Genomic DNA, 60,948 nt, shown 5'->3' with positions numbered 1-60,948 from the left:
AAAATAAAATGGTACCTACTGGTACTGGGGTGTCTCACAGAGGACAGTGGAGACCCAGAGAATGGGGTGGTGAGAGCAGCTAGGACTGAGGCTTGAGCCTGAGTGGGAGGTGAGACGAGGAAGGGGAGCACCCTTCCCTGTGGGTGAGACGGGAGGCTTGAGCATGGGGTGCAAGGAGAGGACCAGCAGCCGGATGGTGATGCTAGGTACTGGTGTTAGAGCTCCGTGCCCAGACAGCGTGCTGTGAGCCCCGCAGCATCATCCCACGCGCATCCAGCAGCCTCGGAGGCTCAAGTCCCGCGCAGCCCATCGGTACGTCTTTACTGAGCCACAGCCGAGTGCCGGGCAACCCCTCGCTGACGCCCTGGAGCTTAGCCATCTCCCAGTATAACCATCGTTTTCCTGCTCCAGCCACAGTGGATTTTAGCCAGAGGTGGGGTCCACGTTACAGGTATCACAGATCACAAGATCAAGCTGTCCTGGAGGTGAGGAGATCCTGGATCTCGGGGCTTTGCTCTGGGCAAGTCTCTTATGCTACTTTCCCCTTTCCAGCTTTCCATTTCCTAGGCTAAAACACTGAGTGCTGAGGGAAGAGCTTGGTATCGAATACAATATAAATGGGTTTTACTCACAAACTGAATTAAAACTAAGAAAGCTGGGAGAGGAAAAAAGCAATCCCAGAGGTGGAACAGCCCAAGCAATTGTTTGGAGTGGAGTAAACCATCCGATGTTAAATGGCGTATTTTGTTACCGGGAACTCAATCAAAGCCAGTGCGCTTCCTCCTGGGCAGCATCCCAGCGGCACGGGATGCCCACTGAGCAGTGAGGAGGTCTTGCTGTGCCCGGGAGCAGTAGGTTACTTCTAACGCATAGCGCAATCAAATTTTACAGGGAAGGACAGATACCTTGTAAAAGCTGAGGGGACAGAAAACCTGTAGTGAGAAGAAGGTGGCTGAAGCTCCTTCAGCTTGAAAGCCCTGAGACTCATTTCTCTGCTCTGTTGGCACCACAGAAGGATGCTCGAGGGGAAAGAAATTCAGTGTAAACAGTGTCACCCATACTCAGGAAGGGGAAATAGCACAGCTACAAACCAGAAGAGACGCAGCCCAGAATTAGAGCCTGAGTTTATTTCACATTAGTTGTCTCATTGCATCTTAACATCCTGAAGCACTGCAGTAGCGGAGGGGAAGTGCACACCCGAGGCTGACGTAAGGCTTTACCAACGCTGTCAAAAAAAATAGGGACTCCTTGCCCTTTTTATGTAAACAGTGTAAAAACTGAGTGGGAAAGTGCCTTTGAAGGGGGGCATTAGGATCTCCACTGTGCGAGGGGAGTAACAGCGAGTGAGTCCAAGCAAGCACCTGTTAACGAGAAAAAGCATCAAGTCACATTCAGCAGCCCACCCTGGTGGGATACTTTATCCAAGCAGCAAGCAGGGTATGTTCTGCTTCTGAGCAAGTGGGTGGAGATTAAGTCATCTGTGACCAGCAGGACTGCTGGGGAAGTACCACATGAGCAGGAATTTCAGTTTTCCAGCTCCTTAGCTGGGGCAGGGATGGGATGTGGACATCGCTGGGGTGAGGCACCCCCCTTAGACACTAGGACAGGGGTTTAAACTGTTGAGCGATTTAATTGCTACTGACTTTTCCCCCCAAAGGCTCAGAAGAACATAGGTGGCTTTTATGTATTCAGCTCTTAATGGAAAATGTATTTGTCAGCAGTAAAATCCCGTACTTGATTGTGTCTGCATAATATATACACTTAATTATAAAGCATGATGTTAATTCAGCATTATAGATATGGAGAGCGCAGAACATATAATTATTAGTTGTATAGTTTGAGGGCTAGCGTTGCGGGGGGATATTACCCTTGCAAGCAGTCCCGTCCCCAGCTCCAGCCTTCCTCTGCTTTGGTGCCGTTCGACAGGGACGTGTCCTTGTCCCTGGGTTTGCCGTCCGCCCTGCGGCGTGCAGCTCAGCTTGGGCCCCCAGCAGGAAGGTGGCATTGGAGAGGGACGCAGAAACCCCGTCACCCGGGGGGGAGCGTGGGCTGACTCAGCTGGCAACAACATGTTTTTAAGAGCACCGCTGTTTTGGCCGCCAAGCAGCGTTTGGGGAGGCAGAGGGAGGTGCGGATGGAGACCCCGCGGCAAGGAGCAGAGCCAGGAGCGGGCACAGCGCGGTCCGAGGAAACTGGAAGAAGGTGGTGCCACAGCCAGAAACCACACTGGCTGGCGAGGAGTTTATTTACAAATATAATGGGTTAGCGACCGCATCTCGGTTTGGATGTCAGTGTATGTGACGGCTAGCTGTCATGGGGAGGATTTTATACAGCAAAATTCACGGTGGCACTCACTCAGACGTTATTTCAGGCATTTATGTTGTGGAAGAAAGCAGCAAGCGAAGCTGAGCGTGCAGAGCAGGGGTAACTCGGCTTTTGTCTCCTGCTGTTCTGCTGCTGCAGACCCCGTGCACCTGCGAGCGTCAAGGTGGGGAGGACCACGCTCCTGCCGCGCCGGTGGCCCCACGGCCACGTTCCTCAGCCCTGGCCGGGAAACGTCCGGAGGCAACCAGGGCTGAGCCTTGGTGTCTGTGAGCACAGCCACGTGCAGGAGGGCAGCAGGGAAGGCGTTTGGTGCCAAGGTCCGTCGCCTGAAGGCGGTCATCATCTCATCTGTCCCCTTCTCCTCCACGCAAGCTCTTGTGCTTACTTCTGCCCAAGGATGCCCTGGCTGGTCTCCTGCCCCTCCCGAGCCCCCTCATCTGTCTCGTTTTCAGTGACGGTCATTAACTCCAACCCAAGATAGTTATTTTTTTACATGGATGTTCCTTATTCTTAACGTTTTGCCAGGAGAGGGCCAAGAAGGTAGAGGGAGAGGCTCTGCAGGGCTGGGGAAGGGAAGAAGGGAAGGGTGGGAGACGCAGCTGCAGGGAGGAGCAGGAGAGGCTGCAGGATGGGTGATGTGGACTAGGGACGTGCGAGTGATTAATTCCCCGGGAAGCGCAGGGTCAGGAGTCACCGCGGGGCGGAGGGAGAAAAAATACAGATAAGGCACTAGCCCAGAAGTAAAACGGACACTTATTTTAAGGTCTGCTTAGAGACGTGACCCAAGAGGCAGCAACCAGGCCTGGGATGTCATGGCCCTTCCCAGGCCCATAAGAAGGGCCCCTTCCCAGAAAGGGGTGTTGGGGGAAGCCTTTGGAGATGCTCAGTAGTGTCTCAGGTTATCAAACATGACAGGGGACAGAGGTTGTACATCTGAGCCATGCAGAAAGCCCCTCTGGTACCAGCTGGGTAATCCAGAAGCTTTGTGAGGAATGGGAAAAATTGCCCGGATTTTTAACAAACCCCATTTGGTGTCAAAACAGATGACCCTTAGTGAGCTGCCCGCAGCGGCCAAACGGAAAGACCCCATCAACCATCTCTTCTGACCACACGTGGACCTTGGCTGAGAGCCGGCGGAGAGATAACTAAACACCTATGACGAGACAGCTGGATGCTGGCAATCAGTCAAATCCCCCCCCCCAGACCTCCCTTGGGCTTGGCACCGTGCTGTGCTCGGTGCTGCACCAGTCCTCAGGTGCACGTGGGCGACGTCCTAGGGGAGATGGCAGCGTTGGTGCTGGAGGACCTTCTCTCTGACTGCAAGGAGACCATCGCTAACTCTGCATGTGAGGCCACTCCTGCCCGGTGGAAGTCCGTGGTACCAGTCACCCCCAGCTGTGAGCGTGTGAACGATGTCCGATGGTCCAGAAGTTGGTCTCTGGTCACACGGGACGTCTTGCCAGCATCCGAGTGCTGCATGAAAACACTTCAGACTTAATAAAATGTGAAAGATGACTCAGGATGAAACACATGTTTGCACATAGGCTTGATACCTGCCCAAGCAAGTCGTGAGATGACCGAAAGAGGGGAATATCTGTCAGCATTGCTAATGCTTTAATATACTGTGTGTCAGAAAATACGCGTGGGTTTACCTAACAGTAATATTGAGGTCAAGAGAATGGTGAATCCGATGAAGACATCCACTTAAGCAGAACAATAAATAAATAACGTGTCATTTTTATTTTTGCTGGTATTTGAATCCATCTTCTGGTGCCACTAAAATAAGATCAGGGCACAAATAGCAGCAGTCGAAAAACCAGATGGTGCACTTGAGCAAGCAGATGGTGCGCTAGTGTGTCATACTTATTACTGTCACTTACTTTATTATTTCTGTTACGGTGGACTCGGGACGGTCCTCACCTGTAATCAATATTTGTGGATTGGGTTTTTTAATTCAGTAAACATTATGTTTCACATACTTGGAAAAAATCTGGTCGAGTGGTGATTTCCCTGTGTAGTACTGCCAAGTCTCAGGAAGCATTTGATGCAGTCAGAATTTCTTCAGAGAGAAACGTGTTTTGGGGAGTGGAGAAAAAAAAAAAAAATTGGCAGCGTGCGTTTATTCTATAAGCACCCGGGGTCCAAAATAAAGTGGGAAACAGTCCGTGTGGCTCTTCTCTTAAACCCTTCCCTTTTGCCGTAACCCGGCTATCTTTCCTTATGCCGTGCTGGCTGCTCACCCGCTCCTTGGCCGCTTATCCACATACTGAAAGCTCAATCTGTTTCTGAAAGCGAACACGAAAGATGCAGGCGACGAAGAAGTCGACTTTCGACTCGCACCGGCTGGGGATGGCACGCAAGGACCGTGTTTTTCGCCCTCCCTTTGGGCAAAGGCCGCCGTGTCACAGCCCGTCCCTGCTAGCAGACACGTACGCGGTTTGCCGGGGAGGGCTGGGGCTCCTTGCCCAGCGGCGGGGGGGGATTTGCCGTGCTATTCGATAGCCCGCAGCGATAAATGAGATCTCCCCGGGGCAGCTGGCCCACACGCAGCGCGGCGGCGCGGAGGGACCGCACGTTTGCGCTCCCCTTCCCTCCAACGCGCTGCCGAGCGCCGCGCTCGCTCGCTCGCTCGCCGCGGTCGGCACGCCGTCGGGAGCGTGGCCCTTCGGCCCCGCGGTGCTGCCGGGCACGGCGACAGGCGCGACGGCAGCGACGGGCGCGACAGCAGCCGGAGGCCGGACGGCGGGTACGGCCGCGCCCGCTCGCTCCGTAGGGAAGAGGCAATCCATCAAAACATCGCTCGCACAGACCCTCGCCGTCAGCCGGGGCCAAAAGCCCCTGGATTCATCATCGCTTTTGCACTCAGGGATTACTCTAGCGAGAAATACTCCTCGTTGGTCTGTCTGCTTTTTTTTTCCTTCTCTTTCTCTTCCTCTATTCTTCATGGTTATCCCTTATACCCCTTTCCCCCCTCTATTCTTCACTGTCTATAACTCTCTGACTATAAATCCCTTCTGTAACTCCACTATTCCCACTGAGGTCGGTGCCTTCACGCCCTGGGCGAATCCCTCCGGTCCCGCTCCCGCCCTCGGCCGGGGGCTGCTGCAGCCCTTTCCATCAGCTGGTGACAGGCACCACCTGGCAGAGCTGCTTCATTTGCTCCGTGGCGGGGAGTTTCTCCTCTGGCTGCTGCTGCTGTCGGCCCAGCAAGCGTGTTTTGGGGCAGTTTGGGGCTGCGGCAGCTCTGACTGCTCCATCCTTCAACGGTGGAGGGAGAGGGGATGGAGAGACGCATCCTGCACGTGCATCGCAGTCTTTCATTTCTTCCGATGCGTCTTCTCGTGTCTCCTGTACGGGAGCTTGGATTGTCATTATCTATATTTATTTAATCCCACCCCATTTGCTAGGCTATATGTGTTCGCTACAGTAGCCTGCTGCTGTATTCGGCCAGACCAGATGCCGCTGCCAAATTGCACTAACTCTAAAGCTGCACCCCAGACAACTGCTTTGGTCTATTTTTAACTGCTGGTAAACATTAGGAAAACTGTCTGAGCCCGTAATATTCTTCCTCCAGTCTCTTTTGAATTGTTTATTGCGTAATTATCTGCAAAAAGGGAATGGGGGAGAGCTGCCTCTGTGCCCTTTTGTTGTTTTCAGTCTACAGTATTAAATATTTTCCCAGCTACTCACACGCAATATTTGATTCTTTTCTTGTCTTCCCAGCCGAAAGGATAAGATAACCCGAGCGGAGCCTTCTGAACCCTCCGCCGAAGCAACTTACATCTGCTCGTTCCTACATCGGAACAAAGACATTGTCTATCTCGGACAAAGGAAAGCTTTTCTCTGAAGTGTTTGCCAGCAGTCTGAGTTAAATAGGCCTTTATAAAACCAAATCGTACTCGGCGAGCCAGCTCCGGAGGGTGCCGGGGCGGCAGCACCCACCGCACGGTCGGGCTGCCGGAGGACGGCTCGGCGGGGCTGCGGCCGCCGACCCCCCCAGCTCTTCGGAAAGGAGTCTTGGGGCTGTTTGGGCCCTGTTCCAGGTTGCCAGCTGCAGGAGGGAAACCACAGCCGTCGCGGGTGATGCCGACGAGCGCGCTCGTGGGTCGCTCGGGAAGCTGTGCTGCTGGCCGAGACCCGCGGGAAGGCGGTGGGCATAGGCAGGAGCGCGGAGGAGGAAGGCGACGTTAACTGCATTAACAGGCACCTCCGTGCAGCCTCGGGAAAGGGGGGAGAAGCAAGAGGGGGGAGAGCAGAGAAGCTCTAGGCTGTTAGGGCTGGGGGCTCGGGCCCCGCGGGGTTCAGACCCGTGCTCCGCCGCTGACATCCCACGCGAGGATGAAGAAGGTGCTCCTTCCTCGTCTAACACTGCCTCAGCTGGCAGCAGCAGAACAAGGCAGTCCAGGTGATTTTGACAACAGCTCTGAGGATTTATATTAAAAACCTTAGTTGCCATTTTTAGCTCAGCGGAGGGAACGCAATCAAACACGTTTTCCCTATGGCGCAAGTTGGGGTACGAACGTGTAATGTCACTTCTTTTAACTGGCCTTGCATCCGTGTGCTGTAGCGAGGACCCGCGGTCCAGCAATTTCCACCTGGGGTCTCAGAACACGTAGGCAGAGTGTGCGGTACGTGACGCGGGAAAACATCCCGCCGGGAGTCGGGAGAAGTGATCCGCTCTGCTTCCCTGCAACCGCTTCTTCACTGGCGAGGTTGCTGTGCTGCCTTCAGATGCTATTGCTCAATTAAAAATCTGCGCTGTAAATGACTAAGGCTGTGCGTGTAAGCGTTTTAAGCAGAAACTGCATGTGTTTCAACAAGCAGCAGAGACAAATGCAATTGCTTCTCAACTGCAGCGGAACTGGAGAAAACACAAAATAGAACGGCGCAGTATTTTCCTAGTTTTACAGTTCCCTACAGGTTTCCCTCGAAATGGGACGATGCGTGTGGCTCTGGTCTTATGAGGAACAGCTCGTGATTTATAGAAGAGGCACATACCCTGTGCCCCCCCCGTGCCACCCCCCATCGTGCTTTTTAGTCGCTGACAGCGTTTCCCCCGAATTTGTTTCATTCCCCGTCACACAACTGATTTCCTTTTGCGAACCCAAGTCTTTAATGTTAGAGCTGGATTTGCAGTTTGAACGATCGGCGTTTTTCTCGCTGTCACAAGGCACGGGGTCCTGCCGCACCGGCTACGGCCCCAGCGCGGTAGGTACCAGGCAGGCACAGACAGAAAGCTGCTCGCAGCCCAAGTACGGCACCAGACGCCGGGCAGAGACACGAGCCTGCAGGTTGCAAGCCGCGGGCAGGAACAACGGCGTGCGGAAAAAAACCTCGCGGGGCCTTCAGGGGTGAAGGGATCGGAGCTGCGCCGGCCGCCGCCGTCCCCGCGGGACCCCCTGCGCGGGGGGACGGTGGCGGGGGACCTGGCAACGGGAGAGAAAGAGAGATGAGGTTAAATACGGGAGGCACCGGGGAGGGATGCAAAGAGGCAAGGGGAATGCCCGGATGGACGAGCCAGGGGAATCATTTTGATTTGGTGTTTGACGGGCCGGGGAAGCCGAAGGACACGAAACGTGCGGCAATGGAGAGCGGAGACGAGCACAGCGCGGTGAAGCTTTTCACGAACTACGTGACAGCGGGCAAGGACCAGGGTTCAGAAGAGCCGTGATGGAAAAAACGAGCCCCAGCGGCCGAGCGAAGCCAACAGCGAGCGCGGATGCAAGGCTCGCGGCGATCCCGTCCCACGGCCCGCCCACGGCGAGGACCACGTCCCCGGGGAAGGAACGAGCGGAGGGAATCCAGCAGGAAAAAAGAAGGTGCTTCTTACTGCCTGCGTGCCGCCCCAGCCGGCAGCCAGGCACCCGGCCAGGGCCGGCCTGGGCAAGCGCCGGCGTGGCCAGTGGCCGCCTTTGGGGACCGGAAGGCGAAAAAACAAAGACCTCGCGGTTTTTTTGTAAAACCTACGTTGCCCTTTGAAGACTTTTTGGAAGACGGGTGTTTCCCCCAAAATCCCGACCCGGCGCCGAGGGCGGGGGGGGGGGGGGTGCTGCCTGCGTGCGGCCCCGCACGCACCGCGGGGGAGGGAGGGGGGGAGGGAGGGGGGAGGGGGAGCCGCGCCCCCGCGCCGCGCCCCGCCACACCCCCGCGCGCGCGGGCATTCCCGGCCGCCGCCCCCCCCCCGCCCGACCTTTCCCCCAGTTTCCAGCGCGCGCTCCGCCCCCCCCCCCCCCAGCCTCGTCCCCGGCTACGCCCCCTCCCCGCCTGCCCGCCTTCCCGCCCGCCGCCGGCCGGGACGTGCCCACGCGCCGCCCTTCCTGCCGGCAGCCCCGCGGCACGCCGCGATCACGCCGGCCGCCGCAGCTCATTGGTCGGGCTCTGGCCGAGGCGGGCGGCGATTGGCCGGGAGCCGCCACCCCCCATTCCTCCCCCCCTTCCCCCCCCCCCCACCTCGTTCCCTGCCGCCCCGCCCTGCCGGCGCTGTCTGGCGCTGGGAGCGCTTCCCCCGGCGCGCGGGCCGCTCGGCTGCCGGCGGGCGGGGGACGGGGAGAGGCAGGAGGAGGCGGCGCCGGCGCCGCCAGCTGCTGCTGCTCTGTCTGTCTGTGTGTGTGTGCGTGCGTGCGGCTGCTGCTGCTGGTCTGTGTGTGCGTGCGGCTGCTGCTGGTCTGTGTGTGCGTGCGGCTGCTGCTGGTCTGTGTGTGCGTGCGTGCGCGCGCCGCCGCCGCTGCTGCTGCTGCCGCCGGCGCTGCCCCTGCCCGGTCACACCGCCGCCCGCCGGAGCCGCGCCATGCACGGCTCGCCCTGCTCGGAGATGGGAGATGCGTCCGCGGTGAGCATCGGGCGGGCCGGGGGAGGGCAGGGCAGGGGAGGGGGTGTGCGGCGGCGGGCGCCCCCCGAGGCGGGGGCAGCCGGGGCCGGGCCGGGCCGGGCCGGGCACGTGCTGTGCGGCGGGCAGGGTCGCGGGGACCGTTACCGCCTCAGCGGGGGGGGCGGCGGCCCCTCGGGACCGTTAGTGCCCCCGGGGAAGGGGTGGTCGGTCGGGACCGTTACCCGTCGCGGGGGGGTGGTCGGTCGGTGCCGTTGCGCCGGGGTGGGGGCAGGCGGGGCGGTCGTGCCCGGGCAGAGCCCTCAGGGGCGGGTGTTGTCCCGGTCACCTGCGGGGCGGCGCGGGGGGGGGGGGGGGCAGTCCCGCAGCGGCCGTGTGGGGGCGGCGGCAGCTGCACCCCCCCCGCCTCCTCCTCGTCCTCCTCCTCGTCCTCGTCCTCCTCCTCCTCCTTCCCTTCCCGCCATCCGCCCCTCAGCGGCGCCGCCCGGCCGGGGCACCCGCCGCCAGGCGAGGAGCGGGCGGGGGCGGCGCGGCCCCTGCGGGCGGGCTGAGGCGCTGCCCGGCGGCGGGGGGCCCGCGCTGCCCGCACCGGCCCTGCCCGCCCTGCCCGCTGCCCGCCCTGCCCGCGCACGTAGGGGCCCGGCAGCCGGCGGGGTGATGTGAGGACAGGCGCGGTTAGCCATTTCCCTGGCAGCGGGAGAGCCTGGGCTGCGGCGCTCGCCTTGAGAAAGGGCTTTTTTAGTTTGGCGGGTTGGTTTTTTGGTTTTTTTTCCTTGAAGCGGGGTGTATTTTTTTCATGTTTCTTTAGCGAAAACTGCTCTCCTGAAACGTAGGGTTGGAAGAAATAAATCTGCTGGCTGGGTTGCCTGCAGTCACACTTTGAGGAACGCTCACAGGCTTTCTGGCTGCTCAGTGCAGAGCCTGGCCTGGTGTGGCTCCTGTTTGACAGGCGGTCTAGGTCTGGGCTTGCAGGCGACATCGGTTTTTTGCCCTCATTCCCGTTCTCACTGTTTTCAGTGGAAATTCTTGGAAGTGTCTCTCGCTTTAGAGTGCTTTAACCCCTTCCTGCCCCCCCCCCAATCTTGACATCTCCATGCCTGGTACCTCATGTTTTAGGTGAAAGCCCTCCATAAGTGCAGTACCGGCATTTCGGATCCATTACGTTTAACCTGTTTGCCATGCACATCCCTATAGTGAAGACAAGTCACGCAGCTTTGCATCTTTGTGACGCTGTTAGGCCCGGATCATTCCACCTTCCTTAGTAGCAAAACTCATTGACTTAGGTGTGTAAGTGATGTCACCCGACAAGTATAGTTCCCTCCAGGGCTTTAGGCCATGCTAACGGTGTGGTGGTGCTCTTTTAGTTGAAACCCTTTTGCTGCAGTATATAAGCACTCCATATAACAGCAGTAGGCTCAAGAATCTTGGTCCATGCTTCCGAATCCCAGCCTTCACAGTTAGCGGGTGTGCCTAAAGACTAGAAGAGTTTGGATGCCTAGTTAAGACTGAGCTGGGCTGTGAGCGGTAAACCAGCAGCACAACGTAGCTTTTGGAGTCTCTGCCAAGCGCTGTGAGAGCTTTATGAAGTTTGGGTATCCTTTTGCAGAGAAGTCAAGTGTTTTGCATGCATGCACACACACACACAAATTTTTTGTGGTGCTTGCAACTGGAAACAAAGCAAGATGTTTACATTTGTCTTCATGTTACTCCTAGTGTGTTTTGAGATATCCAGCACCTATCACGCCTTTATAAAGTACAATACAAACAATTCCCACTGCACTTTGAAGGCTATTTTCCTTCCTTCCTTCCTCACCAGCCCCCGGCTTCCCTATTGGTAAAAATATTAAAATGCTTCTGCAAGGTGTGGTACTCTGAGTCAGTGATCATACCTTAAAGCATCTTACTGTCAGCTGAAATTTATCTTCAAATGTTACCAGAATGAGATTAGTGTTGAAGAGCACTCGTATTTTGGGTCCAGGAAACAGCCTTGTCTAAACAAGGTTGGAAGTCAGGATTTTTTTCCCCTTTTTGCTTGTATGCAAGCATGGGATGTCTTTATTCAGAGCAGTGTAATCCGGGAAGTTAACTCTGGAAACATGAGACACACATGTAGCTGTTACTCCCCTGCAAATCACACTTCCACACTTCTTTTTTTTTTTTTTTTTTTTTTTTTTTTTTTTTTTTTTTTTTTTTTTTTTTTTTTTTTTTTTTTAAGAGTAACAAGGGTGGGGGGAGGGTGAGAGTTGAGCTGGTTGGTAAAAGTCTTGCTGCGGGCATGGGATCTGTTTCAGATGACCTTCATCGTGAGCAGACAGTATGTGGGTGGTGTTGGCTTTGTATTCTGACTTGTCCTAATAGCCAGTAATCCGATTACATTTAGGTTGACATTGTGGACATCTATGAGTCTATCCGTGAAAGGCAGCGTCATGACAGCGAAAGGTCCACCTGCAGCACCTTGGAGCAGAACGACATTGAAGCTGTTGAAGCGCTTGTTTGTATGAGCTCCTGGGGTCAAAGATCGCAGAAAGGTGATATATTAAAGATAAGGCCACTTACGCCCTTCTCGGATTCTGGTGATTTCACAATGCACACTGAGGCTACATCTGAATTACCAAAGGACTATTTATCTACACTGGTAAGAAAAACATGAATGCAAAATAAATATGCCTGACATCTGGATGTTACATCGCTGCAATGTTTTAACTGGGCTGGAAAAGATAACTTGCTCATGTGTCCCCGTGTAGAATAGTTAGAGTATAGCCAGTGCTCTGTGTGTGTACATAGAATAGCAAGGTGGGCGTGTTGATTTTGGGTTTTCCTGCTGTCTCTGGAATGGCAAATGTAGGTGTTTGATCCCTTGTTAAATCTAGATGTGAAAGCCCTTGCTGACAGGTTATTTAATGTGACAGGAGCACTGAAGATGCTCTCAGGATGGCTGTTGTAGTTTTCTTGGAGCACTCTGAGTAAGAGTGGCAGGGCGAGCCTCAGTGATTCGGCACGAACTTATCTGCAAGCACTGTATGAAAAAGGCTCTTGATGACATTTGGCTTCGCTCTGGTTGTTATAAGAGAAAGTACAGGTTACCATTATGAAATAGACAATTTAATTAGTTTCTATGCTATGTGTTTGTACATGTAGTCTGTTATTTCTCCAGAGCATTGGTCTACTCTGGCTGACTAATGTCAGTTGAATCACAAATTATTTTTTTTTGTTGCAATTTATGTTGTAACAAAAGTAGGTATTAAAAAAGGGCTTGGTGCTGTTCAGGTTTCAGATGGTTAAGGCCCATTTCAACCAGGAGGCTTCTAGTATGCACTTATGTCAGGAAAAAGGGGAATAATAGAGGGAAGAGGCTGAGATAGTATGGCAGCTGTTTGACGGACTTCTCTCATACTTCTGCTGCTCAGTGCTGGCACTGTCTCTTGAGCAGCAAGGGAGATAGGCATGAGTTTTCAGTGGTAAAGGAGGAAGGAGAGGTGGTGGCAGCAAGAGAGCACAGAGAGAAATGGATGAATAAGAAGGGAGAGAGCAGTTCCATTTGTCTTTATCTCAGAAGTAGCCACCAGCTGATGGGGTAATCATTGATAAAAGATCTAGGGCTTGCTGGAAGCTTGAAATTGAAAGGGTACAGTATCGCTATCTGTTGCTAGTCTGTTTTCTGTGAACAGCGGAGCGCTCGTAGCCTCTTGCAGCTGCACCCATTGCTGAGGAGAAAGGAATGAGAGAGGTTTTTTTGTAGTGCAGCGAGTAGACATGCAATGGTTTAGGCAGGTTTACAGCTGCCTCGTTGCCTTCCTTTTATTAATATGCTTTTGAGCATATTCAGAATGGCCATCATGTGAGGCAATGTATGCTTTAATCAGTTTGTCCTTAGAGGCAGGTTCTGAGATTCTGGGGAGGGTGTGTAATTTTATTTTTCACAGTAAAGATAGTGAAAAATTGTGCTATGAAGTTATAGTGCTGTATGACGGTGCTTTCTTTTTTGCAGTGCATGACCCCTCCACACAGCCCTGACTTTGTTGAGATATCAGCTGCTATGCTCCTCTCCTCACAAGTCACTTATTCCAAACCAAGGACTGTCATGGCAAATACAGCTGCCTGCTCAGTCACATCGGCGACCGGTGCCTCTCCCATAACCAAGTCATCTGTTATCAATGTGGAGCGACAGTGCAGTCAGAAGCCAGTGATGTCTGAATCCTTTGCCCCTCAGCCTTGCAGAGCCATGGCAACAAGTGTCATACGTCATACAGGTGATAGTTCTGCTTACCATCACATTCCTGCTGTGCAACAGAAAACAAAGGTAACTTCAGGCTACGGCACTTCCAGAGACTGGTGTGGAGTGGATGACCGAAGACATTCCAGACTGCCACAGGACACGTGTGCAGCGGATGATTTAATTAACAAAACCTCTCCAGTACATCAGCCTTATGCACATGACTCCAGTGATGTTGTGACCAATAAAGGACAACTACCCGTCCGGCCCGTTTCGCCACAGACCCACGTACCAAAGAATTGTGAGAATGACTTGCAAAAAAGAGCTACCCCTGTGACACCTGCCCCCGTTTCAAGCCCCCAGGTTCTCTGTCAAATGATCCCTTTAAACGGACAAGGCAGTATGATCAATGCCTATGTCAAGCCTTCAACTCCAACAGTCTCAACTCCCATGAAACCTATTTTACCGCATACAGCCCCGCTCTCTCAGCCTGTACTCATGGGACCTTCTGTGCCTCAGGGGACCGTCATGTTGGTTCTTCCACAGACTGCTGTCACACAGACACCGCAGTGCCCGCAAACAGTAATGACTGTTGGAAACACCAAGTTGCTGCCCCTTGCCCCTGCTCCTGTGTTCATTGCTTCTGGTCAAAGCTGCGCCCCCCAGATGGACTTTTCTAGACGGAGGAATTATGTTTGCAACTTTCCTGGGTGCAAGAAAACCTATTTCAAAAGTTCCCACCTCAAAGCCCACCTTCGCACCCATACTGGTGTGTACGACAGGGCGAGTCCTTTGCTGCTCTGGCACTGGCTTGTGCTGGGGTGCTGAAATGCACAGGTTTGGGGGGGAGAGGGTGGGAAAGGGAAGAGGCAGGTGATCGGGAAACTTCTGCTCATCTCGGAGAAGGGAGGAATGCTCATTCTCCGTGGGCAAGCAAAACAAGACAGACTTTGTTCTGAGACCTCAGCTGACCCCATAGTGTTAGCTGAATTTCACATGCTTTAGTTGGAGCGAAGCTTTGCCGTCTCTCTGTGTGTGTGTGTGTGTGTGTGTGTGTGTGTTAGATTTGAGTGGAGTCCTGCCATCTGGACTAGACTGAAATGAATTGTGCAAGTCCCTTTTTTTGGGGCATGGAGAGGTCTGGTGTAAGCAAACCATAGTACAGGTAGTTGGTCTTAATTGTTACGCGAGTAAAAGAAAAGAGAGAAAGTCAGAAACTGCATGTTTTTCCAGAGTTTTATTTAGGCTAAATGGGAATGCATTGAGATTTTGGGCTACTGTGTTAGGAGGTAGAGCTGCTAGAGGAATGTAGCAGTTACAGAAAGGGAATTTTAAAGGTAGATGAAAATTAATTGTAATTAATGTGAGCTGATTTGCTCCATAAAATCTGGTCACTGTGGAGATGGTATACATGTGTTTTACTTATCCTTTTTCTAGCTCTAAGATCCTGTTAAGTTAAAACTAACTTTGAGTTCTCGGGGACTATTTTTGAAGTCGAGGGGTAGGCATAGTGAGAGATTGGTACGGAATAGCTCCTTCAAAAGTCTGTCTAATTTTGTTTTTCCCTGGCTTTTTTCCCCCATCCTCCCTTGCCCCACAGACGCTGTGGTTTATTGGATGTCAGCTTCCATGGCAGGGTTTGCATCAGTTTGCCAGCTTGTCTTTACGTTTTCCTTTGGGGAAAGAGCTTAACCCCGTAGGAAACTGATAATCCTTGTAAACCAGAGCTCAGAGGTAGAATGATGCTTCTGCTTCTGGCTTGAGAGTAAGTGCTGCAGGCAGCTGAATTAACCTGGCACTACAGGATAAACATGGACTAGCAACAAGTGTCTCACTTTGCGCACGTGCTGCTGCTGATCCACAGGGAAGCTGGGTGTGTCCCTGTATCATGATTAAGACTAGGACATCTATGGGAGGTGAAGCACACTGACCCCTTGCTAGCCGGTCCACGTTACAGGATCAGGAGGCAGAGTAGTTCAGCTTTCTTTTCCTACCTTTTACCTGCACAGGCCGTAGCTGGGCAATATCACATATACCAAATGTAGAACTTTACTCTCAGTATCTGAAATAAGAACAGCGCTTCTGTGGGGCTTCCTTTCTGCTGGACACTTTTGTTCTGCTCCAAAGCGTTACCATAAATTTGGGTCACGTGGTAGATGTTTATCTTGAGCTTTACGGGGGTTGCAGGCAGTAGATCACGTTGTTCAGGATAGGTCTGATATTAAGCAGTCACCCAGGATGAGCAGAAGCTGATGTGGACAGCCTTCCTGACTGCTGTCATTCCTGGGCGTGCAGGACCCCCCTTGCTGTCTGGTGGACCTCCAGCTGCGTGGGGATGGCAGGACAGGCCATTCCTTGGCAGTACTTGCTGGGGCGGTGTGTTTGTGTGTAGGACTGGATCACTGGAGTGGCAGGACTCCGAGCCTCGGTTCCAGGCTTCCTGTTTGCCTGCAGTATTTGCTGACAACATGCAGCAGCCGTAGAACTGCAGTCACACAGGGATGGGGGCAGGGGTTGCTTCTAGTTCAGTCAGCGGTTAAGGTAGCTTTATGAAGAATCTTTAAACTGGGGTTTTGGACAATTGAAAAAATAGGCTTGATTAAAGAATATTTAAAGAGAGATGAGGGAATAAGTAGAAACGATACCTATGATTTTTCTCTGGAACACAACTTGAGCTTAAGCTAATCTTAACTGCACACATGAGCAGTTCTGTGGAATTCAGCAGTTTTTGCAAGGCAAGATTTGAGTTAGCTCTTTGATAAAACTATAACACAGCTTCTCAAAAGTAAGTTATGCTTCTTTTATGTCCTGCAGGAGAAAAGCCTTTCAGCTGCAACTGGGACGGCTGTGACAAGAAGTTTGCCCGCTCAGATGAACTGTCACGCCACCGTAGAACTCACACGGGAGAGAAGAAGTTTGCTTGTCCTGTGTGTGAGCGTCGCTTCATGCGCAGCGATCACTTGACAAAGCACACCCGCCGCCATATGACCACAAAGAAGATCCCCAGCTGGCAGACAGAGGTTGGCAAACTCAACAGAATTGCCACAGCAGAGAAACCGAAAAGCAGCAGTGCTCTGAGTATGCTCATCCCTGTGCCATCGTCTGTCTGTCAGGGCTAGTGAGAGAAAGCTCCCTCTCTACAAACTTCCTGAAGATCAGGAAGAGCTCTGATGGTTGCAACAGAACTGACAATGTTTTTTTTCCCCATGTTTGTGCATACTTAAGTTTCCTTCAGTTTAGGTCCTCTGTTAATAATCCTGTGTGAGAAATCTTATCGTATCTTTCCTCATCCCTTCCCTATTTGTTTTTTTCAATACTTGGGCAAATGCAATCACCAGCACTTCAGGAAAGCAGAACTTTTTGGAAATGATTTTGGCAATAGGTTAAAAAAAGTCACTTGTAATGCTTGCTGTTAATATTTTGATGGACAGTAAAACAGGGTGATTTTTAATTTTTATACTAGTATTTTCTATACCAAATGTATTTTGTATTTATTCATTTTGGTCTTGATATGCAGGCAGATTACTTGACCTGCATTAGTAGGGGTGTGCAGGATGAGACCCAGAGTTTTGGAAACTCCTTTTCAGTAAACCTAAAGAATTGCATTCAGAGCATTTTGTAAACATGTAATATTTGATAACTCATAGTGGTTGAGATTTTCACACTTGCAGATCCTGATTCTGCAGTGGGCTGGTGCTGTTACACCTTCCTTACACAGGTGATGCTGGAGGTTTGAGATTGAAATGTGTCATCATTTTTGAAACAAAGCAAACCAGAATGACTTTCTTTCAGAAAACAAGTGTTGAAATCCTCAACATTTTATGAATTCATACCCTTTGCAAGTGGAAGCCGTTGTGACTTTTGGTAGAAGTTTGACATACTGGGCATTCCTGAGTCCACACTCCACTGGAGCAAAGTTTGGAGGAGCCAGACTGCTCTGATGGAGGTAGAAGCACAAACACTGTTTAGAAATTTTGACACTAAAAATTATGCTTTACTTTCGGTCCTACTAAACCAGCATATCAAAATCTTCTGACAAATGCAAAAATGGAAAGATAACCTGTGAATAATTAGCTGGGTCTCTGTTTATATTTTTTTTTTGAGTACAGAAGAAATAGAAAATTAAGTTTTTTTTATGTATTGTGGATGCTTGTGCACCTTATAGGAAATTGTTCAAGGCTTTCATTTACCTGTATCAAAGCACCAGAAGAAGTACTAATTGTGTCTTGACTTAAGAAATAGCCACCATGTCAACTTGATGATGCTCTTCATGTGGCCTTATACTTCTCCGCAGTACTTTGTATAAAATCACCCTTTTCTATTAAATGAGATACTCTCCCTGTTGAATGGATTTTCTTTTACACCAAGTGTAAATATGGCTAAGAAGTGGAATTGCTGGCTGCAGGAGTGCTGTGTTGTAATGGCATGGTATGAGTAATAAACCGAAGTGCCCATAGCACAGTCGGACTGCTCGGTTTCTGTGGTACGGAGTGATGTCCATGCGTATTGTAGCAGAGTTGACAGTAGAGCTGTTGTGCTGTGAAGCACTGGGTGTCATTTTGCTGGGAGACAGCTCACCTGCTGAATGAAATATTTCTGTAGCGTTTATTCCTTCTGGATTCTTCTGCCTTCAGCCACTCCTGCACTGAAGCTTAGCTGAGCACTGAGGAGGACTATTCTTCCTGGATGTGTGAAATGTGGATAACTAGGAATGCACTCTCTCTTGCACTGCTTTGTTGTTCTAAAATCCTGGTCTTGCTTCCAGGTGTGGGCAAAGCATGGTTCTCATCTATGTAAGTGCAGACTTGCTCATCTCAGCTAGCACTCCCCTGAAATTGGCAGAGACCTGTTTCAGTTGAAAGCAGAATATGTCATTACTTTTATACTTAAGTCTGTAATTATAATTAACGGTAGTAAGTTTTCAAACTGCACTAAATCGGAGTATTGTGCTAAATGTACTGAAGTTTTGTGCCTGACCTTTAAAATGTCCACACCCTGTTCACTCGACACACGCTGTAATCCCACTGACAGCAGCGTACGTGCTGGTGAGTGTCTGTGCATATGCAAACCTCACTTTGTGCTCTCCAACAGGCTCGGTCAAAACCCCTCTTCCTGGTAAAGTGGATGCTTGTAGTGTTGCTGTTCTCTGTCGATACCCAGTTTTCCAAATTCATGTGGTGAAGAAACAGACATTGCTGCTCTTTTTTTTTCTTCTTTTTTTTCTTTTCTCTCTCCTCAGAAATCCCTTAGAACAAGAAGTCTGACTTTTGGATGCCATTTCAGCATGCTTTTAACTGGGGGAAGAGCATCCTGTCTCAGTCCAGTAGCCAATTTAGGACTTCATTTTTTTTACAGACTAGCCCTTTATGGTGTTCACTTGAGCAAAACAATTTGGGAACTTGTGCCATAATTTAGTAAATTGTCATGTGAGTTGTTGCATCGTGGCGGGGAAATGATGAGCTGGAGAATATGGAATTGCAAAAAGCGTGTATTGCGTATTCGTGTCGTGATGTGGAAAAGCGACGGCTGCCTCTTTGTTAGGTTTACCTGGCCTGCGATTCCTCACAGCCTGCTCCTGTGAGGTGTGCGCTGCCTCCTGCCACCCGTGTCCGGGATGTGCAGCTCTTTCCCTTGCGGATGTGCATGAATAGCTGAGCCGCACTGTGGCTGCTCTGTCTGCTCTTTCTGTTCCTTTCTGCTGTGTAAGGGTTATTTATGGATTAAGCATGACTGGGATAGCTGCTCTCTTTGCACTTTACTGCCTGAACTCTTGTTCAGTCGTCTTATTTTGAGCCTATATTTTAAAGAAATGGAATCACATTTTTGTACCTGTTTTTAACTTTTATTAAATAAAAAGTATGTAACGTGACTGGTTTTAAATCATCAAAAAATTGTCAATTTTCAGGTTTCATACACGTCCACTTCAGAACTATGTAAATCCATCTGGATTAGGTTGCACGTCTAGGCCAGTGGAAGACTTTGGGACTTGCTGGTTCACTTAACCTGTAAAGGCAGGACTTTTTGGGTCCTGTTGTAAATTGACCAGTGCTTGTCCGTTTACAGTTTTACACAATGCTTCTTGTGTATTTGCTAGAATGCATACACCACTGCCAGCGTTTAGGGTTTTTTGCATGCGGTTGGAAAACATGGGTCTCGGGGTTCATAACTCTGTTCTTCTAGCATGGCCTCCAGAAGCTATCAACAAAAGGTGGTGGTCTGAGTGCTGCTCTGATAGTGTTGCAAGCTGTGCGTGGCGTGAACGCTGGGCATAAAGAAGAGATGAGAATTTGACTCAAAAGATGGCTGCGTTAGCTCTGCTTCTTCCCGTTCCCGCGTACGTGTGCTCTGGCGAGGAAGTGGCTCTGGCAGGCTGGGTGTCACCTCCAGGTCTCAGCTGGGAAAGAGGTGTCCGGCAATGGTGACAGCAGCAGCAGCAACTACTTTAAGTTTTTAAGCATCTCTGCTGTTTCTTTCCCTCTGACCAGTTCCCAAACTGCAGCAATGTTTATTTCTAGCAGGGTCATGTTTTAATGGAAGAGAAGGGGAGGAGAGGGTGTAATGACACCAGCTTTCTGTCACAGCCTTTCACTAAAAGGTGACAGTCTCTGCAGTCAGAGCCCTCGGAGAGCGAACTGGGAGCAGTGACTCAAGGCTTTGTCCACAGAAGAGCACATCGTTCTTGCAAGCGTGTGGAAGATGGGAAGATCCCGTGGATGGTCCTGCTCCCCGCTCTGCAGAGCAACTGGAAGGGAAGGCTTTACTGTGGGATCAGTGCTCTGGCAGAGCAACACAAACTCTTCAGCCCCTGGGCTCTGCAGGCCTCCATAATGCTTTTGTCTCCCAGGGGAAGATGTCCTACCTGTCTGTTCTAACTACTATTTTTCAAGGAAGATTTTTCTGAGCATCAAGTCATATCCTAAACAATACCTGCAATTTTTTTGCTGATTTTTGTATTGTCTCCCTCACTTTGCTTATGTGAAACATGACAATGGATTTTACAGTTCTGTGCTCATCTTTCTGCTTTTTCTTAGAACCAACCTGTGGCCTGAGCAGCCGGGAGGTGCAGTCAGTACACATCCTGATGGGGCTGGAGAGTCTGCAACAGCTTCATTCTGAGGGAAAACAGTTTGCACGTGAGAAAGCCTTCCCAGCTACCCCTGTGCTAACACAGGCGTTGTGTGGGCAAAAGTCCTTCTATCTTGTAACCATTCTAAATCCATGAATGGATATAATTTTCTAATAATTTTCTAAAGAAAAACGCATGTGCACTCAAACGTGTCCATTGGTTTAATGCTACATTTTGCGGTTAGACCAGCATTGCTTTCCTACGTGTGATTACACAGCCAAACCTTCGGCTTAGCATCAGCTTGCCTCATCTTGCTTGCAAACCGATGAGCGCCGATCCGCTTGCGGTTAGGATACGGGAAGCGTGAATCCGTCCTGAAGCTGCAGTGCTGGGTGGGCAGAGGTGGCCCATGCTGCCGGGTGGTTGCACGCTCGGTGTGCTCCTCTGGCTGAGGCTGCAGCTCTGGCTAACTCTCCATTTCCAGCTGTGAAAGCTGTGCTCAACGTCCTGTGAACGATGAAGGTGGCACTTCGCTCACAAGAGATGACAGATGGAATCCTGCCTCAGGGTTGCATCTGGCTTGAGTTCGGCTGCTGGGATAAATCTTCTAACCAGTTTTGAAGTTTAATCTGTGAGCCTATCTGCCTGTTTGCCTGCCTTTGGTGTCTGGCAAGGCAGCTTGAGGCAGGCAGGCTATGGCCGTGAGAAGGCAAACTTCCATGCATGCAGAAAGAGTAAATCATGACTCAAAACCCAGCAACCTACAGGCTAAGGAAACGGTGAGATGGTTCAGGAGGAAGCCGGAAAGCCTCAGCCACGTCTGCTCGCAGTCCACGCGGTCTGTGGGATTGCCTTCCCTGCAGCGAGTGCGTTAGCACTGAGGCATTGTCTTTCCAGATTGCTTTCATCCTCTGTCAAATGGAGCCTTCCTCGTTTTCTGCTTCAGTCCTTGAGTGCTGGAGGAGGAAATCGGGTGACTTTTACATCCTGATGTGTGCAGAAGGCCATGGGCACATTGTACACATGCAGAAAACTCGGGGAAGCTGGAGCATACTCTTTTCTGGGAGAGTTTTTCCTAGATGGGAAGAATACCTTAGGTTTAATTTGCCTCCCTCGTAGTGCCTCTCGAGTTCAGAGCAATTTCTTTTCTGTTGGTTATCATTGTCCAGATAAACCCACTTCACCCTGTGCAAATAATTGCCGTGTCCTGTGTCCAGAGCGGGGGAAAAAACCCAAACCCTCTTGTGGATGCAGCCTGTGCCAGGCAGCCGGTGCTCCCCCTGCCCTGCCAAGTGCGGTGGGGAGCTCCGCCACGCTCGCGTGGCACAGCTCCAGGGCTGCACCTCGTCTGGGGCAGCCGCGCCGTTTCAGCTCTGGGGGGGAGTGTGTGAACAGTTTGGCTGAAAGCTTGTTGGGGTTTGATCCTCAGAGGAAGGAGGTTGAGCAAGAGCATCCCTGGGGGGGTGAGGGTGCCACCTTCCTTCCTCTTCTAATGTGAAGGCAAGTAGCTGACAGCAGGGCGCTGGACATGATGCATCAGGGAGCTATTAGTTGCTCTGCTCTCGGAGGTCTTGGCAATGGGATGCTGGCAGATACGCAGGTACGGGGGCCATCCTCGTATACACTGGGCAAAAGGACTGGCATTTGGGGTCCCAGAGCCAGAGATGGACTATGAAGACCTCCTGTCCCAAGGAGCTATGGTTATGGTAACCAGCTGTTCTTCGCTGTTCTTCGTTGTTCTTTCCAGGCATCTCACCCAAGTGTGGATCAAGTCACAGCTTTGTTTTCCCCACTCAAGTCTACCTACAGGTCCCACCTGAATTCCTGAAGCTTGTGGGAGATTTTACGTGGTTACATACCAGGTAAAAGACAACTCGCTTCCTAAAACTGCTCCATCACTGATCTGTTTTCTTAGTTGCTCTTTGGGAAAGAGTTCTGCCCATTTTCTGGGCTACTGAAAAGGCAGAGCTCTCCATCCATTGCAGCGCTGCCAGAAAGAAAAGGCAACTACAAAGAAAGGGGAAAAAAGGATTCAAAGTATTTGTTTGCACACGAAAAACCCAGATTTGAGGGAAACCAAGAGTCTAAGTAAGTGTGCAAATCGGTTCTGTAGTTTCAGGTTCATTGGTTTTGTTTTCTAAGATCTTGGGTTGAGTAATTTAAAAAATATGGCTTTAATGCTTTCACCATCAGAACCTTTTAACTGGAATCTTGTTGCACAGCCAGGTAAGAAACCTCCAGAACTTGTGGAAGTCAGTAAGTTCAGAAGTGGCAATATCTGTTCATGCACTAAAGAGTAATTTTTCATGATTAGCTGAAAAAATGACCCTCTTCAGTCTTCTCAGCAACTGTGGTTTTGCCTCACTTAAAAAATAGTAGTAATAGGAAGTATATATAGACAGCCAGCTGGCTGGCGAGGCTCTCTTACTCCTTTTGGACTGGCGTTTGTCTTCGTTAGCTGAATAATGCAGTAATTTGGTTAATATGCATGGCCTCTTGCTGTTTTATTAGTGGGGATTAATAGTGTCGGCTCAAAACCTGTGCTCAGCTACCCTATCTTACGCTGCATGTATCAGACGGGAGGGTAGTTTCTAAAATGATGAACCAGAGACTCTCCAGAACTGTATTTAAATACAGCAGAACTGTTTTGGGGAGAGGAAGAAGTACTGGCAAGCCAAACCATCTTTTGTCTTACAAGCGGTTGTGATTTGATGATGGTTATAGAGGAATACAAGGAAAAAAAAAAACAACTTTCTGATAATTCAGCTGGTGGGATGTCAGGATTCACTGCCTGAGATGTGACAAAGTGATCTTTGTAGTGCCATTGTCCTTTTTTGTTAAAGAGCAATTAGTTCAAGAAGTTTCCCTTGAAATTAGTAGTGGGCTCAGATACTTCTTCAATATGATTATTTGCCTAAAAATGATCTAGTGTCCTATTTTCCCCGAGAAAAGGATGGATCAAAAGAAGGGTTACACTGAGACTAGATAGTTAAGCTGTGCAATCGTGCCTTCCTAGGTACCAACCCCGCTGCCACCCTCCCGGTTTTGGTGCACTGTTTGGCACGGGTTTGACACAGGTGGAGGAGCACAGTCCCTGACAATTCCTGGGCAGACTGGGGAGCTGGTTTCATACCACCGTCCCCATTCTGCATGGCAGGAGAATAAGAGAGCTGGTTGTGAGCGGTTCTGTGCTGGGTGGCTCTACAGTCAGAGCACAGCACTGAGCGTGCATCATTTCACAGCACAGAGAAAGCCTGCCAGACCGTAGCACAGTTTGAGGCACCTCTTTGAATCCCAAAACTTCTTTCTCCCACCTTTTCCCTGGTGCAGTGACTGTCCCAGCTGCATCAGTCCCTTCTGGGCCTTCCCGTGTTCCTGCGGCTCCTCCTTTTCTTTCAGTGGTGCTGAAAAGGTTACCTGTGAAACCCACTGCACCTTAGTTCCAGGTGCAGAAATGTGCTTGTCCTTTGGCTATTCTATAAGCTAATTTTGTAATGAAGCTTAGTGGTTTGCTGTGTTCAGCCAAGAGAGATTTGTTGCAGCCTAGCAAAAATATGTTCAGTTTAGAATTTTTTTGCATAATCCAATTCTGCAAGACTGTTAATACTTAGGCTTTCCTTTAGGAGAGCCTGAAACGTGTTGTAGAGCTGTCACCCGGGCCAGTCACCAAACGCAGCCTCAGAGGGAGAAACTCTGGGAGGGGAGGCAGGGCGCGGGCAGAGGGTCCCTGCCCGAGCTGCCCGCTCTGCCTGGCGCGGGGGGCAGCTGCCTGCTGGTGTTGCAGCGAGGTCCGACAGCAGCACGGCTTTCCTTCTGGTTTGCTGCGCTGCTGGAGGCCACCCAAAAGGATGGCGATACGCGATGGGGGAGCTGCAGCCCTGCTCCTTGAAGCATCTCCCTGCACGTGCCCGAGACTCCGGGGACCTCGGCACAAGGAAGGTCCTGGCCGAAAGAATGAAATCCAAATTGAAGGGAAATCTAAAACAGTGTGGTGATTAAAACAAGACAGGGTATGGAGTACCATAGTCACCTACGGTGCTGGAGTCAGCAGGTCTCCCGTGTTTTTCCTGCTCTCCGCAGTCACATTCTGCTCACCCCAGTAGGTCTTTGAGAGCTGCTGAAAACTAATACAAGCTCTGGGAGATGTGGCTGCTGACACTTGACATGCTGCAGAGAAACTGTGTTCCTGCCACAGCTCAGCAGCATTAGGAGGTCTAAAAATGACTGTTCCTGCCAAAAATTAAACCGCTATCATTCAAAATTGGATTTTTTCAAGAGGGTTGGAGAGCCCTTGCTCCGGAGGGCCCACTCGACTTCCCCCAAGCTATGCAAACGCATCTGCTCTCTACTCTGGCTCCTTCTGGGCCACTGAAGTATTACAGAATCATAGAATGGCTTGGGTTGGAAGGGACCTTAAATATCATCTAGTTCCAACCCCCCTGCCATGGGCAGGGACCCCTTCCACTAGCCCAGGTTGCTCACAGCCCCATCCAACCTGGCCTTGAACACTTCCAGGGATGGGGCATCCAGAACCTCTCTGGGCAACCTGTTCCAGTGCCTCACCACCCTCACTGTAAAAATTTTCTTCCTTATATGTAGTCTGAATCTACCCTCTTTCAGTTTAAAACCACTACCCCTCGTGCTGAGCGCCCAGGCCGCTGTGCTGGGAGCTCTTGCCTCGAAGCTTGCGCAGGTTTGCGGGAGGCTGGCTCCCTTTCTGCTGCCCACCTCTGCGGGCAGCCTGGCACCTCCTGAGCCCTCGGGCAGAGCGCAGTGGCCAGCCTCGCTGAAGGCTGCTGCAGGAAAGACAACTGGAGCGTGAGTATGTGTGCCGGGGGTGTAATCTAGTGTCTGCCTCGTGGCATCCCTCCTGCCATCCTCCAAGGATGCGTTTTGCTTGGTCTCTGCAGGTACGGTAAGACAATTCGCCATGTAAGCTCGAGAACCTTTTTCACAATAACACGTTATGCCTTTACTGAGGGTTACATAGAATACAGATGCATTTATTTCTGTTTCACAGATACCGGGAATTACAAAGAAGTTAAAATGCAGCATCTTAAGACGTGTCCTGCTATTCCTTCTTGCATTTACCCAGTCTATGTGAAGATTTCATCTGATCTCTTTTATGCTTCAGCTGAAGACAGAAATAAGGTATTTTTCTACTTCTGATAATAAGCAGCTACTCATAATACGTTAAGATGCAGGTAAAATAAAGGCAGAAACCCTAAAATACCAGGCTTCCCTGTTAGGGAGCACTGAAAATACACTGTTTTCTTTGGAGAGCCAACTTTCTGTTTTACTTTCCAGTCAGCTAAGGGTAAAATGTAGTGATTTTTCTTCTAGGTTACCTACAAGAAATAAACGGGAAGGCCAGGACGGATAATTCTGAAAACCGATCACAAACAGCTGCTCTGCAATAGCGTGCAAGTCCCTCTCAAGATGGATGATCGCTGCCCGCAGCGAGGCAGCACCAGGCACGTGCCTCCTGCTTTTGCTGGAGGATCCATGCCAAGGAGCCCTGGGTACCACACCACTGCTGGGATCCCACCCCAAAGGGATTGTACAAATCCTATGCTCCCTGATGTCTCCCAGGAGCCTCGTTTGCCTAAGTGGTGGGATTTCAACTCTGGGATGACATTGCGTACGTACTGGATGGTGGGCTCACTCCCCTTTCATCTTGTATCCCATGCTGGGGAGAGGACCATGTTCGAAGAGACAGTGCCAAATTCAGACCTGGACCGGAGGCTTGCACAGCGCAAGGAGTGAATTTGACCTGTTTTAAGTGGCAGGAACATGAATTTCATGCAGCTACCCCTTAAGTGAGATCCGAGTCAAATGATTTTACTGCATTTTTTCCCCCCTGCTAAGACAAAACAAGATCTTCCTTCAAAGCACTATGTCTCAACACTTCTATTCTAGTATGGCACTTCAATTCTAGTATGTCTTAATTTGTAAATACCATTTACAAATGAGCTTCTAAATATTGATTCGCAGGACGAATGGGTCCCTCTTCCAGTGGCACCGATCAGAAATCAGCAGTTGGTGAGGATCTTCATGCTCTCACTCGGAGATGGTCAGGAGGGGTTTTCTCTTCCGTGCTTCCCAAGCAGCCACACTGCCTCTCACGCTTCACCTCCCTTCACCACCCACCTCTCCCGTGCCATCTCACCGTGCGAGGGGTTATTTTGTCAGCAGCAGTTTTGCTCCAGCTGGTCCTCCAGGAACGTGCTTGACGTTCTCGTGACGTGGGGTTGGGATCAGCGGCAGTACTCCCGCTCGATGCTTGCCATAAGCTCCTCCTCTGAGTAATCATATGATATTGTGGACTTTCCCGCCGGCTTATTGCTGTTCCTCTGTGGGCATCTGCCGGGGAAGGGAATGAGTTATTGGTGTCATGAGAGAGAATCGAGCTCTGAAGACACAAGGTGACCCCTACTTAATTTTTTTGTGAATGGAAAGATCAAACTGCACGTGGCTTGCTGAGACACAGATACTCTGTCACGTCTAGTTCCCACACCCCACAGGCACATCACTTGCTGACATTTGCTATCACTTGGCATCTATTTTAGTCTGCGAGTTCATTACAGTACAGTCCTTACAACGCTCCAGATCAAATTCCCAGAACCTTTCGGTGACTGTAGGTTCAAGGCCCAGTTAAAGCACTGCCTAACCTTTACTCTAGTTACTAGTTCTAAGCTTTTATGCAGAAAGGGATTTTTTGTTTGTATCTGTAAGGAATTGGAGTTGCAACCAAAATACGAACTCGGCTACCTCAAACTGCTCTTATGGTTTTTATTTATTTTCACATCAGCACAACTCTCCCACGAGTGGGAACTGATGTACAACTCAAGGGACAAAGGGAACTGGCATGGGTTTTATCAGTATTATCAGAGGTGGTTTATGCTGGGTACGAGGGAAATCTGTCCCTAGCTGCCTGACGGAGGACAGTGAAAAGTCTTCTGCAAGCTTTGACCACTGTAGCTCGCACTACCAAATAGGTCTACTTGATCTTGCCCCCCAGGACTCAAGAGAGGAGACAGCAGCTGACAAGTGAGTGCTCCTCCTTGACCTTGTACAGAACCGGGAGGTGAGCAACCCAGGCCATCCTGCTAGTCTTCTCTGGAAGCTGGGGCACGTGGCTCCATGAAATGGAGGTAACGGTGGGGTAGAGAGCTAAGTGGAGAGTTAAGTTGGTAAATCTAAACTGTAAAGTTCTCTGTCATGCCATGTCAACTGATATCAGCGGGCTTACCCTGTGGCCATCCACTGGTGGAGCACAAATAAGCAAGAAAGAAATGGTTTTTTATGGTGGTTGGTTGGTTGGTTGCCAAAGAGGAGAGATTTTCATATCCAATAGCACGGCTCTAACTCTGTCCCAGACTTGTTATGTAGCATCTGCTGACCTACCACTTCTCTAAGGATGAGATCTCTCTCATCCTTGGTCTTGCAGCTGGGATGAATTTGGTCATTAGCATCCTTTAGTGAAAAAACTGAGTACATCTTTATTAGATGAAATCACAGGAGCTGCCCCAAAGCAGGTAAGTAAATGTAGAATCAGAATCAGAATCAAAGAGCCCTGAAATGCTTTTCTAATGAAACTTTGCCACATAGAGGAGGTGCTTTCATAAACCCCCAGCTGTCTTTGACAGCCAAGAACTGCTCTCCTTGGGCGAGGGAGCATCTGCAACGTTCCTCAAACAGGCAGCATCCAGTGTCCTGCTGCTCTCACCGGGGAGTAAACGGCAGCAATGCAACCTCTCCTCTGTTCTTATCCATCCAGGTCAGAAAGGCTTCTGCCCTGTCCAGCTTCTCTGACCTAGCTGCGTTAACGCCGCACTCCCTGCGTGTCCGAAATAGTTTGGTGGTTTTCCTGGAGCCACCTGATGACCGGCTGGCATGGCAGCTGGGTCATGCGTGTGTCCTACACTTCTTTACGCTGCACCGTGCCCTTGATGGCAAGTTCTACTGGCAGCAAGTTGGATTTAGCAAGTGGACTCTTCTGCATACTCCTTTTGTTCATTTTTCTTCTTCTGATGGACCGTGAGCAATCCGGTTTCCACCGCAGTAAATGAGAGCTGGGAAGAAAGCTAGAAGTCCAAGAGTTCGAACCATACACCAGTAGCTATAAAGCAAATTCTTTGTAAGAATGGGGAAAAGGACATGTAGAAATCTGGCTTAAATGCATGATTTATTGATTTAAACTCTGCACTGTGACAATCCTTGAACTAATTTTATATGACGTGATGAATTAGAAGCAGAGCTCTTGGCAGCTTGCTTGCAGGCCCACAGAAGAGTCATTGTTTCTCTTAGCGGTTACATAATTTCCCACTGTTAATTATTCTTGATGCTTTGGCTTGCATGGTGACCTCCAAGCATGGGAGAAAATCTCCAGGTAAAATTCAAACTCATTGAAACATTAATGTGCTTTTATAAAAACAAAAGCAAGCCCCCCTGCCATGCACAGCCCAGAGCTGAGAGGAAGAGAGAGGGCTGTGTTTATTCCAGGAGGAAAGTAAAACTGAGTTGCCGCTCATGTTCTCTCTCTATTGTTGCGGCAAAGTTCTGTATCATTTAATATGGAAAAACTGAAATAAATTAAAAAATGAACGGTTCAATCTGGATAAAAAGAGAAACTTCTGCACCCTGAGGACAGCAGGCAGAGGAACAGGCTGTGGCTGCACAGGCTCCATCCTTGGAGGCCTTCAAGACCTGACGGGACAAAGCCCTGAGAAGTCTGGCCTGATCCATCTTGGAGCAGGAGACTGGACTGGAGACGTCCCGAGGCCCTCCCAGCCTGAACCTTCATCCCACAGGCACGTGGCTGCAGCTCCGCTGCCAAGCTGTTTCTGCTGGTCCTGGAATTAAGTGAGAGGCTGTAGCGGGGAGACCCCGAGCGCGGGACGTGGGCAGGACGGGAGCTGGTGGAGCACAAGCCTTCTCCTGCTCTCCCCCAGCTGCTCCCGGAGGAGAGGAAGCCCCTCGCTGCTCGCGCCAACGCGCAGCCAGCGCCGCAGTCAGGGCTGGCAGTCACGCTGAATCCAGCTGAGGGCTGCCAGGCTTTCCGATCCGGAAAATAACTTTTCGAACCCTAGATGTTCTGGGGGAAGAGAGAAACCTGGAAAGGAGCAATGCTGAGAGGGAAAGGGCTAGCTGAAAAGCGTACGAGAGGGGAATTTGCAGCACGGCAGGACAGCAAAGAAAGAAAGGCCAACGCAACTCCGACAAGATTACTGTGCAGACTTCGGGGTATCTCATTACTAAAAAGTTATTAACGGCTTGGAGGGAGTTAGAAAGCAGCAGTAAAAGTGATTTAAGGGGCTAGAGTGAAGCAATTTAGGAACGAGGAAAGCAAGACATGGGCTGCTTTTCGGCTAAAGGCCTCCCTGTGTTTAAAGATTATTAAGGGAAGGAGGAATTCATTTGGTTTTTTTAATGGAAAGACAATGAACTATGTAATGAGGAGAAGGAAATGCGAAGGGCAAAATTAGACCGAAAGTGAGCAAAAAACCACCTTTGAGCAAGGCATGGGGCACGGTGTGCCAACCTCCCCAGCATCGGGGATGCTGGCAGTGCCGCGTCCCCGGCGTCAGGCAGCTGCCTGGTGCGGGGGAGAGCTGCCCGTGGGCTCTGGTGACAATGTCCCTGGTGAGTGGCTAGGGTGACAAGCTCCGAGGTAGAAACCTGAGTTAAGTGACTGAAAATTAGGCTGGGGTCAATCTAGGCCACTGTTTTTTATCGTTTTGCTGAAGATGGGAAAGTCCAGGGTTAATCATTACGATGCCTTCTGCAAGACCTTGCAGCTGAAAAATGGGTCAAAACAACGCCCCAGTAGCTCTGCCAGTGACATGAGCCTTGGCAGCAATTATAAGATCATTACAGCGTTCCCGGGCTGTGTCATCTCACCCGTGGACTACCAGATGCTAGAGAGCAGTTCCCAAAAGAATTGTAGGGGGAAAGAGAGGTAACACAGCACGATCAGGAACACATCCAGCTGTGTTCCCATGCGCATCGAAGGTATTTATTAGGGTCTGGTTTAGACGCTTATGTGGTGTCACGCAGGCATGTTTGCAGTACAGGAGGTGTACACCTACAGCATCCATCTCGCGTGACCGCTTTCTTGGCAGATAGTATTAAGTCTCCATATCTAGTTTTAATTCTCCTTGCTTGACATTTCTTTCTTCTTTAATTAGCTTTATGGGAATTGCTTCAGTCATCAAGTCTATCAAGACAAGGCTGATTTTTCCTGCTTGTAACGTGAAGATTTATCTAGAATAATTCTAGCTGCAGAATTGTGAAGGATGAGACACCTACACACATAACTGCTGTTTCTGGGGCTTGATTTGATCCAATTTCTTCAAAATGCAGTTTTGCTCTGTGCTGGACCATTTCCAAAAAAATGTTTGCATGCAATTCTTGCCAGCAGAAATTGCAGCCCTGCTTATCACGGGCAGCCCAGGCACTTCACATGTGAGCTGCACTATGGGGCTCTGCAGTGGCTATAAAGTAAATGTTATCTAAATGAAAATAAGCTCCTGCTCTGTCATCCCAGATCAGAAACCAGTTTCTGCTGTCTCAAGTCTTCCCTTTGCGTGTCAAAGAGGGAGGGAGAAGGAAAGCATTGGCAGGGGGTGAGGGACCAGCGGGAGCCTGGGGCTGGGGAGCTCGGTGGGGGACTGCAGCTGGGCTGGCTGGGCAACCCCAGAGGAGACCGCTCAGTTGCCATCGTAGCCAAAAGCCCATCGAGGATGCTGGAGAGCCCAAGAGAGATTAAGGTTCCCGTGAGAGCGCCTGTATGAGCCTCGCTGTTGGGAAAGCCGAGGGCAGCTGTGTTTTCCGAGCGCTCCCAAAACCAGCAGCCTCTCCAGGTGAGCTCCCTGCCAGCTGGGAGGGAGAGGAGGAGGGAGAACGGCGGCTGGCGCCTGGGCTCTCCCGTCACATCCATCAGCGTTGCTCGGCGTTGGGAGGTCACGCAGCCCGACGGCCAGGATCTGCAGATTAGTCTGCTCTCCAGTGCTGTGGGAGCAGAGGGGCTGGATGACAGTCAGAGCGTAATGTTGAAGACAGTCACTCTTTAGTGTAAGGAGATGATATTTTAAGATGGTTTTTCAAGCCTTGTTGTTTCATCTGTGTTTTTTTAACACGTGTCGAACTGTTCCCATTGCTCTTGGTGCAGGCAGACTAGGAGGTGCAGACTGCTCAGTAGCTTTTCCTTGTGGAGGATTTCAGATTTCTTCTGTTTGGCACTCAGTGCAGTAGGTCCCCACCATTCCCCTGTCCCTGAGGGACACTCATGTCTCTAACTGGTGTAGCATGGGAGTGTCTCCTGGGATTTCTCTCATGATTCCTGGGGAGCAAAGAGATGCTATTCTCCTTTTCTACATGCTGCAGAGCCCACAGATGACCTGTGGGTGAACCAGGGCCTGAGCTACTCATTGGAGCAATCTTCCCCAGCTTTTCACAAGCTCCTTCAAGGTGCCTCTCTGACATGTGGACATCCTAAATTCTGCATTGCTCATGACCAGGAATGAATGTCTATACTGTACTTGAGCTGGAGCCTGAGTCTTTTCAGGTGGCACAGCTCCTGGATTTTTTTTAATTGGCAAACAGGTAAAGGACAGAATATTTAGGGCTATAAACCATTTCACATCATTCCCACCTCTCTTTGGCACAGCGGGAGGCATGCAGGAATAACTTTCGCCTTTATGCTCCCTTTGTTCCAGCTGCTTTCTCCCCCTGAAGACATAACAAAAGCACAGGGTACTTACTGATGGTCAGCGTTGTTGTTCTCTGGGCCTGGTGGGCTTCTGGTTGACAAAGCCTGGGAAAGAAAAAAAGTCATGTATTTCAGTTACAACACTTTAAAGTTGAGGGAGGTGATTCTCCCCCTCTGGTGAGATCCCATCTAGAGTCCTGTGTTCAGCTCTGGGGTCCTCAGCACAGGAAGGACAGGGACCTGTTGGAGCGAGTCCAGAGGAGGGTCACAAAGATGATCAGAGGACTGGAGCACCTCTCCTGTGAGGACAGGCTGAGAGAGTTGGGGTTGTTCAGCCTGGAGAAGAGAAGGCTCCAGGGAGACCTTACTGCAGCCTTCCAGTACCTAAAGGGGGCTTATAAAAAGATGGAGAAAGACTTTTTGCCAGCACCTGTAGTGACAGGACAAGGGGCAACGGTTTTAGACTGAAAGAGCGTAGGTTCAGATTAGACGTAAGGAAGAAGTTCTTTACTGTGAGGGTGGTGAGGCACTGGAACAGGTTGCCCAGAGAAGTTGTGGATGCCCCATTCCTGGAAGTGTTCAAGGCCAGGTTGGATGGGGCTTTGAGCAACCTGGTCTAGTGGAAGGTGTCCCTGCCCATGGCAGGGGGGTTGGAACTAGATGATCTTTAAGGTCTTTTCCAACCCAAACCATTATTTATTTCTGTGTAACCTATTTCTGTCTATAGTGGGCTGGTTTAAGCTCCCAAATAACCTCTGTGGAGACAATACAGGTAAAAGAGAGTCCCCTTTACTAACCACCATTCTGCTTGCTTTGTTTCAGTGTTCAGGGCAGCTGGGTGGCTGCAGGCTACAAAACCAAAATCACTGAACATTAACTCATTAAACCCCCCAGTTTTCCCATGAATATGCACTGCCCTGCCAGCTGACAGTTCGCACTATGAACATACCTGCTGAGGAAGGAAGTTACAACAACGTGGACCCAATTCTTTTCACCTGACAAAGCCGTTTCCCTGAATTGATCCATCTGGAGTGAAACATCCACCCTCCCTATGCTGGAAGCCCACAGGTTTCCAGTGGGGCACCAGGGGTGCAACCGAAGCCAAACCTAACTGCATTTAACATGGGAAGATGATGGGGCCCCGTGTCTGTCTGAGCCCCCAGCTGGACCAGTAATAAAATGAACCCCCTGCAGCCACATGCTACTGAGAAGAATATGACTTTCATCTTTTTCTACTTCTTCACTGTACTCTTACAGGGAAAGGGAGTGGGACAGGGACAAGGGCTGTGGCTTTGCACAAAACTAGGCACCCATTTTGGCTTGCCGTTGTTTTTTCTGAGCTGCAGTCCTAAAGCTGGTGGGCATCCTCCATGCAAGTTACCCCGAATCTCATGATGACACTAACAGATGTTAAACAGGTAGCACACAGAACCAAAGCGAGGACTTGGCTTCCAGAAAATAGAAATGAAAAGTTGTTTCATCAGCATGGAAAAGAGGAAAAGTTTTTTCTGTACAAGAAAAAAGGGAAGTGAAGGAACCAGGGAGCGGTGTGGAAAAGCTTGCAGTTCAGAGCCATCGCCTATACATCTGCTGTGTGGTGATTTTACAGGGCTGGATGGGATCAAGCAATCCCTCAGTAAGATCGTGTATCTGCTCTTGAAATAGCTGAAACTTGCGCTGCCTCAAGGTCCAGCAGTGCACGGGACTGGTGCTGGTAAGTGTGGGAGCTGTGGAGGGGAGATACCCCTCTATAGGCAGTGCCGGTAGAGGAATGATGGCTTCATGCAGTTTTGCACTGATTTAAATCGGTTGGTATCAGCCAGCTTGTATGTGCCGTCCACTGGATAGAAATGTCCACCTGGGTGTCTAACTGCTGTTATTGCATGGCACATGATTTTAATTTCAGAGGAGGTGTTTTCACTGCACTCCTTCCTTCGCTGCTTCACATGCGGACGGGCGGGAGTCGAGGTTTAAACACAGCCGTCTCAGACGCTGCTAGGCAGGTAGGTGCTCAGCAGCAAACTGTTCGGCTCTTCCCTGCTGCTTGGGTGGGTTTTGTGCTGCCATGGTCACCTGTGGCTCCCATGCTTGAGCAGGTGAGATGGGGGCTGCGGCAAAGACACCTCTCATGGCGCTGGGTCAACACCTCTTCCTTAGGCGAGCCCTAAGCAGCTTCCATTTCTGGGGCTGGGAAAGGTGTCTGCTATCCACAGCCTTTCACCTCCTAGCTGCTTGCTGAAAATTACAAACTAAATCTCTGTGAAAGACTTGTAACATCTTTTGATACCTGTCAAAAGGCACTCCACTTCCTTTCAGAAGAGCCCCCGCTCTTTGGCAACACTTTGTTTTCTCTGGAAGAGCTTGAACTGTTCTAGAAACAGCTTCTGGGTCCAAGCGGAGATGAGGCTATGTGAGAAAGCTGACGGTAAGGGAAGAGAGCTCCCGCCTGGTTTTTTAGCATTGTTTCTTGGCAATCTCCCACAAGCGACAAGAGCAAGCAGCGGTGCCAGGAGGATGCTGTGCTGAGCTCCGAGGCTGACTTCTCCCGGGAGCGCACCCCACAACGCAGCCCCTCATCACCATCACCCACCGGGCTACTGCTGCCGCCCCGGTTTCCTTCCACCAGGTGAAGAACATTATCCATCCTCAGCACCAAGGGGAATACAGTTCTCCAGGAGTGCTTTGATGCTGCTCTTCCCACAGCGAGAACCCAGCTTCCAACACTTCTGGGCAAAGGATGGGTTTGGATCATTGTAGGGAGGGGTTTGAATTGTACAGAAGGTTGTCTTTTTTTCTTCCCTTGTGGCTGACTCCTCCATATTACGAGCTGTACGTGTTGTGTGGGTGGAAGACAGAATTAATTAGTCATCAGGACGGAGCAGCTCTGGTTAGCAAAATCTGCTTCTCTGTGCAAAATCAGCTCCCACCTTCTCCAAGGGATCTGTCAGCACCAACGCTTATTTCCCAAGAGAATTCAGCACTGGCGCAGGTAGATCTCTGCTGACATTTAATCCGGCGCATGAGGAAAAAACGGTGGCGAGTAAAAACAAAAGGCACCTCCAGCCTCTGCCTTTCCACCGCCGTCAGAGCCTCCGCGCTTCGGGAGCTGCTCCGGGTTCACCGGGGCGAACGACGCCTGGCTCCGCGATGCCGGAGTGACACCAGGATGCGGAGCAGCGGCTGTCGCAGGCAGCGAGACAGGACAAAACTGACCCCACCCAGCCCCCTCGGGATCGCTCTGATGCGTACGTTGCAAGTTCAGCAGATAATCGGTATTAGCCCTTTATGTGGGTTAAGATGATGCGCGCGTCACGACACTTTAATATTATGGGTTCCTATCCTACAGCTAAATAAGTAATTGCTGGCCTGGTTGGCCTATGCTCTGTTACGAGATAAATGAAGTCAGCTTCTCCTTTCTGCAGCTTGCAGTCATCTTTTTATTAGTCATGCAGACCGCAGCGTGCCTCCTTGTTTTCCACCCTGTTCCCAGCGGAGGCATCTCGTGCTGGGGTCTGTTGTGCTGCAAAGCCCCACGTCACCCCCTCCTCCAAGTGTAAAGGCTTGGATATTAAGCTCACCCAGCACGTGCTTGGGTTTAATTTAATGCAATGAGATGTGAGGCGGAGTGGCTCGACAGCCGTTGCATACACAGTTCAGCCATCCTTTGCGTTAGGGCAGCGGCTCCTGGGAGCAAGGCAGAGCGGAGAGCTGGAAGCAGGAGCTATTTCTCTCTACCGTGTGCATGAACCAGCGCTCCCGGGGTGCAGCTTCCCACTACCCCCAAGCCGCTGCAAGCTGTGGCTGGTGCTCCTCGCGGTCCTGCCAGCCCTTACCCGCCCCGCTCCCTCCCTTCTCCCGCCGTCAGCTCTAGCGGCTGCGGGTGAGCTGGGTGAGAACACCCTCCCCTGGGACCCGCAGGGCAATCCGGAACCGTGCGCCTTCAGAGGCTCTGAGATGCCCGCGAGCTGTGTTGAAACCAGTCAGCTACAGTCTTGACTATTAAAATCGCATCGTCTCCACGACTGGGCGGCCCAGTTCAAGCTGCCTCTTAGGGATGGTCCCTGTGCTGGCCCCTGAACTATGCCCAAGCGTTATTTGGGAGGCTGCAAGTTGGTCCTGGCAAAACCATGCCAGCTCAGCGGGGCAGGCCAGCGTGGCCCAATGACAGGCAGCTCCTACGGTAGAGCTTACCGGTACGGATACAGCCTTGAGATATCGTGGCGTAGAGATATAGACCCTGAGTGGTCCCATCATATACAGGGGAACCTCGAGAGTGGCTGAGCCACCTAAAACGTCTACAGGGGAGCAGTGCGGTCCCCTGCCAGTGCTCACCCACTGGGGTGCGGTTTCATAGCGTGGCTTTTGTGCAGGATATAAGCTAGTACCTCCTTCCCTGCCTCTGCTCCTCTCAAATCCCTCTTCACAAACACCCTGTGAAGTGGACCAGGGGACCGGTGTGAGCTGAAATGAAAATCCCCCCCCGCCTCGGAGAGGAGGGAGGAGATGTCAGCCAGAGAACATCGCAGATGCAGTTTGCAGCAGACCAGCAGACGGCTGAGCTGGTACAGCAGAAGGGCAGCACCCTCCAGCGACGCCAGCAAACGATGTGGGTGGCTGAGCCGGTCATCACTGGCGAAAACAGCCTCTCATGAACCCACAGCTGGAGTTATTGCTGGCAAAAAAAACCCTAGCTTACCTAACGTGTCAGTAGGTACCAAACGGGATGTATAGCTCCAGCTGCATCCCAGGCCAAGCACTCCCAGCCTTGCTCCGGTCTGCAGCAACATCCTCTGGCCAGAGAAGGAATTAGGAACAGGCGGTGGATGGGAAGTGGGCAGGGATGCGGGGAGTTCCCACGCTTCTCTTCTCCTGCCAACTAAAACACCAGCTCCCAGCTATTCTGCGCACGCCCTGTGCTTAGTTTTCAGATCAGGAATGGTTTCAGGGCAAAAGCGACCCATGCTCTGCCAAGTGATATGGGGGGAAAAAAACCCTGGTCAGCAGTTTTCCGAGTCCAGCTGCAACACAGCTGTGCTGGGAGGGTGACACTGGCTGAGGGGACAGCACAGCTCACTGCTTGCTGGGCTCTGGTGACGTTTCAGGTGCTTTTTAAAAGACAAGGAACATAACGTGAGAGAGAGGGAGACCTTTTGCTCAGCAACCACCAGATCCATACCTGGACATTAACTGCAGAATCTGAAAATAATCTGACTTTGGACTTTTCACCTAGTTGCTTCCCTAGTTTGGAGTTCAAGGAGTCCCAGATATTCAGCTGGAAAAGACCTTTTCTGAATCACCCTGGCCAGTGGAGCACGGCTCCCTACACAGCTGTAGGAGAACATCTTGACTCGAGGGCATTTTTGACCATTAATACAACCAGGAAGAAAATGCTGAAATAAATTTCTAACAGCACTGAATTGGAAAGATCAAATTTCTGTTTGGGGGAAGCACATTTTAACAAGAGGAGAAAAATAAACCTATCTGAGTAAGAAACTAATGGGGCATGACATTAAATGTCCCCACAGGACCCTACGTGTTTGCAGCTGGGACCAGCCAGCCACGAGATGACGCTGCGCCACATCAATCTGCAGAAAGAACATTTATCTGGCTGAAAAAAATCAGGCAAAGCTTTGAAGACCTGGGTGTTTTTAAAGTATATGATAGTCCCTCTAGAAGTTGGTTAATATACCCTCTACCTGTGTTATTCCCGCACTGCGGCTGGGGTGATCGGCTTACTGTAATCACATCCCGTCTCCAGTCTGGAAGAGTGATGGCGCCATGGAAAAAGCTGTTAAAAGCAAGACCCTAACGTGTCTGCATGATTCTTCCATTTCAGGAAACCAGTGGGGAAATGCCTGAGGCTGTGGCCTCTCCCCTGGTTTCCACCAAGAGCTGCCACCCTGCTCTGTGCTGCGGCAGCACCTGCAAAACCACAAATACTTTTTCTGTCTTGAACAAAGAAACAAGGAAAAAGCACTTACAACCATCTGGAATTGAGAGCAAACCTGAAAATGGACGTTTGATGCTGTTAAGGAGGTGTTGGGGTCTGCTCCGGGCTGGGTTCAGGTTCCCCATCAGGATTTGGTTCCCAGCCCGCTGCTGCGATGTGCTTTCACCCTTCTCGCTCCCAAGCCCTACTTGAATGCAATAGAGGTGGCTCAAGCCTTTAAAAGCAGCCGCATCCCTCTCCACCAGCCCTTGCCGCCTGGCCCAACCGCCCGTCGGCGCTGCCAGCTTGCTGCTGGATGACCAAGTGCATCAGGGTTCAGGTGTGAAGCACGACATTGATGCACATCACGCCCAGGAGAAACCCAACCGTGACAGCAGAGACCTGAGTCCTGCTTGCAGGCAACCGCTCTCCTCTGGCTGGCGGCAAACTCTCCTCTCCTCCCACTGGCCAGAACCTGCTGCTCCTCCACCGGCTATTTCCCATCAGGGTTTTCTACTGTAATATCTCCCCGCTGCCTTTCCTCCCCCCCCTCATCTTTTCCCCATTAGCTCTGTTGAATCAACTCATCCTTTCTTCTCTGAAATTTCTTTGCTCACCCTCCAGTTTGCACAGCTGAACAGGGCAAAGCAAGCAAGTTCCCACCACAAGACAGAAATTACAAATGACTGGTTGAGAAGCTGGCAAGACCGAGAGAAATTGCCCTCAAAATTCCTAGCAAGGAACTAGTGACACAACGAAGCTGGTATCCCTTTCCAGAAACCTCCTCCACCAGCCTCTTGGGAAGGGTGGGACTGCAGTTTGCACAATGACCTAAAAGGCTAAATTGCATCCAGTAAACAACCAAAACTTGGTGCTGCAAACAGTTTCCTCCCTCCTTCTCTCAGGCTAGTGACTTTTTAGGCCTTGAGGAGTCAGAACGGTAAGCCCATGACTGCTGTCTGTACCATGGCCACTTCAGGTTCAGGTAAAGAAAGTGCTACCAAGAAGAGCTTCAAGTTTGCCCTGAAAGTATTTAAGACTTCTCTTGTATGTCTCTTCTATCTTTGAAAAATAGTGGTAATTCCTTCCTGTCTTTCAAACAACCTGTCTGGGTGCAATCAGAGATGTGAACTTCCTTCCCGAACAAGAGGTATCAGCAGCAGCTGGACGAGGAGACACACAAGATGCTCGGCATCACCATCGCCTCACGGGTGGCGTAGCTGTGTGCTGCACCCACTTGGCCACGCTGGGCGACCAAAGGCCCACGTGCTTGCTTCAAGCTGAATTTTGAGGGCCCTCACGGACATCTCTGTGCTGCAAGGCTTGGCGGTGTTCCCACCCTGCGGTTGCACCGGGTGTGACCGCAACCCGGAGCAGCCAAGGTGATGCTGCGGGTTCCTCACCATCCTTTCTGCCAGAGGAGGAGGTCTGCAGCAGGGACCTGGGCACGGTGACACTCCCTCACCACCCCAGGGGCCACATCTTAAATTCTTCAGCCTTTCTGGTTTGCTCCCTGTCATTAGTTCACTAGTATCTACTGCCGTGGTATACTGTCTCTCTGCTGATTTTTGTAAAGAAAGACAGGGCGCAGTTCCGTTTCCTTTCTGATATGTAGTTACCCAGAATATACATCACTTCAGAATAGAGCTAAAATACCTCTTTATGCACAGGACAATTCACAACTGATATAATTATTATTTTTAAAGATCCAGCCATGATATTCACGTGTGGAAACAGAGGGGAAATGGACACCAGCAGCCTCTATTCCCATAATTAAAGATAAAGGGGAGAAGTCAGGAGGACTGCTCATAAATGAGAGTCCCTCAGAGGAGAAAGCGGTGCTGGACTGAGCTCCACTTCATACCGCAGGAGGGTTGGGAGTTAAAACAGCAAGGAAAAAAATATCACAATACACGACCTCTGGGTTTTTTCCATTTCCAAATCTTACTTTCTTTGAGGTTTTTCTTTAAAACTTGTCTTAAGAAAAGGGTTCTCATACTGAACGCTGCCAAGTTTCCTAATGGCAAAATTATTTTGTATTAAAGTCATCCTTACCCCATGGACATGCAGTTCGGCAATGGAAACGATACACTTCTAAAGAGCAAAACTAAGGCATGCAAGGCAGAAAGTTCCCGGGTCCTAAAGATTCGTTTCTATTTTTAAATTTATTACTTTAGTCTGACGACTTCAGTGCATCTGCAGAGAGCAGCGTTTATCTAACAAACAACACACAACTTCCAAAGCCAAGCTAAGATGAAAGAAGCCAGCGATTTTTGACCTCATCACCGGATGATATAGATGCTGCTGTGATTTTTGGATGGGGAGGGGGTGGGGGGGAGAAAAGTCTCAACTTCCTCAGAGGCAAATCCATTACTTGTTAAAGAGAAAGAGACTGAAACGCTCCTTCAGGAAGAGCCAGACTGCAATTGCAGCGGATTGGCAAACGCTAAAGGGCACTCGGTGTTCGCGTTTTCAAACGCCCGTTTACAAGCCCGACCCAGGGAAAAGCGGGAGCCGCAGACGGCGTCCAGCCCGCTTTGCCAGCCAAGAGAAAAAGCGTTTCGGGCCGTTCGCATTTTGAGGAAGCCACGGCTGCAGCACCCCCCGGGGGGGTCCCGGGGAGGGTCCGGCCGGTCGCGGGGTCCCGGCCGGGGCCGGGGCGGGGGCACTTACCGCCTGCTCGGGCGGGGGGTCGCCGCCGCCGCCGCCGCCCCCGCCGCAGCGCCCGGCGTCCCGGGGCGGGGGGATGCCGCCGGCGGCCGGGGCTCGGCGACCGGGGGCGGGCGGAGCCGCCGCCGCCGCCTCCTCGCACTCGGCCAGCACCGTCTCCAGCAGCTCCCGGTTCTCCGCCGCCGCTCTGCCCGCGGGCACCGCCGCGCTCCCCGCCGCCGCCCGCCGCCGGCTGCTGCCGCTGCCCATGGCCGCCGCCGGTGCCGGAGCCAAGGGGCTGTGCCGGCGGGGGGGGGGCGGCGGGGAGAGCTGCCGGGCCCCGCCGCCTCTCCCGGCCGGGGCGGACGCGGTTCCTGGCCGCTCCCCCCGCAGCCTGGGTGTCCCAAAACCTTTTAGGATTTTTTTTTTTTTGGGGGGGGGGGGGATCCCACCCAGAAGCGCCCCAAAGGCCAAGGGAAGGGACTGGTGACGCAGGGCAGGGATGCACGGACGTTCCGAACCACGCTTTTTGAGCCCAGAGCGTGGGCAGGCTGCCTCGCCCCACTTAATCCTTCCAAAACCTTCCAAACCAGCCCGTTATCTCAAAAACTTTCAAAACCAGCCCGTTATCTCAGGCCTCCCGTTCCTTACACGCATCTCCTGGAGCTGGAGGGGGAACGTTGTCATCTTCAGGGACCGTGCTGCAGGAACAGCAAGCCTGGGCTCAGTTCAAGCACACCGCGCTCAGGCGGGTCTTGCAGACATTTGGAGAATACCGTAGCCCGGAGGATGTCATTTGGGGCAGGTTTTGGGCACTGAGTGGCAGTTCGGGCAGTGTTGCTGGGCCCGAGAAATTTTCTGCCCTTGGACTAACTGGTGAAAGGAGAGGAGTTTCAGGGAAGCCCCCGTGCAAAGGATGGGACAGCTGGGCACCGCCTCAGCCCGTCCCCACGGATGGAATCGCTCTCTGCTTCCCGGCAGCTTGTCGAGCCTGTGGAGCAGATCCCCTAGCCATCCTCAGCTGCTTCTTTCTGTCTTTGCTTCCATCAACAAAACATTTGCCCGATTGTTGGACACTGGAAGGTATTGCTCAAATTAAAAAGCACCTGTTAAAGGCAAGGCTGTCATTTCCCCCCTGTGGGGGAGAGCAGGGGGGTAAAGCGGCTGTTTGGTTTCCAGCCCCTATCTGCATTGTGCAGGTCCCGCAGGGCTGCTGCTCCCCTCCTTCCAAACTAGAGGCTGATAAAAGCAGGAGGGGCAGAGGTGTGACTCCTTTTGCTGCTCCTCATCACCGATTGCAACGATTGCATCTACCAGTCATTCATTCTGCAGGTTCTTCCTAAACCACCAAGCTAAAGCCCAGGAGTTTGTAACGGAAGGCCTAGAGGAGGGAAGGCAATGAGCGGTCAGATCATTGCCAGAAGGAACAGCTTATAAGAATGGGGGGCTTGTGAGAAAGATGAGGACAGGCTTTTTAGCAGGGCCTGTGGCGATAGGACAAGGGGTAATGGTTTTAAACTAAAGGAGGGTAGATTCAGACTAGATATGAGGAAGTAATTTTTTATGATGAGGGTGGTGAAACACTGGCACAGGTTGTCCAGAGAGGTGGTCGATGCCCCATCCCTGGAAATATTCAAGGTCAGGCTGGACAGGGCTCTGAGCAACCTGGTCTAGCTGAAGATGTCCCTGCTCGCTGCAGGGGGGTTGAACTAGTTGACCTTTAAAGGTCCCTTCCAACCCAAACTGTCCTATGAATCTATGAAGGATGTTCTGCAGGAAGATCATCAGCTGGGACTCTGGGGATGTGGTGTCACATGCAGGGCCTGGATCCGGGGCAGGAGAGGTGACAGATAAGATGCATTGGATCTGAGGCAGGTGTTGAGGAAAGGAGAAGTGATGGGGCCTGCTTGTTGAGGAGGAGATGGCAGAGCTGAATTAAATAGCCCCAAACAAAATGCTCAAGATATGAAATGGCTGAAGGATGCAAGGTGAGGAACTGCCATCATTCTGCTCTGACCTGGCAGCACACACTTTATGAAGTTGGCCCTGCTAGCTACACCAAGGGAGTTCAGTCCCAAGCTTTAACTCAAGCTGCTTCCTTGAATTAACCCAACCTACATCGTTTCATTGCTGTAGTCGCATTGCTTTTTGGATAAGATGTAAGCATCTCTGAAAGCAGAGGAGGCAGCTGGGGCTTTGGGCTGGGGGGGGGCAGAGGTGTCGTCAGCTCCCGTGGGCTGTGGCGGGGCTCTTCCTCGGGGCTCACCGGGACACGGGGCTCCGCCACCTTTTCCTGGCCCATTTTCTCAGTCTGCGAGAGGCAGCGTTTCTGCACTCCCGGGGGCTGCGGGTTGAGATTCACCGTGCGTGGCACATCCCTCCCCAAGGGGAAAGGCTCTGCGGGCATCAGGGGCAAGAGCATTCTCAACAAGAAGTGAGCAAATTCCTCCTCCTCCATCCCTGTGGGCTGTCTCTGAAGGACTGGAGCCTCCTGGAAAGTTTCATGGCTGCCCCCATGGAAACAGTTCATTCCAGGGCAGCCCGCATATTCACTTGGAAGAGTTGCTGGCTCCATAAACTTGCTGTCAAAACAAGCCAAACGCCTTGCATTTTGAAGCAGCTCGCTGCTGGAGCCAGGAAAGCGTCTGAGCAGTGGTGACCCCAAATACTGGTATGGTTTAGCAGTGACACTGAAGGACTCTGAGGCATTTCAGTGATTTTTCCGTCCTGCGAAGACTTTAGGACTGCCGAGAATTAAAGAGAAGCTTTTCCAAAAGCTAAAGGCAGATAAGCACGTGAATTCTCAGGAAAATCAATGAAAATTGGCTATCAAATTCCTCTTTACGATGGACCAGTGGCTTTTAACACCATTTCCCAGAAGGGCCAGTGGATAATACCTTGGCTCATCTTCAAGAACAAGGGTTGGAAGTGTGCAGTGCAAGTGCCAAGTATGGCACGTGGATCAATTTTGGATGGCACCCAGCCAGGCCGGCAAGGAGCCAGGAGCCTCTGCATCCGAAGCACAGTGTTGAGAGAGCCAACGGCACCGGCTCCCGGCTCCTCCCGAGTCCTGTGGGAGCCCAGGAGCTCTTCTGGAGGACAATGCTGGAGTTAGATGGTAGGTGGCCTCTTCTGACTCCTGCTGTGCTGGCACCCTCAGCCTCTGCTCTGGGAAAGAAAAGGATGTATGCTGTATGTGAAAGGCTGCCTACCTCTGTTAGACAGCACTCTTCAAACCTGGCAATCATTTCTTCTAATAAAAGAATTAATTACGGAGAGAGATATATATGCATGCATAGACACACACATCTATACTTACCCATATCAACACTCAAGTCTTGCCCAAACCATCATGTTTATTTGAGGAACATGAGTTTATTTTAAGATTGCTATTATCCATTGAAGCCACTAGCACTGATCTGTCCTGCTGTAGTATTTGACTGGACTTGCAAGAGCAAAGGCCAAAGTGGAGTCGAGACATGCAATTGCTGGGACAAAATGTGACTTTCAGATCTTATTTTCGGATTGCTCGTTCCCCAAGTATGAGAATAAACCAGACTGACTCTGTCTCATCCCGTATCTCATCTTATCCCCAGACTACAGGTAGGACTGTCACTCTTCTCTCTCCTGACAGTCTTTCGTCTGTGAAGGAACAGGGCATGTGAAAAATTGCAGGCAGCTCCAGCCAAGCTGATTGTTCCCTGCCTTGTCCCCAGCCCCTGGTCGCTGTGGGATGGTCTCAGACCTTATCCCACACCTCATCTCAACCTCAAAGTAGACTCCATAGTCCCAGGCTTTCTCTCTGTTGAAGCCAAGGGCTTGTTGTTCCTCTGCGATCCAGAGCCTGAGATTTTTGCTTCCTCAGGCCTTTGGTCCTGGCTCCAACCCCTGAAGCAACCCCCTGGCCACAGGATAGATCTTCATGGCTTTAGCCGGTGCAAGGACCAGCACAGCCCATCCCTCGCGCTTGGCAGCATTAGTGCGAGGAGGGGATGGAGAGGATAGAAGAAAGACAGATGCCAACACATCCTCTGCACCGCAGACAGGTTCCCCTGGCAGGAGCAATGCCCTGAGAGGGTCCCAGCACCAGCATTTGGGAGGGGGTGTTGTGGCTGGGCTGTGTTGCTGTTCACCCCGGCGAGGCATGACAGGCAGCTGAGACACTACCAGTAGTTACTATGAGAGCATCAGAGAGCAAACGTATGAGGAGTTTCCTTGCTGGGTGAAATAACAGGCTCCTTCTGATATAATAACCAAAACAGAACCTGGGGAGCTCTGTTTTTTCAGGTTTTTGTTCCCACCAGAAATTTTCTAGGCTATTTGCAGTTAGTTCACTGAAGGAGCTGATCTTGTAACAATAAATAGCACACCACATGTGTTTAGGTTTTGTCTTCTTTCCTAATACTTGCTGTATTTTCAGCAAGTCTTCAACAGAGATCGGTACGGTCCCTCAGCATAAGAGCTCTGGAAAGTGATGGGGCTTTTTGTGGTCATCTATACTAATCACAAAAAGGATTACATTTCAAAGTCAAAATCGATCATGTCAGAATGAATCTCTCCCTCTTGCTCGCTGACTAAAAGGGTGGTTTCTCCTGTGCTGTCCAGGCACCCCAAGGTCTCCCCGCAGGGCACCTGCTTCCCTGGGATGCAGCACGAAGAGATGCTGCGTCTTCCCGGCTGTGCCCTACCGCGGCACGGACGCTGGCCGACCACTGCCAGGACCTGGACACTCCTGCCTTGCACCATGAGGACCCGCTGGCAAGTTTGGAGCGAGCCTGGAGATCTTGGTACAGATTTTTACTGTGGATTTATTAGAAGCAGCCCAGTGAATGTCCATTAGAAATTTGTTTAGATTTCAAACTAGCTTAGGCAGCTTTTGCTGTGCTCTAAGAAGAAAATAATAAGGTTTGGTCTCCAAGGAGCAAGCGGGAAAACCTTCATCTTTCCCAATGCAAACTGCTGGACTGGTGTTACCCTTCAGTGAACAGGTTTATTTATTAATCTGCCTTTCTAGCATTAACGTGTGTGTAGCAAAGGCAATGTGTACATTGCTCAAAGCAGAGCCAGCCTCTATCACCCGGCTTTCCAAACCTTTTCCCAGATATCATCTTCACTTGGGTTTTTCTACAGTTCTGACCCAAAACCTCCTGCAAAAATTTATTTCTAATTTTGACAGTTCTTCAGGCCTTTGCTTTGATGCAGAGACCTCACGTCCTGTGAGTCTGAGCCACGTCCTGACCTGATGTGCTGTGAAATACAGCGTGTGGAAAAAGCTGGGCTTGAGAACAGAGCACAGAGCCAGCGTTGTCTGCTTGGGGATCCAAAGGGGGAGCGGGAGGAGGGAGTTGGCTTTGCTGCCACAAGCTGTCCGGAGAAAAAATAACTGCAAGAGAGAGGCCAGTGAGACACAGAGAGGAAAGGTCCAAGAGGCTGAGTTGGAAGGTGATGGTTAGGAGCTAATGTTCCTAAGCCTGCTCCATCTCTGTTGCTGCTCAAGGTGCTGCTACATGCTGAGCATCCCTTTCAGCGGCTGAGATGAGCTGGAAAGGTGGGTGCTTCGCAGCAGGGGAGACCGGTTCCCTTGCTGAAGAGCCGTCCTACAGCAGAACAGGGCCAGGACACAGCGGGGAAACCGCAGCTAGAGGAGGGATGGAGGTTGCCCCTATGTAATTAATGGAGCTGGGCTTTGGCCCAGGGCTGGAGTTTGACTCATCTAATTTGCAAAAAAACTGCTGAGAACAGATGTTTAAATATAAAAGCATCTTTTTTTTAGGAGTGTCCTTTTAACACATCTTGGATTGTACTGCACCCTAAGCATTGTCAGTAAACACTTTTTTTCTCCCTGCTCCCCACTTTTTAAGGGGAGGGATCTGCTTTGCTCAAAAAAATGAGAACAAAGACCTGGCCCAGGGGAGAGTGACATTTCGCGTGTCTCACCACTCTGTCTTTCTGCGGTCTTTCCTTCGGGAGCGCGGAGGGCTCGCGCCGTGGGAGCGCTTCCTCCGGCGGCAGCTGCAGCCGGCTCCTACCCCAGCACCTCTGCGCGCCGGAGAGGCAGCTGTGACACAGCTGGAGTATGACGGTATGTCCCGTACGAGCGGCTTGCGTGCTGACAAGACAAGCCCTTTCTGTCGAGTCCCTGTGCGAGTCCCAAACTACGGCCAGATGAGGAAAAAGGCCAAAATCCCACTGTCACCTGCGGTAGGGGAGGGATGCTCTCAGGCATCCTGCGGGTGAGGCGCAGCACCGTGCGGATGAGTTAGTGTCCACCTGGTAGTGCTGCGTTCCCAGCAGTGACTTACAACTCAAACCGTGACTTCAAGTCGGTGACCACAGCACGGATGTCGTTACCAAGGTGGGGGGGTGATTCAAGCTGTCTGTGTGGTGTTTGCACCTCATTAGTACCATAAATGCCCTCCACCCCGGCCCCACTCAGCTCCTTCGAGTTTGGCCCAGCTTCCTCGTTTCAAGCCTGGCTTCCCCCGGCCCTTCCCAGCGTGACTCCCGATTCTTGCCATCTCTCTAAACAGGGATGCCCTGTGGACCTTGCACCCCTGCCCCATCCCGGGCGGGCTGCTCTTCTGCAGAGCCCTCCGGGCTTCCTGCTGCAGCTCCCCGGCCGCGTCCATCTCCTCTCCTTGTCCTGGTACTCGAGGTAGGACTTTGTGGGTGACCTTTAGAGACGGCTGCTTCTAAGTCTGTTGGGTAAACACAAGGGTGCAGGGAAGCAGAAGAGCTCTGCAGAGATCTTGTGGGTGTATGGAGCTAATGGGCAAGAGGTGAACCTCCCCTTCCCAGCAGAAACTTTGTTCTTGTTTGTCCTAGTTTCAGCTGGAATAGAGTTAACTGTCTTCCTAGTAGCTGTTACGGCGCTATGTTTTGAGTTCAGTATGAGAAGAATGTTGATAACACCGATGTTTTCAGTTGCTGCTAGTAGTGTTTAGACTAATGTCAAGGATTTTTCAGCTTCTCATGCCCAGCCAGCGAGAAAGCTGGAGGGGCACAAGAAGTTGGCACAGGACACAGCCAGGGCACCTGACCCAAACTGGCCAACAGGGTATTTCCATACCATGGGACGTCCCATCCAGTATAGGAACTGGGAAGTGGGGGTGGGGAATCGCCGCTGGGGGACTAGCTGGGTGCCGGTCGGTGGGTGGTGAGCAATTACACTGTGCATCATTTGTACATTCCAATCCTTTCATTATTGCTGTTGTCATTTTATTAGTGTTATCATTATCATTATTCGTTTCTTCTTTTCTGTTCTATTAAACTGTTCTTATCTCAACCCACGAGTTTTACTTCTTTTTCCCGATTTTCTCCCCCATCCCACTGGGTGGGGGGGGAGTGAGTGAGCGGCTGCGTGGTGCTTAGTTGCTGGCTGGGGTTAAACCACGACATGTTCCAGTTTTGTGAGATCGTTTCTCGTCCTCAGTGTGGACAAGGTCTGCGAAGTCTATGAAGACCGGCTGACCTCAGAAAGCCTAACGTCCCCAGCGTCCGGCAGGCTACAGGATTTCAGCTAAGCAAGGCGCTATGTCCCGACTTCAGCAGAGTCAAATGTGCTGTAGGGTTGCTGGCTTGGACCTCGGCAGGCTTGCAGAAGCCTGGGGTGACACCAGGCAGGGCGCAGGTGAGCAGGCAGGTGACACCCGTCCTGGCTTCCTATGGCAGAAGCCGCTTTGCTGCCTGGGCAGCACCCGATTCTCCTGCGGCTTTTGCCCTGTCCCAGCCTGGGAGAAGGCAACCGGCTGCAGGAGTGCTTCCCCGGCTGCCCGCTCAGCGCAGACGTGCTGCAGCCTGGTGATGCTTTGTCCGGAGAGCAAAAGGCAGCGGTGACATCAGGGAGTCCTGTTGGTCCCCTTCACCAAGCTGAGCTCTTGCAAATGTCCCTGACCAGGCACGTCTCTCCTCTCATACCTCCACCTCTGCTTTCTGTTCCACCCTGATAGCCTGCAGCCCTGCAAATGAGGTGATGGGGGATCAAGGGCAAACGTAAACTACTGTGACTTGAGAAACTGTTAGGTTTGTTGGCCTCCAGCCCTGCACCCTTTATCCCTCCAGCCCTGCACCCTTTATCACCACCAAACTGGGACTCCTGTTATTAAATAAATATTCTGCTGTTCAGTTCTACGGAGCCAAGCCCTGTTTGTGCAGGGAAGCCTGACAGAGGGAGACCAGCACAATCGAACTGGTTTAACTTGCACGGAGGAAGAAAATGGCCGAGGTAAATGCCTTACCATCAAGCAATAAAACTGAGCTGGTATTCAGACATACATCTGAGTTATGGGAGCTGCCAGGGTTATCCCCTGGCAGCAGGGCCGTGCTAACTGTCCCTCTGTGCCCTTAGCCCACTTCAGGCTTGAGCTAAGCCCATGTCTGACAGATGAGCTGGGCTAAAAGCATGCACTTGGGTAATGTCAGGTTTTATGGCTCAGGCCATGGAATAACTTGATGAGTGGCTGTAACGAGATCTTGCCTGGTCCCTTCATGGTATGCATGACCTATCCTGGTGCTAGCAAACCCGTGTCTCCTAACGAGCCTCAGAGAGGAGGCAGGTTTGTAACAAAGGTCTCTGAAGCTGGCCCGTGATAGAGCATATCCATCTCCTGGGTGGGGTGGAGGGGGGACCACGAGCCGGGTGGCCTGAGGGAGAGGCAGGGTAGGACTTTCCAGGGCTTTATATGCAAAGGGCAGTGTGAACAGGATCGGATCCCTTGTGCTGGCAGTAACAGTTGTGAAGAGACCTTCCTTTCATCTACCCTGGCTTTAATGTGCAAAATCATGTGCTTTTACCTCGAGGGGAAGCCTTTGCATTCCTCTAGTTGAAAGAACTCGTACAATTTTTGGTATTTCACATGTGAAGAGACTAATGGCAGGGAAGTTTTTAAAAGCATTTCCTTTATAAAAAAGTCGACCCGTACAGCATGTAGCTAATGTACAATATACCTTTCAGAGTGTAGTTAATGATGTCAAGCTGTGCTATTCCAGAAGGCAGGTCTGAGGTTTGGGAGCACAGGGATTGGCGTTGCCTTCACCTCTGTGCTGCTGGGAAGTTACAAAAGCGAAGGAGGAGAGCCAGGATTGCTCCCTTGATCTCCCCCAAAATATGGGTCACAAATCCAAGGGTTTGGCTCTTATAAACTCAGTGACTGCATCTTCTCTGAGAGGCAAATCTGGAAACACAGAGTAGTCTGACTGGGAATGGAGATGGGCAAATCGGTACTGCTGGCAAGGAAGATTTTTGCTTTTCCAGCTCATGGAGGAGCAGAGACTCCAGCAAACTATGGTTCAACTGAATCTCCACGTGGGAACATAGAACCATTTTAGATGCCCTAGAGATGTCCCACCTGGAAGGGTCTCTAGTCCAACTCTCTGCTCAGTGCAGGGCCAGCTAGATCAGGCTGCCTGGGGTCTCGTCCAGTTTTGAATATCTCCAAAGATGGAGACTCCACATCTTCTTTGGGAAACTTGCTCCAGTGCTTGACCACCTGCATGGTAAAAACTCATTTCCCTTGTTCCGATGTGAGGCTGTTGCTTCTTGTTCTGTTGCTGAGCTCCTCTGAGAAGTCTCATGGTTGTTATGACTGAGTAAAGCACCGATAGCAGCCTGGGTTTGGGCAATCAAATTCTACCTCGGGAGGGATGGTGTATTTTTGCTAACGTGCATGCAGCCCGTCTGCATGGCAGGGAAGAACAACACATGGCCCAGCTTCTGACCTGTGGAAACAACTGAACTAAATGATAATGCTTGCTTTTTTGCCTTTCCCACAAGTGGGCTACTGAAACTCTCAGGTTCTTTGCTCAGGATTATTCCCAACACTCACTGACATGACCACCAGTTATTAGTTCTCTCAAAATGTCCATGTGACATGTTGATGGACACGCTGAAGCCATGATCTAGCAGTGTTGCTGAAGAAGGGCGAGGGGCAGGTTGTGACCGCCAGCCCCGAAGCCAGCTGGGCCAGTGTGTACCTGAGGAGCACAGGACCCCGCTCCCAGGCTGCCCACTGGGATGTCTGAGATGCATCTAAGACTGGGCAAGCAAATCAGGGTGGCAAATAACCACTGGCTGGAGTGGGAGTGCGAGGGCAATCGGAGGAGAGCACCAAAGCCTGATTGCCTGCACAGTGGTAACCGTGGGCCTGGAGCAGGCAAACACCACAAGGCTCTTTCCACCTAAATTTTCCTGTGACCCGGTACTGGGTTTGCCAGGGTGTCGTATCAACCGTAGGACACAAAGCTGCTGGGTCTTGGTGGCAAAGATCTTCCTGCTGGGAGGAGGAAGAGGAGGCAGCTGCTGTGCATCCCTGGCCCCCAGAGAGCCCACCCGTGGCCTGGACCAGCCCCACGCAGGTCCATCAGCCCGGGAAAAGGGTCCAGGAGGCTTTGGGGAAGGGGTCCTTCAGGTCACTCTGCCACAGCCCCGCTGCTTTTTGGGAGCCTGTGCCTGTCTCAGCACACGGGAGCGAGCCTGAATGTCGTCCCCGTCTGTCCCCTCCACCAGTGCCTGTCGAGTCTGGGCAAAACTCGTGTCCCTGGTGTTGAGCTGTGGAGGCAGCTGCGTGCTCTGGGATGGGTCTTGGGACTTGGGAAAAATCTGGGAAATGTTTCCTCTGAATTCATCCACACAGGTCGCCCTCTCTCCTCCCATCTGCGCCTCCCCCACTGCGCGGCTCAGGCCAGCCCCGTACCCGCACTCCCTGCAGCTCCATCCTTCCCTTGGCCGCCACCAGCGCTGGGAAGGGCAGCTTTGCACCCACACCTCTCCGCCTGGAGACTAGTGAAGAGACTGGAGCTGTAGAGAGGTGGCCAGGCTGTGTCAAGTGGCCTCTGGTCATGGACAAGCCCCGTCTAACTTTATTTACCAGCACAGATGGACTCTCTGAGTCTTCTCTGGAACCGATGGAAAGCTGGAGGTAGATGTAGATGCGTGTAAATGATGATCTTAGTGGATTTGTCACCTATGTGTGGCTGAAGATTGAAAACCTGAGCAGAAGAATCGGGGAGATGGGGGTACTGTATGGGGGCAGACCCCTGGGAGCAAAAATGCTCTGCATAGAAAAGTAATTTCAGAAAAAACTGTGGGTTCTGTCACATGATGTACTCATTACCTTTACTTTCACATGTGATTGTCTTCTGCCATTACTCTGCTTTTCTATAGGCCCAAACTGTTTATTACCATGATGCCAGGCATGACCCCCTTAAATGACCCTCTATGCCCTTGATTTTAAAAATCTGTGTACAGTACCACCTGGACATCATCTCTGCAAAAATCCTTCCTTTTCTTGCTCTAGGGCTTTTGTCCCTGTTCAGCCAGCTCCCGGATGGTATGAAATGTCAGCAACAATTCAGTAGTGCTGGCAGTCAAGTGTGTGTTTCCAAAACACGAGGAGAGGTTCCCAGTAGAAGGAGGTCAAGTGCCTCAGTTATTTCTAGGAATTAGTACTCAAATGACATCTGCCAGTGATCAAAAGGAAACACAGTTTTGCCCAGGAGATATCAAAAGTTATATCTGCTGACGGCCTTTAGTGGTCTTCATTAGCAGACCATATGGCAGATTGTTGTCACATCTGCTCTTTTGATCAGTTGCCCTGAGCCCAAGAGAGACCAATGCCTGGGGTCAGTGAAGCATTGCAATGAAAGAGAATTGCAGTTATAACTCAGGTCTCACAATGAACAACACGGCTTTGGACGTCTCTGTTGACCAGTCCTAAAAAATGTATTGGTTTTAGCCCAGAAGGCACCAAATCATTTGTCTTTCCTCCACTCCCGTGTTCAGATAGCCATCTGAACCAGGCTTGTTTTCAATGAAGGTACAACATCTTTTTTTTTTTTTTTCTTTTTTCTTTTTTTTTTTTTAATAGTGGGGTAAATAGTGCTCACTGCATCAGAGACAGTTAAAGTAAGTTGATTTAATGTCACTGAGTCATGAGTGAATCAAACTTTAGCCTACTACCTGTTTCTTCTGAGACATGTCAGGGCATCTATAAGAGCAGAGCATACTTAAGTGGGAATAATAGGTTGCTTAATAACAGAGATTTTTTTGCTGAGCTTTGTGAAGTGCCCCTTACACAGACTAGGTATTAAAGTCCCGGAGACACTGCTGTAGTATGTGACACTAATTATTACAAAATGAAACACGTGGTTTCCCTGCGAAAGCGTTGTGTAACCATCAGTTAATTAAGCTTCCCTGCCCATGTTGGGGTGGATGTGGTCACCTCCGCTCTGCAAAGGGCAAAACAGAGAGCGCAGAGATGGTTCGTTGGCTGCTATAAATGCTTCCCACATCCCCAGAAGAACTTAATGCTAAATCTCCTGATAATGTGGGTAGGTTTTGGTTTTGAAGTAAGCAGAGACTTATTTAATTAAAGTTTTGTGGTTTTTTCCTTTAAAACCGCAGTTACAAAGGCCATAGAAGAGGCTGCCCTCACTTCCCTTAGCTAGCAATGTGCTGTACAACTTAACAACTAGATAGCAAGTTCTCGCTTTATGGAGGTCTGGAGCAGTGGTTGTTAGTGAATGTCCATAGCATTTCTGCAGTATCCTCACTTAGGTGTAGTTACAGGCAGAGTAATTGTGTCTCTTCTAAATGCACATGGTTAATGGATTTAACTGCAAAGCTTTCAAAGCCTGTGTATAACAGAGCAGTGTCAATGTGGTTTTTGTGCTATCGTGATATGGCTTCCCATAGAGCAAGGCAAGGATTTATTAACCACTGGCCCTTGCAAACCAAGTGGTCTCAGTCTGCTGGAAGGGTAAAAATGTGAGAAGAGTGGGCAGCCAGGGCAGGGCTGCGCTATTTCTAGCAACACAGTGCTCCGAGCAAGAGATGGAAAGGTGAAGATTTAATCGCAAAGTGCTAACGCCGAGGCAGGCTGCAATTGTTTTCCAAGTCCGAGTGGTTTTTATGCTGTGGATCAGGGTGCGGGGCTGAAAATGAGTATAGCTATTAGCATGCTAACTGTTGCTGTTTCATCTTCAGGATCTCATTTGACACCTTAGTGTAATAAGGATGGAAATAATAAATTGTGTAAAACCTTGTGTGTGGACTCACTTTGTGCTGACAGTGGCACATTTCCCATAAGGCAGTCTAATGCCATGCTGCTTTTAGCTGAGTCAGTCGCGGCACTGGCAGAAGCCTTTGCTCAACAGCTGGCAGCGATTCAGAAGCACATGTGGATGCAGCACATCTTCATGCTCCCTTTTGATCTGAGGGGTCCCCAGAGGATGTTTATCTTAGAGGTGAGAGCCTCAGCCTGTTGTGGCAGTAGGTTTAGTTGACTTTTGAAGACCTATTGAAAGAGTACGAAGGCTCCTGGGGTCTACGGAAAACATGCAGTGGAAACCACTGGTGGTGGGTCTCTGGCCTTGGGGTGAGAAGATTGGGTTTTATTCTTCATTCTGCTGTTGACCTCCTCTGCAACCGACTTTATCTTTCTTTCTTTCAGCTACGTGCTCCGTGTACAGCACCAGGCAGAGTGGGTCCTGCTGCGCCCACTGAAGACGCGGTTCGAGCTGTGCAGCTCCTGGTCACGCAGGGATCCGAGAAACGTCCGCGCCCTGATGTTGGTGCCTGGGGGACGCACACGTGCTAGACCACGCTGCCCAAAGCACAAGCAGACTATGCCGAGCACGGGACCCTGCTGCGGGCTCGTGTCCATCCCCGCGTGTCCAAGCGGTCCACCCGCCTGAGAGTAACTTTCTCATCCCTGGGTTACTATGGGGTGTGACTGGTGTGGAGTGCCCTACCCCAGCACGGCAGCTGGACGCTTGGGCTAAGGCGTATGCTGATAGCCTCAGCCACTGTCTCTGCCTGCTTTTTGCAGTGTTTCTAGCTCTTCATTGCAAGAGCAAACCAAATGAGGCCATAATCTGAATAATCTACCACCTCCTGAGATGGAGAAGTCCTAGACCAAGACCGCAGGTCCACGCTGGGGAACACCACCGCATTCCCGCAGTGCTTTGGATGCCTCTGCAGCAGGATTGCTTACAAATCCTGTAATCCATTAACACTGACTGCTTTAATATTGCACCAAAGTTGCCTTGATTTTATTAGCTATAAGAATGATGCAATGACTGCTGTTACATTTGTATCCTTAAATCGTCATTTTAAGATATCAGGGGAACAAAGCCCTTTTAAAAGTTGGATTCAATAACTTTTTATAAAGGAGAAATAAATGTATGTCATCTGGAGAGACATGAGAACTTCTTGGTGCTTTGATTTGTTACTTAACTACATTGCTTTCTTTAGCTTTTTTGTAGTATTCAGATTTCTATATGAATGTCAGACATGGCTATTTCATAGGCTTTATTTTAAACACTTTTAATCATACTGAAACAAAATCAGAGGAATCTACATTGTGCTACAAACACAAGCTGGTATCAACAGGCATCTTACTGAGGATTTCTACTGCTTTTCATCTAGCTTTATTCAAAAAATGGGAAAACAAAAGGAAAAGCCTGGTCTTTTAAAATAGTTGTATGATGGCTTCGTCCTGTTAGTTTTGAATATTGGGTACAGGCATCCATAAGAAAGTTGTCACTCTTGGAGTCTCAATTTACTTAATTTTCCTCTTATCATAAAAGAGCCTTTTAACCCTTAAAGACCTGAGTCTGCTAATAAATGCACGTAGGCTTGGGATTTGCACGTGGTCCGAGCTAAGGGGGAGTACAAAGAAGGACCCTTCACAACACAGAGGGTAAGCGTAGCAGCAGAGGTCTGCTTTGGGAAGGAGGAGGATATGATTTCTTCTTCTCTTTTTTTTTTCCCCAAAGTTTGTTTTTACACTGTTTCCAGAAGAACTTCCCATAAAGAAGTTATTTAAGTTTGAAACGAGGCTTCTGTTAGCTCACCAGACAAAGCTTTCCCCCAGCTCGTTTAACACGGATTAGACTCAAAAGCAGACTTTTGAAGGCATTTTAAGTAGAATAATAATCATCTTGAAAGGACTGTGAGTGGAAGACCCTCCGCCCTCCCCCTGGTGAATAAAACACAGCCATTTAATGCTTAATAGAGACCAGTGAGCTTTTCTGGATTAGAAACTTGTTTTTTCTAGCTCACTGCCTAGAGGCTAATTTGGCTTCAGGTCCAAAAAAACCCAACAGAAACCCCCAACTTCACCATGTTTTTTCTCTCTCTAAACCCAAACTGTCAAGAGTCTTTTTTTTTTTTTTACAATGCTAGATGTAAATGAACCATAACCAGTTGTACAATGTTATAACAGATTGAACCAGCTTGAGCAAACAGTGAGAAGAAGCTATCTAAAAATATGTTCATAGAATGTCACTGCTGGAAGCCTGTGAAAAGGAGATAACACAGAACAGGGAAACGTTTGTCCAATTCGGTGACAGAAGTCACTGTTTTCAGTTACCTCAGTATATGGTGATTTTTATGAGCATCTCTCCAACAGTGAACATCTGGAGTGTGTTACCTTTTGGAGCCCGAAGTAGACCCCAGGGGTGCAGCCATCAGTGCTTTCACCTCTGACACTACACAGTTCGAAACACAGACCTACATGGAAATTGGCTACTGCTTCAGCCAACGTCAGGCACCGAGGGAGGGTGAAAACCTGATGGTAACAGTGGTGCGTGTCTAGGAAACCCCATATTTACCACCAGGACACGTCACCAGTGGTACCCAGGCTGGCTGTCGCCCAGCACTGTCCCTGACACAGAGCCTGGATCAGACCCAGGAACTCAAAAGAGGGGATGGAGAGGGCTGCCCAGCTCAGCAGCACCTCCTTTGCCATCACTCTGCCCTCCCGCCAGGTCCCGGTCCCCTGGGAGTTAACGCCACTGCTGACTGCTTTTGTCGGGCGGTTTGGCTGTGGCCACCCAGTTTTGAAGGCTGTCCCCCTCCGTGCTTCTTGTATCCCCTCCCGTGCTTCTCGTAACCCCGCGAGGACGCTGTGGCTGCAGCCTGGGAAGCGGCAGGAGGTGGAGGATCAGCCTTGCCGCTCGCAAGGCCCCTGGCCGGCCCTGCCAACCGGAGGGCTGTGCCAGAGCCCCCCGAGGGGCTGGCCGCTGCTTCTGCGCGGGGTACAAAACCCCCTGCTCGTGGGACTTGCCGTTGCCTGAGACTTCAGAAGCAGCTCAGAAGTTTGCAGCCTGCCGGCTGCTCCCAGCATGGGTTTTAGCGTGTGCACACACACGCTGCGTGCAAGCAGAGCATCGCCGGACGCCTGACGCAGTGGGGAACGTGCCTCCTCCTGCCTCAGCAGCAGCAGCCAGGGCTGGTTTTAGCCCCTGCCCTAAATTTAGCCGGCTTAGAGTAATTAATAGCCGGGGGAGTGATGTACCCGCATCTCACGACAGCTGCGAAAGGCTTTCCAGGGGTTGCCAGCAGGCTGTAGCTGAGTCCTGCGGTCTTTGTTCAAATAAAGCCATCTCCATGAAACCAGAGGTGGGAGACCGGCGTTTGGCCGAGCGCTGGCACCGGTCCTGCCTGGCTTTTGCAGGGGCGTGATGTCCCACACGTCTCTGCAAGCACATAGGTGAGCCTGCAGGAGGTCTGATGAGGAATAAGGGACTCAGATAGCTGCTAGGAAAAGTTGGTTCTCCAGACTCCCGCTGGGCTGGGTGTAATACCCCCACGTAGCAGGGATACCTGATGGGGGAGGTTTCTTTGCTCTCCTGCCTTTGGACGCTGTGCTTTACCAAGGGGTTTTTTTCCCCCGTTGGTTTGAGGTTCCGCTATCGTGGGAGGCTTTTCAAAGAGCCCTGAAAACGCTTTGCAGCATTTTCTAGAGACGACCACATTCACCGCATCGCCTCTGGAAGTTAGCGATGCTTTGTTCCCAGCTCTCACCTCGACTCGCCGAGCTGTAGCTTGCAGGGGGACTGCAAGTCGCCCGCTGAAATCTGGGCTCACCCCATGAAATTAGGATCAAAAGCCCCAGCTGACTCTGGAGGCTGAGTAACAGCTGGTGGAGGGAGGTGTCAATGGCTGCGCTGTGCTCCTCCAGGCCTGGACCACGGTCAAGGCAGGCAGCCACATGCTTTTTCTGGTGTGACAGCAGGGTGGTGGTTACTCTTTACATCGTCAGGTACTTGTATAAATGCCCAGCTGCTAAATAGGTCTGGGTTTGCTATATTTCTGTTCTGCCTCATCAGAGCAGATGATAGCTGTTCACCTCTCTGCAGTAAATGGGAGCAGGGCCAGCTTAGCACCACTGAGAGAGGTAATAAACTTCTGAGCCGTGGTTGCTCCTCCTGTGCTTGCCAGGCAAGCTCAATCCAGCTTTCTTCCCGATTTAACAAAACTTTGCATGATTTGTGGCTGCAGTCAGTTGGACTGACTTGAAAAATGAAGCCGTTGTGGGCCCTCCAAAGTTATGGACTGCATTCCTCACGATCCCTGACTTCCCCTGGAGGTAACGCGCTGGAGAAGATGCTGGCTTGATGCATTTTTGAGTGATGCAAATTGAAGATGTCTTTTTTTAATGTTGAGCCAATTGACAAATAGAGGCTGAGAAGAGACTCAGCAGCGGACTCCTGCCAGCTGACGTGAGCCACTTCCGAAAGCCCACCGGTGCATGCTGCAGCGCAGACGTGTATCGTCAGAGAGCTGCTGCCACCGGCACGACCCCGAGCTCTGCTTCCAGGAGCAGAGCGCAGATGTCCGAGTTGCCAAATAGTTGGACAAGAAAAGCTGATTCCCCTCTAGTGCTGCAAGAAAGGACACACTGGACTGACTTTGTGTTTTTATTAGTGCTTCCATATGAAAGCAGCGTGAGCACATTAGGAAAAGGCACGTTCTCCTCCCAGCAGCGGGGGGAGCAGGAAATGCTTGGCCAGAAGTTAATGTATATTTTCCCTAATCACTAGCTCTACTGTGGGAGACAACAAGGGCCTGCTCTTTGCTCTCATCTGGCGAGGACCACTCCTCTTGGCATTTAAACGCCTGTGTGAATATGCGTTTGTTTGGTGGTTAACTAATTCCTTGTGATGGCAGGGACCTGGGAAACTGGTGATGGCCCTAATTCTTTCTGCTTTCTTCCCATGGCACATCTTTCTCTGGTTTTTAAGGTTATTGCTATAGATTATTTACAGGGTATCGAGAGGTGTTTTGTAGAAGCAGTGTGATGGGACACATGGGCCATGACCAGTGCTTTGTTCACCACGTGTGCCAAGCGAGTGGCTTTGGATATACAAGATATAACCAGGCTCAGCGTGGGTGGCGAGCGCTTGTGCTGAGGTACAGCATCGTGGCAGGCCCAGGGCAGGAGTGGGATGGAGGAACCCTCACCCTCAGCAGTCCCATGCCCGTGTCCGACCTCCAGGAGCTGTGAAGGGTGTGCATCCCCACCCTCACTTCGGCATCGCTGATGCGGGACCCTTCTCCCTGGTGGTTCAACCCTACAAGGGAACTAGCTGAGCTCTGGCTCCTAGGATATTTTAGCTGTATTACCAGTTTCTTGCTTTCTTGCACAGTCTTATTATCTCCCACATAGTAATAAGTGCTATAACAGGGGATTGCTTGGGAGCAAAGCTACTGATCCCCAGCCCTGCTCCCTCATGTCACCCTGTCCTGTAGCCTCTCCCAGAACCCGCTGGCAGACGCTCTCCCAGGTGCTCTGACAAGCACCCGACTGCAGTATTGCAGGCCATGATTTGCTTGAGGAAAATAAGGATTAAAACTGCAGGAAAGTACTCAAAACACGGTCAGAAGAGCAAAACCCTAGGAGTGGTCCTCTGTGAAGACACAGGAGACAGGCTGGTCTTGCAGAAGGTGGACAAGGCAGAGCTATCAGCAGAGACTTCTGTTTGATATCTTACTGTCATCTGAAATATTTCCTTCTCCCCCAGTAGCTGCAAATGATGTCACCTGTGAAGGAACCAGCTGAGAAATTCCAAACCACCATGTTTTAATAAATATTAGTATTGTGATGTTCCCGAGGGAAGGGAAGGGCTGTGACAGGAGCAGCCGTGTAGTGCGTGTTTGCAGCTGGTGCGGCTGAAGTCAACTCAACTTGGCTAGCAAGGCTGCAGCTTGCACCCCTTTGGCCCATCAGCGGGGGAAAGGGGACGAGGTGATATGGAGAACAGAAACCTGAGTGTAGGGGTGTGTGAATTTAACCCAGTGCTTACCTCCATCTGGGGTGTTTCCTTTGCAAAGTGTTTTGATAATTGCCAGCACGAGATGGGGAGACTGTGTTCTGCTCAGGGCCAGGGCAGCTGCTGGCAGGAGCTTGGGCCATTTTAATGTTATTTCTAAAAAAAGGCACCAGGGTGCATGAATTTCAGGGAGACCAGAAGAAAGAAGGAGAGGAGCTTTTATAACCCTGGGCAAAATGCATTTTATTTTATTTTTTTTTTGTCTCTAGGGGATGAAGGATTTTTAATTATTTGCTTTTCCTTGCTCTCTGTGCTATGTAACTGGGCACAGCCTTTACAAAACCCTGCCATAGACTGTGTAAATCTTCACTGGAGGTGTCTGTGTGTGTGCATGGACCAGCGATGGTCCGAGGCAGCTGCAAGCAGCCTGCAAAGACACTGACACTGAGCTCTGGAGAGCTTTCTGGGCCGAGTGCTGCCTAAAAGGGGCTTGGAATGATAAGTAAAAATACCGTCTCTGGTTCTTGAGATTCTGTGTCCTCAGCAGTGGGGCTCCAGCAGAGATATTCAAGCCTGATGCTGATGCTGGCACTGCTGATGTTTGCGGGGACTCCGAGGGGTCTGCAGCACCCTCTCCTAGGAGACACGGGACCTGGCAGGGAGTGTTTATCCGCCTCCTCCCAGGGCCATACATGACCCACCCAGCCCTCCTGCGTGGGCAGCCCCGTCCCAGACACTGGGGTGCCGTGGAGGGACAAGGGGTGACGGCCTCCCCCGGCACCTTCCCCGTGGCAGAGGCGGTCGGAGGGCTGCGACCTCTCTTTCCCGTCCTGCCCAGAGGGTGCCGGCTCCGGGGACAGGCACTGGTAAAATGCTCTTCCCACACATGAATTCCTGCAGAAGCGCTGGAAACCTCCTGGGGAACACTTGTCTCTGTTGTAAAATCACTGAATGGTTTGGGTTGGAGGGGACCTTAAAGATCATCTAGTTCCAACCCCCCTGCCATGGGCAGGGACCCCTTCCACTAGCCCAGGTTGCTCACAGCCCCATCCAACCTGGCCTTGAACACTTCCAGGGATGGGGCATCCAGAACCTCTTCCAGTGTCTCACCACCCTCATTGTAAAAAAATTTCCTTCCTTACATCTGGTCTAAATCTACCCTCTTTTAGTT

The 60,948-nt window shown here is 50.9% G+C and overlaps 2 protein-coding genes and 2 long non-coding RNA genes across 5 annotated transcripts; 2 read left to right on the top strand and 2 right to left on the bottom strand.

The window, feature by feature from the left end:
- Window positions 1–4,657: 4,657 nt before the first annotated feature.
- Window positions 4,658–8,287, top strand: LOC115351368. Its single transcript, XR_003926777.1, has 2 exons — window positions 4,658–5,222; window positions 6,049–8,287. It is a non-coding gene; the product is annotated as an uncharacterized LOC115351368 (long non-coding RNA).
- A 737-nt stretch (window positions 8,288–9,024) lies between these two features.
- KLF11 (Kruppel like factor 11) lies at window positions 9,025–17,707 on the top strand. The gene is made up of 4 exons (XM_030037712.2): window positions 9,025–9,154; window positions 11,532–11,786; window positions 13,140–14,133; window positions 16,179–17,707. Exons 1-4 carry the CDS (start codon window positions 9,113–9,115, stop codon window positions 16,481–16,483), a joined length of 1,596 nt encoding a protein of 531 aa, XP_029893572.1. The 5' UTR covers window positions 9,025–9,112; the 3' UTR covers window positions 16,484–17,707.
- Window positions 17,708–18,592: 885 nt separating this feature from the next.
- Window positions 18,593–24,902, bottom strand: LOC121233828. The gene is made up of 2 exons (XR_005934035.1): window positions 22,290–24,902; window positions 18,593–21,505 (listed from the first exon to the last, which is right to left on the bottom strand). It is a non-coding gene; the product is annotated as an uncharacterized LOC121233828 (long non-coding RNA).
- A 510-nt stretch (window positions 24,903–25,412) lies between these two features.
- Window positions 25,413–41,326, bottom strand: CYS1 (cystin 1). Of its 2 annotated transcripts, none has more exons than XM_030037891.2 (3): window positions 40,746–41,326; window positions 32,196–32,248; window positions 25,413–26,796 (listed from the first exon to the last, which is right to left on the bottom strand). In XM_030037891.2, exons 1-3 carry the CDS (start codon window positions 40,989–40,991, stop codon window positions 26,688–26,690), a joined length of 408 nt encoding a protein of 135 aa, XP_029893751.1. In that variant the 5' UTR covers window positions 40,992–41,326; the 3' UTR covers window positions 25,413–26,687. The 2 variants fall into 2 exon arrangements, with proteins under 2 accessions (XP_029893751.1, XP_029893752.1); XM_030037892.2 differs by having other exon boundaries at window positions 25,413–26,793; window positions 40,746–41,143.
- Between the last annotated feature and the right edge of the window lie 19,622 nt (window positions 41,327–60,948).

The sequence above is a fragment of the Aquila chrysaetos genome, chromosome 15 (assembly GCF_900496995.4).
Source record: "Aquila chrysaetos chrysaetos chromosome 15, bAquChr1.4, whole genome shotgun sequence".
NCBI classification, from domain to species: domain Eukaryota; kingdom Metazoa; phylum Chordata; class Aves; order Accipitriformes; family Accipitridae; genus Aquila; species Aquila chrysaetos.
This window is presented reverse-complemented; position numbering and strand designations above follow the sequence as displayed.

Bases quoted from the DNA above. Each gene is read 5' to 3' on its own strand.
- CYS1 (XM_030037891.2), bottom strand. From the start codon at position 40,991: ATGGGCAGCGGCAGCAGCCGGCGGCGGGCGGCGGCGGGGAGCGCGGCG. The intron at 32,249-40,745 runs GTAAGTGCCCCC...TTTCTTTCCCAG, and splicing joins ACCCCCCGCCCGAGCAGGCG to GCTTTGTCAACCAGAAGCCC. The intron at 26,797-32,195 runs GTAAGTACCCTG...TCCCTTCCCCGG, and splicing joins AACAACAACGCTGACCATCA to CAGATGCCCACAGAGGAACA.
- KLF11 (XM_030037712.2), top strand. From the start codon at position 9,113: ATGCACGGCTCGCCCTGCTCGGAGATGGGAGATGCGTCCGCG. The intron at 9,155-11,531 runs GTGAGCATCGGG...GATTACATTTAG, and splicing joins AGATGGGAGATGCGTCCGCG to GTTGACATTGTGGACATCTA. The intron at 11,787-13,139 runs GTAAGAAAAACA...TCTTTTTTGCAG, and splicing joins AGGACTATTTATCTACACTG to TGCATGACCCCTCCACACAG.